Source organism: Helianthus annuus, chromosome 13 (genome assembly GCF_002127325.2).
Source record: "Helianthus annuus cultivar XRQ/B chromosome 13, HanXRQr2.0-SUNRISE, whole genome shotgun sequence".
In the NCBI taxonomy this organism is placed as follows: Eukaryota; Viridiplantae; Streptophyta; class Magnoliopsida; order Asterales; family Asteraceae; genus Helianthus; species Helianthus annuus.
This window is the reverse complement of record NC_035445.2, coordinates 146,247,339-146,319,427: the sequence shown is the minus strand read 5'-3', so window position 1 is coordinate 146,319,427 and position 72,089 is coordinate 146,247,339. Positions and strand designations below refer to the sequence as shown.

Here is a 72,089-nt window from a genome sequence, read left to right as displayed (position 1 = left end):
AATGTTAATTGGATGAATGTTGATAATAAGTACTATACAAGCATGTTTTTGTATTGTTTGGTTACACTAGAGTTAGTAGTCGATGATGATGAAACTGTTGATTTACTATGTGCAAAGTGATAAAAACTTGTTTGAATATAATAGGAAATATTTGAATATGTGAAGAACATGTTTGAATGTGATTTGGATGTTTGAAAAATGGTGTATTTGATCTGTTTTGATTAAGGTTTAGACAAGAAAACATGTTTGTGAACCCTCATTGGATAGTACACAATATCATGAAATCAGAATTCTATTGAATAGTACAATACGGGCAGATGTGCCAGAATCAGCAGGCAAACGAGTCGAGACCTCTGGTTTCGACTCGAGACCATGAAGCTACAACTCGAGACCGCAACGGTTGCGACTCGAGACCCAGACCAAGCAACTCAAAAACGGACTTCAGGGACTCGAGACCATCAAGGTCTCGACTCGAGACCACATCGTGACAACTCGAGACGAGACTCGAGATCTCCGGGGTTGCGAGTCATGCCTGCACCACTCGAGACCAACCATTACAAGTCGAGACCTCCTGGTTGCGACTCGAGACCGCATGTTCTCGAGTTGAGACCACCTTGTCTCGACTGGGCTGCTCACTTTAGTTATTGGGGCACAACGTGATTTGTTTGGGCTGCCTGTTTAACTGAACTATGTGTTAGTTGTTACTGCTGACTGATCCAATGGTAGAGCAGGCCCAATAACTCAACATGTAACTGTATGCATGCTATGTGTTAGATTATGTGTAAAATATACGTGACATTCTCTATACCTAAACCTGACCTATACTGGTAACCATGCTAGGGCGTGGTGACCAACGTGTTTGACCAAGTAAACTAATCTACCGAGCAACCCAAGGTGAGTTCACAACTATTAAAGCATGCATTCCCGGTGGTTTGGGAAACGAAAACTTAAGCAACGCTATCCCTCTCGTAAGGGATACAAACCTACTTTTCTTCCCTTAAATGGGACTCCTAGTTAATTACTGTTTACACGGAATGCTAAACGAAACTCTATCCCTCAAGTCCCTACTACATGATACCGATTAGTCGTCGGGGTCTGGCGAACGGGTTATTAGTTGATAGCGCTATTTAGGTCTTACCAGCCTCACACCGTGCCTGTAGAGGATCGGTCGTGAACTAATGTACTCTGACAAACCGTCAATGATGATAGAACATTGACAGCGGGGCACTGCGGAAACGTACGGTTACCTAGTATTCGGTATTGGAAAAACAGTTTAGTCGCTTACTTATGGGGTAGCTCCCCATGGCATGTATAAACGGATAAACTAACTGGTGAAACAAGTTTTTGGAAATTAAAAACTGGACAACTCGTGAACTCGCCAACATTTTTGTTGATACCCTACTGCATGCTTTGCAGGTACCCAGTGACTCAGGAGCTTGCTACTTGGGGATGTGTAATGGTCGTCTAACCCAGGCGTGGGGTTCTAAATAAACTTGAACTATGAACCCTGTTTTTAACTGTTTCATCTATGCTTCCGCTACTTACGTAAACTACTATTTAAGCTTAAAACTTTTGAACTGGATTATGATATTTGCTAACCCTGTGGTTGGTGAACATTACTTATGTTGTTAATTAAACTGCTTCGTATAATTGGTGGCTGGATTCTGGTCAGTCACGCCCCCAAGCGGTGGTACTCCGCAGGTGGATTTTGGGGGTGTGACAGATTGGTATTAGAGCCATTGGTTATAGTGAACCTGGTTTTAAAAAGGGGATCTTTTTGAGAAAAACCAGACTATAACCCGTGACTCGTGACGACACTACACTCCAAGTGCAAGACTCAACGCACTAGACCTCATAGCTCGGACTTGTGTTTACTTGTTTGTTTAAGTGCTTATATACGTGTTAGTGTGCCTAGCTAGATGTATACACCACCCTCCTCCTCATCCTTGTTTCACTACGACGTCCCTTCTCACTCTGTGTTTTCTGAACACCAAGAAAATGACTGGACTCGATGGAGACAGCATAGCCCTGACAAGGGACCAACTGGCGGCCCTGATAGACGCTCGGGTCGCTGAAGCCTTGGCAATCAACCCAGAAGGACCATCCACATACACCCAACCCCGAGTTGGCACCCTCAGGGCGTTCTTGGAATGCAAACCACACCCCTTCGATGGCACGGAAGGAGCAATAGGTCTTTTACATTGGATCAGGAGGGTCGAGTCTGCGTTCGAAGAAGGTGGAAGCCCATGTAGCAAACGAGTAGAGTACGCCACTAGCACGTTTCAAGGAAAAGCGTTTTCGTGGTGGAACGCGCAAGTCCAGATGCTCGGATTGGCGGATGCCAATGCCACTCTATGGGACGATTTCAAGGACCTAATCAGGGAAGAATTCTGTCACAGGGATGACATGCAGAAGCTGGAAATGGAATACTATGGGTTAAAGATGGTTGGCTCGGAGATCGAAGCGTACACGAAAAGGTCCAATGACTTGGCTGCATTATGTCCTAACTTGTCGCAGCCTCCCTACAAGCGAATCGCCCTCTACCTTAGGGGCTTAGTTCCAGAAGTCCAGGGTTCAGTGATTGCAACCAAACCCCCTACAATCCAGCAAGTCATCCGGCTAGCGCACCATTTCACGAAGCAAGCGGTAGAAGAGGGCAGATTGCCAAGGCGTGTAACTGCTACCACTAATGCCTCTGAATACGGCAAACGCAAGTGGGATGACTACCAAAGTGGGAGTCCCAGCACCGTACCACCTCAAGCTCGACAAAGGAGGGTCGTTGGGAGCGAGGGCCCTGACCCGTGAACGGGTGGTTACCAAAGAAAACGACCCAAGTGTGACAAGTGTGGCCGACATCACAACGGGCCTTGTGCATGGAACAAATGTCAGCGGTGTAATAAGGTAGGGCATGAGGCCAAGGATTGTAGGAGCCCTCATCCCGCAAGGCAGAACCAACAGCAGTAGTAACTACATCATGGGAACATCAGGGGTTGTTTCCAGTGTGGAGCCGAGGGACACATTAAGACGAATTGTCCCCAGTTAAATCAACAACAACCACAACAGCAGCAAGGAAACAACCGTGGATGCTTCAAATGTGGAGCTGAGGGACACATTAAGAAAAATTGCCCTGAACTGAACCAGAACCGCAACAACCATCAGGGAGCTGGAAGCAACGATCAAAACAACAACAATGCTGGGAAGGGTGCAAGAGGAAGAGCTTTTGTGATTGGAGCTGGAGAAGCGAGGAATGACCCCAACGTCGTGGCGGGTAAGTTCCTACTCGATGATCGTTATGTTTCTGTATTATTTGATTCCGGAGCCGATGCTAGTTATGTGTCCCTACGTATTAGTAAGAAGCTTAAGCACCCGCCTGCGTTATTAAGTTCTAAGCATATCGTCGAGTTAGCTAATGGTAGAAACATCGAGGCCTCACATGTAATCAACGACTGCAAGCTAGTATTGACTGGTCGGACGTTTAGTATCGATCTTTTCCCTGTCAATCTTGGAAGCTTCGACGTCGTCATTGGTATGGATTGGTTATCCAAACATCGCGCTGAAATCCTCTGTCAAGAGAAAATGGTTCGCATCCCCCGCCGTTCTGGCAAACCCCTCATCATTCAAGGTGACAAAGGCGGAGAAGTCACAGGCATCATCTCGTTCTTAAAAGCCCAGAAGTGTTTACGTAAAGGGCACACCGCCGTCTTAGCACTTGTCACCGACACACAGGGGAAGGAAAAGAGGATTGAAGATATTCCAGTGGTACGTGACTACCCCGAGGTATTTCCTGAAGAACTACCTGGACTCCCTCCCCACCGTTAGGTCGAATTCCAAATCGAGCTAGCTCCCGGAGCAGCGCCTATAGCTCGTGCGCCTTATCGACTAGCCCCTGCTGAACTGAAGGAGCTCTCTACGCAACTACAGGAACTATTGGATAAAGAATTTATCCGCCCTAGTTCGTCACCCTGGGGAGCACCAGTACTCTTTGTTAAGAAGAAGGATGGCACTTTCCGAATGTGCATCGACTATCGTGAGCTGAACAAAGTTACCATCAAGAATCGCTACCCTCTCCCGCGTATCGACGACCTATTCGATTAGTTGCAGGGATCGAGCTACTACTCTAAGATTGACCTACGATCGGGCTATCATCAGCTAAGAGTCCGTAATGAATACATCTCCAAAACTGCATTCAGAACTCGTTATGGTCATTACGAGTTCCTTGTCATGCCTTTTGGAATGTCTAATGCGCCTGCGGTTTTCATGGACCTCATGAACCGAGTGTGCAAGCCTTACCTCGACAAATTCGTGATTGTGTTTATTGACGACATCCTGATCTACTCGAAAAGTCAAGAGGAGCATGAACAACACCTGCGTCTCATTCTCGAACTCCTTCGCAATGAGCAACTGTACGCCAAGTTCTCGAAATGTGACTTCTGGCTTCGAGAAGTCCATTTCCTTGGGCACGTGGTCAATAAGGACGAAATTCACGTCGACCCAGCTAAGATCGACTCTATAAAGAATTGGCCTACACCTAAGACTCCGACCGAAGTTCGTCAATTCTTGGGATTGGCAGGATACTATCGCAGATTCATCAAGGGATTCTCGAAGATTGCTCAACCTCTCACGACACTCACCCAGAAGGGTATTGCTTACAAGTGGAATGAATCTCAGGAGTCGGCTTTTCAGAAGCTGAAGGATAACCTCTGTAGTGCTCCTATTCTCTCGTTACCTGAAGGTACCGACGACTTTGTGGTTTACTGCGATGCGTCTATTCATGGACTCGGATGCGTGTTAATGCAACGCGAGAAGGTTATTGCCTACGCTTCTCGACAACTTAAGACTCACGAAAGGAACTACACTACGCACGACTTGGAACTGGGAGCAGTGGTTTTTGCTCTTAAGATATGCAGACATTACCTGTACGGTATAACAACCCTAACGTAAACTGACACCCTCGATTATTTTCTTTCGATACCCTGATATATCTTAAATTATCTCAATATGTCTTTATATGCACCCCGTATGTGAAAACCAAGCCCGAAATACGTTATAGTTTATAAAATAACATAAAAATCTGAATTTAGAGCTGAGGCGGGCCGCGTAGGATCCCACCTCAAGCTCACGCGGGCCGTATGAGAGCACTAACTGGACTCCGCTGAATTCTTTAGTTCAAGCGGGCCGCGTAAGCTTAAGCTTACATTAACGCGGGCCGCGCGGACTCATAAAACGCGGATACATCCGGTGCTGACACGTGTCGACACCGTGTCAAGTCTACTTGGTGACCCAGCCAAGCTACGCGTTGACCCAGCGTTGACGCGGGCCGCGTAAGCTTGGCCTGTTCTTTACGCGGGTCGCGTGGAGACTCGATTACAGCCCTATATAAGAGGGCAACGGGCCTTCAGTTCCGATCGTTCATTTCTTTCTTTCAATCTAAATTTCTGAAGTAGAGTTATTATACCCGGGTATTATACCCCCTAAATAGCGAGGTTCTGCTACGATGTAAGTATTATAACCCCTGGAGACGTATTAGATACGCTGCCCAATTGATCTAGGGTTCCGTAACGGCTGTCGTGGTTCTGCCCGACGTAGTCGTTGGAATGCCGTCTCGGGGAGGGTATTACTAATGTTAAAATGGGTTATTATACTAACACACGTGCTTTTGTGTAAATTATAGATTGTCACCAGGAAACCTTACGAAAAACCTAAAACAACAATGTGAGTAATCCTCTTTTTGTTAACTGTTTTTACAAAACCTTAAATATTTTACAATGCAATTTAGCAGTGATTGAGTCTTTGTAATTCTTCAATTACTGCCGGTATTATGGGGTTTTGTATACATTACTTGATAATCTTCACAATTGGACGAAGAGTTAGCCAATGTGTGATATGACCATAGCCACAGATCCGGTCGAGTGGCAAGTACTGAATGAGTAATTGTGTAGATATAAACATTGTAATCGCTCTCAATACTGTTTAAATTAAATTAATATTTCCTGATTAAACTGGGATTCACTCACCAGTATTTCCCACTGACAAAATGTTTTTAAAACGCGTTTCAGGTAACAAAATGTGAAAGCCAATTAGAAGTCAGCTGGACAGCACTGAAGGCTTGGAAAAGTGGCTATAAAAGTTACCTAAATAAAAGAAAGCGTTTATTTCAACAAAGTGGGATTTATCCCTGTAAATCAGTTTGTAATGAAAACTTGGGTTTTACCCATGTGTTTAATACTATAAAAGAAGGTGGTTTACTCTGATTCAATATTTCCTAACTACGGTCCTGATGAAAATTTCCGCTGCCAAATAAGTAATAACGTGATACCACCGAAACTGGCTCGCGGCCGCCCGTTCCCGGGAATCAGGGATCGGGGGTTGTGACAGAAGGTGGTATCAGAGCTATGCCACTAATTCAGCCATAGAAGTGTTCCGCTGACATCAAAATTTAAAGTGTTAGGAAATAAATTACGGAAATACGTGCATAATTGTATTTTCTTGTTATGTGTTATCTGACTATTTGTTAGTTTACAGTATGAGCGACCAAGGACCATCTGACGCGTATCGTTAATTGTCTGCTGATACGGAAGAAGGAATCTTTGTGTTTAAGGCTCAGTATGAAGAGCCATTTCCTCAGAAAAAGAGGGGATGGTTCAGTAGGGGAGCACACGAGCGTAGGAAACGTATGAAAAAGTTACAGGAACAGCGAGTGTTAGCCGCAGCAAAAAGAGAAACTGATACCTATAACCAGGATATGCTCAATAGGGGTATAGCTAATATCCATATTTTAGCAACCACTGCTGCTGACCTAAATCTGGAGCAAATGCTAGCACCCCAACCACAACCACAAATTCCTGACCAACCCATGGAAGTAGAAAACCCTGGAAATCAAGTAGAAATGCATGATTTCAACCCGGAGGAGATACCTAGGGTACCTGCACCAAACCCCCTAGACCCAAATTATGACCCCTGGTGGGATGAAATTAGGGACTATGTGCAACAAAACCCAATACAGGAAAATGTGCCAATGTTCAACCTAGGAGCCTACCCAGGGTTAGATCCTCAAGATCCCTACAACATTAGTGATACATATGTTAGGGAAATTTTAGAGAATCCATACCCATACCCGGCCCCTATCCCTCCATACCAAGAACCCGCACCCCAGATTCCAAACCCAGTCCTAGAACCTGCACCCCCAATGAGTGCAGAAAATGTCCAAGAACTTTGGACTTTCGGTGAGGAAATTTTAGAAAACAGTGAGAGAATGCGACAGGTGGGAGAGCGTCTCTTATGGAAATACGATGAGCGCAATATGGATTTTTGGATGAATCCATATCCCTGAATCGATGATGGAGACGGTAGTAATAATAATAATATAGTAATGTATGTGTGTATGTGTTAAAAAAAACGCTACGGATGCCTACTATTAGTATTATAGCTTTACATTTCAGTCGGTATTGTAATTTTAAATTCAGTACTAGTGTGTAATGATGCATACTATATGAATAGAGTAAAAGTCGCAATGCTCGACGCTTTTGACTAAAAGTGTGTGTCATGTGATTGGCTATATTCAAATATTATTTGTGATATTAAAATTTGGTAAATGTTTAAAATTCAGATGGCCGACGAGGGAAATCAAGATAATCTGAATAACGATAACCAGAGTAACAATAACGTGGTTAATGAGAATCCAAACAATGGAAACCAAATGGATAATAGTGCCGTTCAACACATAGTGGCACGAGGAATTATAGATGCAATGCCATTTATTATTCAAACAGTTCAAGAAGCGAATAATAAAAGTAAGCATAGTAGTAAGCGACCAAGTGAACCGGAACACAGCGTGAACAATGGACTCGTACTTCAAGCGCCCATTCCCAAAAGAAGAAGAACCATGTCATATGGTTGTTCTTACAAAGAATTCTGGTCCTGCAAACCAATAGAATTCTCGGGCAATGAAGGACCCATTGCAGCTCTACGCTGGATAGAGAAAACTGAGGCTGTTCTGAAAATAAGCAAGTGTGCTGAAGAAGATAAAATAATGTTTGCTTCGAATCTGTTTAAAAATGCAGCCTTAGAATGGTGGAACACCATCCTCCAATCAAGAGGAAGTGATAGGATTTATAACATGGAATGGGAAGAATTTAAAAATATGGTATAAAGAAAGTTCTGCCCTCCCAATGAAAAGGAACAGATAGCAAACAAGTTTCTAAATCTTAGAATGACCGGGGTAGATAGTAAGGGTTATACTACTACTTTCTTTGAATATGCTAGGATAGTACCAACCCTTGCATCACCCGAACCAGTGTTAATCTCCCGTTACATCTGGGGATTAATTGGAGAGATTAGACATGTAGTCAAGGCAGCTAGACCCCAAACCATAGAAGAAGCTGTAGAACTAGCCAATACCTTGACAGATGAGTTAATCCGTACTAGAGAAGAAGATCAGAGAAGAAACCTATCCCAAAGGCTTACTCAAGAATTCCGTTCTGGAAATTTCAACCGTAGGAATGTAGGTTCTACATCTACACCTTATTGCAAGTATTGCAAAAGGAAGCATTCTGGAAAATGCTCCATTTATTGCAATTTCTGCAAAATATCAGGTCACAAGGAAGAATACTGCAGGAAGAAAGCCAATAGCGGGGTGTGCTACAACTGTGGGGAACAAGGTCACATCAAAACCAACTGTCCGAAGTTAGCTCCAACTGCAAACAACAAGAACACTAAAAATGCTAGAGCATTTGTTCTAACTGCAGATGAAGCCAAGATGATTCCGGACGTCATTGCTGGTATGTTTTTAGTTAATGATATTTTTGCCAAAGTATTATTTGACTCTGGTGCAAACCAAAGTTTTATTAATACTTCATTTTGCAAACTCCTAAATCAATCATTAACTAAACTACCACAAGAATGCCTAGTAGAGACAGCAAATGGAGAAACCGTTAGGATTTCTGAAATTCTGCAGGGAGCAAGAATAAAAATTTTTAATCAAAAGTTTATTGCAAACCTTTACCCAATGAATCTGGATGGATTCGATGTTGTGTTAGGAATGGATTGGTTAATAGCCAATAAAGCCAGTATTTTATGTGATTAAAAGTCAATATAACTAAAATCACCAAGGGGTGAAAAGATCACAATTAAAGGAGATAAACCATCTAGATCCACTAAATTCATCTCTGTGATGAAAACTGCAAGTTATATAAGAAAAGGATCTATAGTGTATTTGATTTCTATAATCACTAACACTAAAGGAAAAGAATTAAAAGGCATTCCAGTAGTGTCCCAGTTTTCAGATGTCTTTCAAGAGGAATTGCCAGGACTACCGCCAGACAGGGAAGTTGAATTCAGAATTCACCTGCTACCAGGGACAACACCAATTGCCAAAGCACCTTACCGTTTGGCACCCGCCGAAATGCAAGAACTAAAGAAACAATTAGACGAATTGTTGGAGAAAGGATTCATACAGCCAAGCTCATCACCATGGGGAGCACCGATTTTGTTTGTTAAAAAGAAGGACGGGTCAATGCGTATGTGCATTGACTACTGTGAATTAAACAAAGTCACGATTAAAAATCGGTATCCATTACCGAGGATCGATGATTTGTTTGATCAACTTCAAGGAGCTCGATTTTTCTCTAAAATTGATTTAAGATCAGGATATCATCAATTAAAGGTACAGGAAGAGGACATTCCTAAAACCACATTCAGAACAAGGTATGGTCATTATGAATTTAATTTCATGCCATTTGGTTTAACCTATGCCCCAGCCGCATTTATGGACATGATGAACCGAATATGTAAGCCATATTTGGATAAATTCATAATTGTATTCATAGATGATATTCTAATTTACTCTAAAAGTAAAGAGGAGCATGCAAAGCACTTGCACTTACTTCTAAGTTTATTAAGAAAGGAAAAGCTTTACACTAAGTGTTTTGGTTAGAACAGGTACAATTTCTCGGACATTTAGTTAACCATGAAGGAATTCATGTGGATCCAAAAAAGATCGAGGCAATTACCAAATGGAAAACCCCTGAGTCACCAACCGAGGTTAGAAGTTTCTTAGGATTGGCCGGTTATTATAGAAGATTTATTCGAGATTTTTCTAGAATAGCCATTCCTTTAACTAAGTTAACCTGTAAATCTATTAAGTTTGAATGGGGACCAAAACAAGAAGAAGCCTTTAGAATCCTTAAGCAAAGATTAACCCATGCACCCATACTAGCATTACCAGAAGGAACTGAAGACTTTATAGTCTATTGTGATGCTTCCAAGTTAGGTTATGGATGTGTATTGATGCAACGTCAAAAGGTTATAGCTTACGCCTCTAGACAGCTTAAGAATCATGAAGAAAATTATTCAACCCATGATTTGGAATTAGGAGCCATAATTTTTGCCCTTAAGATTTGGAGACATTATCTTTATGGTAGTAAGTTTACCATATTCACAGATCATAAGAGCTTAAGGTATGTTTTTGGACAAAAAGAGTTGAATATGAGACAAAGACGCTGGATGGAATTGCTTAGTGATTATGATTGTGATATCCAGTATCATGCAGGAAAAGCCAATGTGGTGGCTGATGCTTTGAGTAGAAAGTATCACGAAAAGCCAAAAAGGGTACGTTCTCTTAAATTAAATCTACAAGTAGATTTAAACGATCAGATTAGGAAAGTCCAAGAATCAGTAATCAAGGAAGATACTGAAAAATTAAAAAGAATGATTAAGGAGTTAGAACAAGGAACAGATGGAATTTGGAGGTTCCATAGAAAGAGAATTTGGATACCTAAATTAGGAAATTTACGTTACCATATATTAGAAGAAGCTCATAAGTCCAAATATATGATGCATCTAGGAAGTGATAAAATGTACCAGGATTTAAAGAAAAATTTCTGGTGGATAGGAATGAAAAAGGATATAGCAGCCTATGTTTCTAAATGTTTAACTTGTTCACAAGTAAAAGCTGAAAATCAGAAACCCTCAGGTTTATTACAGCAATTAGAAATGCCAGTTTGGAAATGGGAATTGATAACAATGGATTTTGTTACCAAATTACCCAAAACAAGAAAAGGTAACGATACAATTTGGGTAATTGTAGATAGGCTAACCAAGTCAGCTCATTTCCTACCAATGAAGGAAACCATTAGTATGGAACAATTAGCTAAATTGTATGTAAATGAAATCGTTTCTTTACATGGCATTCCTTTATCAATTGTTTCTGATAAGGATAGCCATTTTACCTCTCATTTTTGGTCAAGTTTCCAAAAGGCAATGGGAACTAAGTTAAATTTAAGCACAGCTTATCATCCTCAAACAGATGGGCAAAGCGAAAGGACAATCCAAATAATGGAAGACATGCTTAGAGCTTGTGTAATTGATTTCGGAGGTAATTGGGATGATCACTTACCTTTAATAGAATTTTCTTATAATAACAGTTATCACACAAGTATTAATGCTGCACCATTCGAAGCACTTTATGGACGAAAGTGCAGAACCCCAGTTTGTTGGGCAGAAATTGGGGAAAAGCAATTATCTGGACCTGAGATAGTACAAGAAACAACTGACAAAATCATTCAAGTCAAGGAACGACTGAAAGCAGCACGTGATCGACAAAAGAGCTACGCTGACAACAGATGTAAACCATTGGAATTTCAAATAGGAGATAAAGTATTGTTAAAAGTCTCTCCTTGGAAAGGAGTGGTAAGATTCATCAAAAGAGGAAAGCTAAGTCCCAGGTATATTGGACCTTTTAAGATTATTAAAAGAATAGGATCTGTAGCCTATCAGCTACAACTGCCAGAGGAAATGGCAGGAATACATGACGTATTTCATGTATCTAATATCAAAAAGTGTCTACCTAACGAATCACTCGTAGTACCTCTCAAGGATATAGAGGTTAATGAACAACTCAAGTTTATAGAAAGGCCTCTCCAGATTGAAGATAAAAAAATTAAGAATCTCAAGCACAAGAGACTAGTTTTGGTCAAAGTAAAGTGGGACTCCAAAAGAGGACCTGAATACACATGGGAGCTTAAATCAGAAATGCAAAACAAATATCCACACTTGTTCCAGTGGATCTCGAGGACAAGCTCTAAAACAAGGTGGGGAGGATATAACAACCCTAACGTAAACCGACACCCTCGATTATTTTCTTTCGATACACTAATATATCTTAAATTATCTCAATATGTCTTTATATGCACCCCGTATGTGAAAACCAAGCCCGAAATACGTTATAGTTTATAAAAATAACATAAAAATCTGAATTTAGAGCTGAGCCGGCCCGCGTTGGATCCCACCTCAAGCTCACGCGGGCCGTATGAGAGCACTAACCGGACTCCGCTGAATTCTTTAGTTCAAGCGGGCCGCGTAAGCTTAAGCTTACATTAACGCGGGCTGCGCGGACGAATAAAACGCGGATACATCTGGTGCTGACACGTGTCGACACCGTGTCAAGTCTACTTGGTGACCCAGCCAAGCTACGCGTTGACCCAGCGTTGATGCGGGCCACGTAAGCTTGGCCTGTTCTTTACGTGGGCCACGTGGAGACTCGATTACAGCCCTATATAAGAGGGCAACGGGCCTTCAGTTCCGATCGTTCATTTCTTTCTTTCAATCTAAATTTCTGAAGTAGAGTTATTATACCCGGGTATTATACCCCCTAAATAGTGAGGTTCTGCTACGATGTAAGTATTATAACCCCTGGAGATGTATTAGATACGCTGCCCGATTGATCTAGGGTTCCGTAACGGCTGTCGTAGTTCTGCCCGACGTAGTCGTTGGAATGCCGTCTCGGGGAGGGTATTACTAATGTTAAAATGGGTTATTATACTAACACACGTGCTTTTGTGTAAATTATAGATTGTCACCAGGAAACCTTACGAAAAACCTAAAACAGCAATGTGAGTAATCCTCTTTTTGTTAACTGTTTTTACAAAACCTTAAATATTTTACAATGCAATTTAGCAGTGATTAAGTCTTTGTAATTCTTCAATTACTGCCGGTATTATGGGGTTTTGTATACATTACTTGATAATCTTCACAATTGGACGAAGAGTTAGCCAATGTGTGATATGACCATAGCCACAGATCCGGTCGAGTGGCAAGTACTGAATGAGTAATTGTGTAGATATAAACATTGTAATCTCTCTCAATACTGTTTAAATTAAATTAATATTTCCTTATTAAACTGGGATTCACTCACCAGTATTTCCCACTGACAAAATGTTTTTAAAATGCGTTTCAGGTAACAAAATGTGAAAGCCAATTAGAAGCCAGCTGGACAGCACTGAAGGCTTGGAAAAGTGGCTATAAAAGTTACCTAAATAAAAGAAAGCGTTTATTTCAATAAAGTGGGATTTATCCCTGTAAATCAGTTTGTAATGAAAACTTGGGTTTTACCCATGTGTTTAATACTATAAAAGAAGGTGGTTTACTCTGATTCAATATTTCCTAACTACGGTCCTGATGAAAATTTCTGCTGCCAAATAAGTAATAACGTGATACCACCGAAACTGACTCGCGGCCGCCCGTTTTCGGGAATCAGGGATCGGGGGTTGTGATATACGGTACCAAGTGCACTATTTACACCGACCACAGGAGTCTCGAGCATATCTTCAAGCAAAAGGAATTAAACATGCGACAACGTCGATGGGTCGAACTCTTAAATGATTATGAATGCGCAATCAAGTACCATCCGGGCAAGGCCAATGTCGTGGCAGATGCGCTCAGCCGAAAAGACACCACGCCCAAGCGCGTACGAGCGCTACAACTTACCATCCAGTCTAACCTCCCTACTCAAATTCTAACGCGGGAATGATACTATTTGGGTGATAGTAGATCGATTGACCAAGTCTGCACACTTTTTGGCTATTAAGGAAACAGACAAGTTTTCTACCTTGGCAGAGGTTTACTTAAAGGAAGTGGTTTCGAGGCACGGGGTGCCAACTTCCATTATTTCCGATCGAGACGCACGATTTACTTCCGAGTTGTGGCAAGCTATGCACAAATCCTTTGGCTCACGTTTGGACATGAGCACCGCTTATCACCCACAAACGGATGGGCAGTCTGAACGCACCATCCAAACCCTGGAAGACATGCTTAGAGCATGTGTGATCGATTTTGGCAAGAATTGGGAGAAGCATCTACCGCTAGTGGAATTCTCCTATAATAACAGCTACCACACCAGCATTCAGGCAGCGCCCTTTGAGGCATTGTACGGTCGTAAATGCCGATCACCTCTTTGCTGGGCGGAAGTTGGTGACAGCCAGGTCACAGGCCCAGAACTGGTGGTAGACACAACGGAGAAGATTGCCCAGATCAGACAACGCATGGCGGCAACTCGTGACCGTCAGAAAAGCTACACTGATTTCCAGGTCGGGGACCGGGTTCTACTTAAAGTCTCACCCTGGAAGGGTGTGGTTCGTTTTGGTAAACGGGGCAAGCTGAATCCGCGATATGTTGGACCATTCGAAATTACCGAGAGGATCGGTAAGGTTGCTTATAGATTGAATCTGCCTGAAGAGCTGAGTGCGGTGCACAATGTTTTCCACGTGTCTAATCTAAAGAAGTGTCTGTCAGATGAAACACTCATCATTCCCTTTAAGGAACTCACTATTGACGAACAACTACACTTTACTAAGGAACCGATTGAGATCACGGATCGAGAAATCAAAACCCTCAAACGTAGCCAGATACCTCTCGTGCGAGTTCGCTGGAACTCGCGACGTGGCCCAGAGTTTACATAGGAGCGGGAAGACCAGATGAAGTGCAAGTATCCCCAGTTGTTCCCAAACGAAACCCCCAGCACTGAAGCTACAACCGAATTTCGGGACGAAATTCCAAACTAACGGGGGGATGATGTGACACCCCGTTGAAACGTTCGCACTCATACTAGCTTGACAGTGGCTGCCTTAACTTTCGGGATGAAAGTTCTTAAAACTTGGGGATAATGTGACACTCTAGGTTTTCCCAAGTAACCCTCTTGTATTAGCAATGTGTACGTACGAATTATTAAATGAAAGTTGTGATTATCTCGTTATGCTATGTGTTGTGTGTGTGTATAATATATGTATGTGTGCATACTAGTGAGCCGAGACCCCTCCCTCGCACACTATGGGCTGCCAACCTACCTACCCAGCCCAACAACACAAGGACCATGACTCGAGACCACTCGGTCTCGAGTGAACAGTAAATAATTGGGGCCGGTTGGGCCACAAACTCCCTTAGCCCACTCGGAACCTTAGTAGGGTGCACAACCCAAACCGAGTATAAAACCCATGCCCAAGCCAACCATCCCTCATTTCCACCATTCTCCCACACTCACTCCCACACACACACTCCTTCTTTCTCTCCCACTAAAACCCTAACAACCAAGCTCGCCTCCTCCTCTTTCTCTCGGATTCAACCGGCAACAACAAGGAGGGTCGGTCAAGCTCATCATCATTACTCGGACATTTCATTTTCTCACTTTCTTCCTTTATTTGGTGCCTTTTCACAACCGGTTAGTGTTTTAGATGTTCATTAGGTGCTTATGTGTATAATGGTGCTATTTGCTTTGAATGATTGAAAATGTATGATGAAAGTGTTGATTGATGATTGTGTAGGAAGATGTTACTCATGGGTTATGAAGTATATGCTTAAAAATGTGTGTTTGTAGCATAATGAGTATTTGCGGTTTGAATGTTAATTGGATGAATGTTGATAATAAGTACTATACAAGCATGTTTTTGTATTGTTTGGTTACACTAGAGTTAGTAGTCGATGATGATGAAACTGTTGATTTACTATGTGCAAAGTGATAAAAACTTGTTTGAATATAATAGGAAATATTTGAATATGTGAAGAACATGTTTGAATGTGATTTGGATGTTTGAAAAATGGTGTATTTGATCTGTTTTGATTAAGGTTTAGACAAGAAAACATGTTTGAGAACCCTCATTGGATAGTACACAATATCATGAAATCAGAATTCTGTTGAATAGTACAATGCGGGCAGATGTGCCAGAATCAGCAGGCAAACGAGTCGAGACCTCTGGTTTTGACTCGAGACCATGAAGCTACAACTCAAGACGACTCGAGACCCAGACCAAGCAACTCAAAAACGGACTTCAGGGACTCGAGACCATCAAGGTCTCGACTCGAGACCACATCGTGACAACTCGAGACTGGACTCGAGATCTCCGGGGTTGCGAGTCATGCCTGCACCACTCGAGACCAACCATTACAAGCCGAGACCTCCTGGTTGCGACTCGAGACCGCATGTTCTCGAGTCGAGACCACCTTGTCTCGACTGGGATGCTCACTTTAGTTATTGGACCACAACGTGATTTGTTTAGGCTGCCTGTTTAACTGAACTATGTGTTAGTTGTTACTGTTGACTGATCCAATGGTAGAGCAGGCCCAATAACTCAACATGTAACTGTATGCATGCTATGTGTTAGATTATGTGTAAAATATACGTGACATTCTCTGTACCTAAACCTGACCTATACTGGTAACCATGCTAGGGCGTGGTGATCAACGTGTTTGACCAAGTAAAATAATCTACCGAGCAACCCAAGGTGAGTTCACAACTATTAAAGCATGCATTCCGGTGGTTTCGGAAACGAAAACTTAAGCAACGCTATCCCTCTCGTAAGGGATACAAACCTACTTTTCTTCCCTTAAATGGGACTCCTAGTTAATTACTGTTTATACGGAATGCAACAAGCAACACTAAACGAAACTCTATCCCTCAAGTCCCTACTACATGATACCGATAGTCGCCGGGGTCTGGCGAACGGGTTATTAGTTGATAGCGCTATTTAGGTCTTACCAGCCTCACACCGTGCCTGTAGAGGATCGGTCGTGAACTAATGTACTCTGACAAACCGTCAATGATGATAGAACATTGACAGCGGGGCACTGCGGAAACGTACGGTTACCTAGTATTCGGTATTGGAAAAACAGTTTAGTCGCTTACTTATGGGGTAGCTCCCCATGGCATGTATAAACGGATAAATTAACTGGTGAAACAAGTTTTTGGAAATTAAAAACTGGACAACTCGTGAACTCGGCAACATTTTTGTTGATACCCTACTGCATGCTTTGCAGGTACCCTGTGACTCAGGAGCTTGCTACTTGGGGATGTGTAGTGGTCGTCTAACCCAGGCGTGGGGTTCTAAATAAACTTGAACTATGAACCCTGTTTTTAACTGTTTCATCTATGCTTCCGCTACTTACCTAAACTACTATTTAAGCTTAAAACTTTTGAACTGGATTATGATATTGCTAACCCTGTGGTTGGTGAATATTACTTATGTTGTTAATTAAACTGCTTCGTATAATTGGTGGCTGGATTCTGGTCAGTCACGCCCCCAAGCGGTGGTACTCCGTAGGTGGATTTTGGGGGTGTGACACTCACGGTGGTTCGGTTAAGAGCAGAATTGTTAGAAGGGGGTTGTTGGTCTGGTTTGTGTGATTAACATCATAAAAGATGGTGGATGTTAACATAATATATTAATTTTAGTTAAGAAAATGTTTGATGTCAACCTTGATAATATCAAAGGACCTAGAATATATAATGCTTCGACCTGACTGTTCGTTTCTTTAAACCTCTTAAGAAAACTTTACAGTTAACTTTTCCTCTAATTTACTTTTCCTAAAGTAATAAAAAATTTAAGTTGATATAATATTCATAAAACACGTGAGGTTGAAATTAATTTACTAAAACTATGTAAGATTAGAGTTAAAATGAGATGTAGGATCAGTTTGTTTAATCTAATACTATTACTATCATCATTATTTAATTGTAGTCATTAAAGATCTTTTTGTTTGTTTTAAGTAAATTAGTTTCATTTTGACTTAATTATTATTTTTCTACGATAATGTTTAAGTAAACAATTCGCAAAGCATGTGCGCAATTAAATGTTTCAACGTCTATATTTTTGTCTGATTTAATGGTCTCGCTGTAAGGCGCGGGTCCCAAAAACTCGTATTTATTTAAGCTTCAACACATTTTTTTTCCTTTTTTAAAATCATATTTTCTTTTCATTTGTTTTTTTATCTCAATAATTGTTTTTTTGTTATTTTAATTATATTTCTTTTACCAATAATTTTGAGTTCATTAATTTTTTCCCTCAACATTATAGTCTAACTTTTGTTAAAAACGAAGTTGTATTTAAAATTGAGTATTTATTTGGTATCTTAAAATGATACGGTGATAAATTGAACCGATTCTAGGGGGTAGGGGCGCCCATCACTCATCACTCATAACTCCAATCAAGTTTCGCCATGTCATCAAGCATTATTCCATCACTAGTGATGGATTTTAGTGGAAATGCCCATCACTTGTGATGGAATTCCATCACTCACAACCTTTTTTTTAGTTTTTATATTATAAATTAACAATAAAACAATAAAATTATAAATTATAAATTTCATTTAAATTAAAAACAATATTTCTAGAAATATTTTAGACTACAATAATAAAAAACATACATAAAAAAAAAACTACTCCTCGTCCGAATCAGGAAATTCTAAACCTAAAGAACCTACAAGTTCAATTAAATCGTATCTCAACCGAAAGTAAATTTCTTCATCACGCAAGTCTTGTTGGATATTTTCGGGAATGGGAACTTGTGTAGGAGGATCCAGCACCAATCTAGAGATATTGCACATCCGTCTTCTTTCATTAACATATTGTGCAATATGATACATGCATATACTATGCTATGTATTGTTTTCTTATTCATCGCACAAACCAGTCGGTTTAGTATGCCCCATCTACCCTTTAAAACACCAAAAGTCCTCTCAACATCTATTCTTGCCGATTCTTGCAACCTTTTGAACACCTTTTCTTTAGCCTTGACAGAAAATAGATAAGCTTTCACAAAAGCAGACTATGATGGGTAGATACCATCCACAAGAAGAAAGCCTCGTCTGTAATATTTTCCATTAACATAGAATGGATAGAAGGGTGCGGTACCATCCATTACAGTTTGAAACAACGGTGACGTGTGCAAAATATTGATGTAACACCTCGAAAAATTTCGTCCAATAATGTCTTGACACGTGTCATAAGGTTCCGTTATGTGAAAACATACTTTAGAGGGACTAAAAGTGACAAACGGTGAAAACTATGGAACGTAAGGGTCCAAAGTGTCAACAATGGATAAATAGGCTCTATGATAACCCCACATAATGTTTATAACCTTTAACGGATGGTTCATGGATCATACGACGCAGAAATTGCACAAAAGTGAAGTATTTCAAACTATAGGGGCCAAAAGTGTCAACATGTTTAATTTATACCTCTGAGTGAACTTTTGGCAGACCCGAAGCTTTGTATAGCTAAAATATACTCACTAGAATATGTGGTAAAAATTTCATGAAGTTTCGTCAACGTATGAGAAAGTTATGGCCAAAACCGTACTTAAGGGACTAAAAGCGTCAACGTCGAATTTCAGGGCTTTTCGGTTGAGCGCAAAGTTATCCGAGGACATTACCATGTTGGTAAAAGTCCTAAGGTTCTTAAAAACCAAGTTTGGGGGTTTACGGGTCGAGAAAAGTAGCCGAAACATCGCGTACAAGTTCAGGGGTCAAAGCTGTCAAGTTTGAAACTTATTTTGGCTGAACCAGGGTCAGGCGACCCGCCTGGGAAAGCCCAAGCGGGCCGCGTGGGTTGCCCAGCGACAGAAACTTCGAAAATGGGTTATTTGAGTCCGATTTTGGGTGCCTAACAGCTGGTTTCGCCTCCAAATGCACCAATGACATGTCTTGCATGGCTACTACTACAGTGGCCTCGAAATTTTGGCTTTAAATCAGGTCTTGATCACATTTCTTGGACATTCTCAAAGTAAACAAGTGCTCTCAACCTTCAAGAACTTCAAGCAAGCTTTCTGGAGGAAATCTGATCAACAAGGCCGACTCCTAGTGTTCATTAAACACCTATAGGACCTTTGTAAGCTTTCAATTCGTTCCTTAATCCGTTCTTGTTGTGATTATTGATGAAAGTCAAACTGGGTGTTCATAACCTTTGACTTTCTGATTAAACGGATTTCTTTCAGTCATTTCTCGAATTGAAACTTGTTATAGATTGGTATTTATGTGGGAAACAAACCCTCTAAAGGGTACTAACTGATTCCCACTACATGCATGCTAAATGTCGAGTCAAACCTATTTCTAAAAAGTCAACAGAAACGATTTTTGTGAAAAATGACATGATTAATGATATAGATGACATGCAACCTGATTGATCATTAAAAATAACTTGTAATACATATAAGAATGTGTTTTAATCATCATCAACTCGACGATCTATAGTATAGCCACGAATCGGAACCGAAAGCCTTGTAAAACGATTATTTCGTAGACTATCGATTCGGATTCGTACATGCATGTTTGAGATCTGTATTGGAAAGTATTTTTGACTATTTTTATTTTAGTTAAACTTTCTGGAATTTTCTTTGATTGAGTCTATGCTTAGCCTATTCGAATGCATGTTTCCGGTTTATGCATAAAGTTGACTATTTTGCCCTTTTTGATTTAAAACGGGATTTCTGGAAAAGTAAAAGAGTAGAGATCTTTATTTTTATTATATAAACTTGCACCGAAAATTTCGGATCAGTTGGTGGTCCAGATTGTGAGTTATGGCCATTAGCGTAAAACTATATTATAAATTTACATAAACGGTCCTTTTCGCGTAGAACCCGTTTCTGGCCACGTTTTGATACGAAACTTTTTACCAACTGATTATATATATTATTCTGGGAATTTTGATGATTTTTAATTAATTTTTGGCTGAACGGATCCTAGATCGCCTAGTCATTTCGGCTTATGTCGGTTTTGACCGTTTAAGCCATAAAATGAGTTTTACACATCCTTTTGACCCGAAACCTTTTTCTACTGATTTTATATGATGAATAAATTATTTTAAGTATTCTGGAAATATAAAAATCTCAGATTTAATTTGAAAACCCGAAAACGCCCTTAAATCGCATAATTAGCGTTTTAAGCGCATAGTAAGCGTTATACTTGTTTTAAACATGTAAGACTTATACCTACTGATGTGTTTAGCTTATTTTCATATAAAAACAGTAAGTATAAGTATATGAACTCAGATTTCCAGTTTTGGCATTTTTAGCCCTTGTGAAATTACTAAAATACCCCTACGGTGCATAGTTTGGTTTTAAATGATAAATTTGATATATGGGTCATACCCTACTGATATAATATGTTATATTAAGTATATTTACTGTATGAACCAGACCCGAAACTCAGATTTCTAATTTTACCCCTTTTATCATCTTTTAAATGACCAAAATGCCCTTCTAAGGCATAAATTGGGTTTAAAATTATTCCGGGCAATATAGGACGTAACTTACTGATATAATAGCATATTTTAAGCATATTATCTCAGGGAACTTGCATTTGAATCTTTGGTCTACCCGTATCGCCCTTTTCGCGTTCGGTTCGGTTTACGTAACTAGTTTGCGTAAATTGACCGAAACGGGTCAAACGATATCACTTTTATTTCAAAATCCAGAATGTATTTAGTATACCCATATTATACAAGTATTCAAACTTGTCGGGTCTAAATCACATTCTACCCGGTCTTTCGCTTAATCGTGCGTAAACCGTATCATTCCTAAAACTAACCGGTCAAAGCTTAGGCTTAAATAAAAGACCCGTTAGGAATCTAATAGGTTAATTATAAACCTTTGTTCCAGATTAGGAGGCCCAGTAAAAGCTACCGCTCTTACCATTTGTGTGTTACATACTTACTCAGGTAAATACATTTTTGACTTATTTTCCCTATACGGGCTTGGGGTACGGTATTTAAAATACCGCTTGATCGGGCGCACAAGTCCTGCGCCTTATAGGTGTACAGTCTTGAATAGCTTGTGCGACTTCGTTTAAACAGTTTTGTCTTACTTAAAGGCTTTGGGGGGTTATTGACCATGTCCCGGATATCCTTGGCATTATCTTACGAGATGGCCACGACCAGAGCACGGGGTGTAGGCGTACACTCGTCGTGTATAACTCTTTAATGTGGTGTGTCAATTAAATCTCTAGCCCGGACAGTAGATCCCGGGCCACCAGAGATACAAGTGCATGTAAATCGTTCACAAGTTTATATTATATAATTATCCCAAGTTAATAAAAATATTTATGCCTTGTGCATTTAAATCAATTTACAATCATTTTCAAAATGAGTCAGTCGATTTGTATTTACCAGTGTAAACTGACGTATTTTCCCAAAAGGTTAAGTGCAGGTACTATACGCAAATAGGCTGGCTGTTTCCTAAGAGCGTCCACTATAGTCTCGCAAGCTTGGACGACAAATATCTGTTGAACTATTTTTATCTTACTTTATTTGATCCGCCTGTGGATCCGTTTCAACTACTGTGATATTTATTATTGCACTTTAATTAAAGTTGAAATGTATCTATTCTGCTTCCGCTGTGCATTATTATATTGTGTTGATTGTCTATGACGATGCCAACTACGTCACTGTACCCCACACCGGGCCCACCGGTGACACGTGGAAATCGGGGTGTGAAAGGTTGGTATCAGAGCCAACGCTGAGTGAATTAAACACTATCCTAATGTGTTTAATCTCAGTTACACAATTGCACATTCCTCGATTTTCGAGTCTAGACAAAGAACTTAGGAAATGTTCAACTTTTCGTTTAATTTATTTTTATTTATTATTGCATTGTCTTATATATTTTGTTGTGCAACTTGTTTGACTTTTGACAGGATCACTATGCCGCCGCGAATGAGAGGTCGAGGAGGATTTGCTACTACCCACGACCATGAGGCAGGGCCCTCACATAGGCGAGCACCATCCGCCACGCACAACACAGCCGCCAACGACCTTTGGAGGTCTTTCGCCGAGCCTGCTAGACACTCGGTGTCCGCCAGCACTTCACCGTCTTTACCCCACTCGTTTGGGCCCCACTCAGAGAATGGGCCCCATGGTTCGCATGGATCCTACATACCATTGCAGCAGTCACCGCACCAGTATCCAGCGCCAGCCTACCAGGGTTTATATGACCCTAATGCTTTTGGGGATGAGCCAGTGGGCCACAACCCACTTGGACCGGAGGACCACTTTTCTGGTGGTCACGAGATGGACGTCGACGAGGATACGGACCCCTCGCTACCTCCATCAGGTACGCCTAACCATCCGATTGAGATATCGGATGGGTCGCCATTTAGGGGATCACCCTACAATGGTGGGGACAGCTTTCAGGAGAGATTCAAGCAGCATGATTGGTATTTTACCCCCAGCCACAACTCTCCGATGATCCAGTCTCACCAGGTTTCACCGGTGCACTCGCAGCACCACTCGCAGCAGCTTCAGCAGCAGCCGCCTCTACCGCAGGACCTATCTGAGGCCCTGTGGCGTGACGTGATCACTCCGTCACCGCCGCCGCCACCAGTTTTACCTCCTCCACCTCAGAGGCCGAGGAGGAACGCGCGCATGTCTACGCGCGGAGGGATTCGCATAGGCACTCCTCCACGTGTTAGTAGCAGCCGCTACACGTCTCTTCCCGGGGAGTCCGAGACAGGGGAGTCTCAGCATCCCGTATCGGAGGTTACTTCTGTTCCGATTCCGCCTCTGCCGCCGCAGAATTTTGGAGAGCCGATTCCGGCTTATGCTAGTGCCGCTCAGTTTAACCCGTTCGAGCATGTTTTCCCTCAGGGTTATGATTACACGGGAGACCCTTATTGGCAAGCTGTGAACTACAGCTCACTCCCACCCAGTGGTCCATTGGGAGACACTTGGGCTGCTGGGCAGTCTACTTTTGGTTACCCTCCGGGTTACCAGCAGCCACCGCAGCCGCAGCCATACCAGCCGCCGCAGCCGCAGCAGTACCAACCACCTCCGCCGGCGCCTATGATGTCGCCGCCGCAGGTTCAGGAGATCCTGCAGGGGATTGATAGCATGCGACGCGAGTTTCAGCACAATATGCGAGAGGATCGCCGACGCACCAGTGGCATGTTTAAGAAGGTATTCGATTTGCTCAAGGGTAAGAGCAAGAAGGATCGTTGAATCCTTCGATTATCATTTCATGTACTCATGTCCCTGCGTGGGCATTTATTCCAGTACTCTACCCCTGCGTGGGTATATCTATCTTTCTCTACCCCTGTGTGGGTATGTTATCCTGTTAACCCCTGCGTGGGTTTGTTTTATTTTATTTTGTTATTGTTGTACTTGTTTAGCCCCTGCGCGGGCATGTTATTCATGCTAATTATGTTATTTCAAAGTCCCGCTTAGGGCATAGATGTACTCGTACTTTATTAAAATTTGAAATGGTTGATTTAAATTTCTTATTTAATTATGTGCATGAATTTGACATTTAAATAATGGGAAGTATCAATTTTTATTTGATTTGCCATTTTAATAAGAATCTTAGTAAGGTATAACCTAGCTTGAATGCCTTATTAACAGGCCTGGCCCTGATGGTAAAACCTGGTTGAAAAGATTCAACTCCCTGTTAACATCTGAGAACATGTTAACATTCTTGACTAAGCGTGATTCGTAAAATCACACATGTCACCCTTTTTAATAAATTATCTACAGATTATATCTGTATACAAGTCTATTAATGACTTGATACCTACGGGTTATGATTATGTTATATAGTGGCAGTTGTGGTCTATGACCCCCTGCCTAGTAAAGAAATATCTACAGATTTTATCTGTACACAAGTCTATTAATGGCTTGATACCTACGGGTTATAACTATGTTATATAATGACAGTTGTGGTTTATGACTCTCTGTCTAGTAAAGGATTATTTGTTTAATTATACAATTCATAGTCCTATAAAAATCTAAATTTATAATTTAGTAATTGTCCACGTGACTAGGCCTATGGTGCCAATATATATAATTTTTCATTCCTTGATTGCTAATAAAAGCCTGAATGAAATTTATTAAATTAACTGCTAAGGTTTTTGATACCATGGTTAATAAATCGTCTAGGACGATAATACTGTTAGGTTCTAAATAAGACCTTGTCCTTTATTGTAGCTTAAAGCTACGATGGCCAAATCGGAAGAAACCAACAGTCATTCTGGGGAACGCTCAGATAATGCAAAGATTCACGTTACCGGTGCAGAATTGCAAGCACTGATAGATAATGCTGTCGCCAAGGCTATGGATAGGCAGTTCAAAGAATCTAGTGGTACTCAGAGTAGAACCCGCTCAGTGACGCATGTCAAGGCTAAGACTCATTCTGGGGCTCATAGTAAGCCGCCGTCTAAAAAGAGTGAGCCGAAGAAAGCTGAGGATGATAATCATTCCTCCAACCACAGCAGCGTCCCAAAGCAAGAGATTGAGCTGAAACATGACACGTACAGCAGGTCCTGTACGTACAAGTATTTTGTATCTTGCAAGCCCAGAGATTTCACTGGGGAAAAAGGAGCCGTCGACTGCATGACGTGGATTGACGAGATGGACACTGTAGTTGATATCAGCGGGTGTGCTGATAGGGACGTCGTGAAGTACGTGTCCCAGTCATTCAAAGGAGATGCGTTAGCATGGTGGAAGTCACTCCTACAAGCTGCCGGTAAGGCCACACTGTACGGTTTGTCATGGGAACAGTTTGTGGCCCTGATTAAAGAGAACTTCTGTCCGCAGCACGAGGTCGAGCGAATCGAATCGGACTTTGTATCCTTAGTTATGAAGAACCTCGATTGTCAAGCGTATCTTACTACGTTCAACACGTTTTCTCGTTTAGTGCCTTACTTGGTGACCCCGGAGCCGCGTAGGATTGCTCGATTCATTGGGGGTCTGGCACCGGAGATTAAAGCCAGCGTCAAAGCTTCAAGACCTACTACATTTAGATCCGTAGCGGATCTATCCCTCTCCCTCACTCAAGACGTGGTTAGATTGAGAGCTATGAAGAGCTCTGAGGAGAACAAACGGAAACGTGAGGATGACACCTCACGAAGATCTGAAAAGCGACATAGAGGGAACAACGACCACAGGAAAGGGTCGGGGTCTAGGAAAAATGATCATCAGTCGGGTGAGAAACCCAGATGCAAGATCTGCAGGAGGCACCACTTTGGGAGGTGTCGGTTGGAAACGAAATCCCAGTCTTTCGAGAAACGTTGTGGGATCTGCAAGTCCACAGATCATAAAGCTGTGGATTGCAAGAAGATGAAGGATGCAACGTGTTTTGGTTGCAACGAAAAAGGTCACATTCGGCCCAACTGCCCAAAGTTTGCAAAGAAGGCCGAGGAAGGAAAGAAGACTAATGCGAGAGTCTTCATGATGGACGCAAAGGAAGCAGTCCTTGATGATAACGTCATTACCGGTACGTTTCTTGTGAATGATGTTTTTGCTAGAGTCTTGTTTGATTCAGGAGCCGATAAGTCGTTTGTAGACGATAAGTTTTGTAAACTGTTGAACCTTCCTGTTAAAACCTTAAGTGTGAAATATGAGGTGGAATTAGCCGATGGAACCTTAGAAACCGCCTCAACTGTTCTAGATGGATGTGTTATATCCATTAGGAATCATTCTTTCCCGTTATCCTTGCTTCCCTTTAAGCTAGCTGGATTCGACATAGTGATAGGCATGGATTGGTTGTCGAGTAACCAAGCCCAGATTCTGTGCAATAGAAAGCAAGTAATAGTTAAGACTCCGTCTGGTGAGTCACTTACTATTCAAGGAGATACCCAGCATGGATTGCCGGAGCAAGTGTCCATGCTCAAGGCATCCAGATGCCTGCAGAAAGGATGTGTCATTTATATGGCACAAGTTACCATTGATGAGCCGAAGCCGAAGATTGAAGATATTCCTGTTATTTCGGAATATCCTGAGGTTTTCCCTGAAGAGCTACCTGGTTTGCCACCGGATAGGCAAGTAGAGTTTCGGATAGATATCATACCAGGTGCAGCACCTGTAGCAAGAGCACCATACAGATTGGCACCAACGGAGATGAAGGAGTTGAGGACGCAGTTGGATGAGCTTTTAGCCAAAGGTTTTATTAGACCTAGCTCGTCTCCTTGGGGAGCGCCAATCTTGTTCGTTAAAAAGAAGGATGGGTCGATGCGTCTGTGCATCGATTATCGTGAGCTTAACAAGGTCACTATCAAGAATAGATATCCGTTACCCAGGATCGACGATCTGTTCGATCAGTTGCAAGGAGCAAGTTACTTCTCCAAGATTGACCTAAGGTCAGGTTATCATCAGTTGAAGGTCAAGGATGAAGATGTGCACAAGACAGCGTTTAGGACTCGGTATGGACATTACGAGTTCCTAGTGATGCCGTTCGGGCTCACCAACGCACCAGCCGCGTTCATGGACCTCATGAATCGCGTCTGTAAACCCTATTTAGATAAGTTCGTTATCGTCTTTATTGATGACATTCTTATCTACTCGAAGAGCCAAGCTGACCATGAGAAACACCTTCGTTGTATTCTCAAACTTCTGTATCAAGAGAAGCTTTATGCCAAATTTTCGAAGTGTGAATTTTGGCTTCGAGAAGTCCAATTCCTTGGACATGTGGTAAGCGAGCGTGGTATCCAAGTAGATCCCGCTAAAGTAGAAGCAGTCATGAACTGGCAGGAGCCGAAGACTCCTACTGAGATTCGCAGTTTCCTCGGATTGGCAGGATATTATAGGAGATTCATCGAGAACTTCTCAAGGATTGCTGCGCCCCTAACCTCATTGACCCGTAAGAAGATTAAGTTTGATTGGGGCCCTAAGCAGCAGGAATCCTTTGACATTCTGAAGCAGAAGCTGAGCAATGCGCCAGTATTGACGTTGCCCGACGGTATAGATGAATTTGTGGTGTATTGTGATGCATCACATACTGGCATGGGTTGTGTACTTATGCAGAAAGGCAAAGTCATTGCCTACGCTTCTCGACAACTCAAAGTGCATGAGAAGAACTACACCACCCATGATTTGGAATTGGGTGCAGTTGTATTTGCTTTGAAGTTATGGAGACATTACTTGTATGGAACCAAGTGCATAATTTATTCGGATCACAAGAGTCTTCAGCATCTGTTCAATCAGAAGGAATTGAACATGCGTCAAAGGCGATGGATGGAAACTCTAAATGATTATGACTGTGAGATAAGATACCATCCAGGCAAGGCAAATGTGGTTGCCGACGCCTTAAGCAGAAAGGAAAGGGTGAAACCGATCAGAATCAATGCCAAGCGCATTGAAATAAGAAATAATTTGAATGAAAGGGTGTTAGCTGCACAGAAGGAAGCTGTGCTGGAAGCTAACTATCCTGCAGAAAAGTTGGGAGTAACTGAGGAGCAGTTATCCCACGACAAGGATGGAGTGCTACGTCTAAACGGACGAATATGGGTTCCAGTTTATGGAGGACTTCGGGATGTTATCCTCCAGGAAGCCCACAACTCTAAATATTCCGTTCATCCTGGAGCTGATAAGATGTACCAGGATTTGAAATCAAACTACTGGTGGATTGGTTTGAAAAAGTCCGTGGCCGAGTATGTGGCCAAATGTTTGACTTGTGCGCAGGTCAAGGCTGAGCATCAGAAGCCGTCAGGTTTGCTTCAGCAACCTGAAATTCCCAAGTGGAAATGGGAAATGGTGACAATGGATTTTATCACCAAGTTGCCGAAGACGAAAAAGGGAAATGATACCATATGGGTCATAGTAGACAGACTGACTAAGTCAGCTCATTTTCTACCCATCAAAGAGACGTATAGCTCAGATATGTTAGCTCAATTATACGTCGATAAGATAGTAGCGCTACATGGTATACCTATATCTATTATCTCCGATAGAGATACTAGATATACGTCACATTTTTGGAAAAGTTTCCAACAGTCGTTGGGCACTCGTTTGAATTTTAGTACGGCTTACCATCCTCAGACTGATGGTCAGAGTGAGCGTACTATTCAAACCTTGGAAGACATGCTTCGTGCATGTGCGATCGACTTAGGTGGTAGTTGGGATAAGAACTTACCACTGATTGAATTCTCCTACAACAATAGCTACCATTCCAGCATAAAGGCTGCGCCTTTTGAGGCCCTATACGGTAGAAAGTGCAGATCGCCCATTTGTTGGGCAGAAGTTGGAGATGTCCAGCTGTCTGGACCAGATATCGTCTTTGAGACGACAGACAAGATCGTTCAGATCCGTGATCGTTTGAAAGCTGCCAGGGATAGGCAGAAAAGTTATGCGGATCCTAAGCGCAAGGATTTTCACTTTGATGTGGGTGAAAAAGTGTTGCTTAAGGTATCACCTTGGAAAGGTGTAATGCGATTTGGAAAGAAAGGCAAGCTAAGCCCGAGATACATAGGACCTTTCGAGATAATCGAACGTGTCGGGGCAGTCGCTTACAAGTTAAACTTGCCTGAAGAGCTTAGTGCTATTCATAATGTGTTCCATATCTGTAATTTGAAGAAGTGTTTCGCTGACGATTCACTGGTTATACCGCATACAGATATACACATAGACGAAAGTCTAAAGTTTGTTGAAAAACCTTTGTCGATTGAGGATCGACAGGTAAAGAAGCTTCGAAGGAAGCACGTGCCTATCGTTAAGGTCAAATGGGATGCCCGTAGAGGACCCGAATACACGTGGGAAGTGGAATCCACGATGCAAGAGAAATATCCCCATTTGTTTGAATAAATCTCGGGGTCGAGATTTCTTTTAAGGGGGTGAGGATGTAACACCTCGAAAAATTTCGTCCAATAATGTCTTGACACGTGTCATAAGGTTCCGTTATGTGAAAACATACTTTAGAGGGACTAAAAGTGACAAACGGTGAAAACTATGGAACGTAAGGGTCCAAAGTGTCAACAATGGATAAATAGGCTCTATGATAACCCCACATAATGTTTATAACCTTTAACGGATGGTTCATGGATCATACGACGCAGAAATTGCACAAAAGTGAAGTATTTCAAACTATAGGGGCCAAAAGTGTCAACATGTTTAATTTATACCTCTGAGTGAACTTTTGGCAGACCCGAAGCTTTGTATAGCTAAAATACACTCACTAGAATATGTGGTAAAAATTTCATGAAGTTTCGTCAACGTATGAGAAAGTTATGGCCAAAACCGTACTTAAGGGACTAAAAGCGTCAACGTCGAATTTCAGGGCTTTTCGGTTGAGCGCAAAGTTATCCGAGGACATTACCATGTTGGTAAAAGTCCTAAGGTTCTTAAAAACCAAGTTTGGGGGTTTACGGGTCGAGAAAAGTAGCCGAAACATCGCGTACAAGTTCAGGGGTCAAAGCTGTCAAGTTTGAAACTTATTTTGGCTGAACCAGGGTCAGGCGACCCGCCTGGGAAAGCCCAAGCGGGCCGCGTGGGTTGCCCAGCGACAGAAACTTCGAAAATGGGTTATTTGAGTCCGATTTTGGGTGCCTAACAGCTGGTTTCGCCTCCAAATGCACCAATGACATGTCTTGCATGGCTACTACTACAGTGGCCTCGAAATTTTGGCTTTAAATCAGGTCTTGATCACATTTCTTGGACATTCTCAAAGTAAACAAGTGCTCTCAACCTTCAAGAACTTCAAGCAAGCTTTCTGGAGGAAATCTGATCAACAAGGCCGACTCCTAGTGTTCATTAAACACCTATAGGACCTTTGTAAGCTTTCAATTCGTTCCTTAATCCGTTCTTGTTGTGATTATTGATGAAAGTCAAACTGGGTGTTCATAACCTTTGACTTTCTGATTAAACGGATTTCTTTCAGTCATTTCTCGAATTGAAACTTGTTATAGATTGGTATTTATGTGGGAAACAAACCCTCTAAAGGGTACTAACTGATTCCCACTACATGCATGCTAAATGTCGAGTCAAACCTATTTCTAAAAAGTCAACAGAAACGATTTTTGTGAAAAATGACATGATTAATGATATAGATGACATGCAACCTGATTGATCATTAAAAATAACTTGTAATACATATAAGAATGTGTTTTAATCATCATCAACTCGACGATCTATAGTATAGCCACGAATCGGAACCGAAAGCCTTGTAAAACGATTATTTCGTAGACTATCGATTCGGATTCGTACATGCATGTTTGAGATCTGTATTGGAAAGTATTTTTGACTATTTTTATTTTAGTTAAACTTTCTGGAATTTTCTTTGATTGAGTCTATGCTTAGCCTATTCGAATGCATGTTTCCGGTTTATGCATAAAGTTGACTATTTTGCCCTTTTTGATTTAAAACGGGATTTCTGGAAAAGTAAAAGAGTAGAGATCTTTATTTTTATTATATAAACTTGCACCGAAAATTTCGGATCAGTTGGTGGTCCAGATTGTGAGTTATGGCCATTAGCGTAAAACTATATTATAAATTTACATAAACGGTCCTTTTCGCGTAGAACCCGTTTCTGGCCACGTTTTGATACGAAACTTTTTACCAACTGATTATATATATTATTCTGGGAATTTTGATGATTTTTAATTAATTTTTGGCTGAACGGATCCTAGATCGCCTAGTCATTTCGGCTTATGTCGGTTTTGACCGTTTAAGCCATAAAATGAGTTTTACACATCCTTTTGACCCGAAACCTTTTTCTACTGATTTTATATGATGAATAAATTATTTTAAGTATTCTGGAAATATAAAAATCTCAGATTTAATTTGAAAACCCGAAAACGCCCTTAAATCGCATAATTAGCGTTTTAAGCGCATAGTAAGCGTTATACTTGTTTTAAACATGTAAGACTTATACCTACTGATGTGTTTAGCTTATTTTCATATAAAAACAGTAAGTATAAGTATATGAACTCAGATTTCCAGTTTTGGCATTTTTAGCCCTTGTGAAATTACTAAAATACCCCTACGGTGCATAGTTTGGTTTTAAATGATAAATTTGATATATGGGTCATACCCTACTGATATAATATGTTATATTAAGTATATTTACTGTATGAACCAGACCCGAAACTCAGATTTCTAATTTTACCCCTTTTATCATCTTTTAAATGACCAAAATGCCCTTCTAAGGCATAAATTGGGTTTAAAATTATTCCGGGCAATATAGGACGTAACTTACTGATATAATAGCATATTTTAAGCATATTATCTCAGGGAACTTGCATTTGAATCTTTGGTCTACCCGTATCGCCCTTTTCGCGTTCGGTTCGGTTTACGTAACTAGTTTGCGTAAATTGACCGAAACGGGTCAAACGATATCACTTTTATTTCAAAATCCAGAATGTATTTAGTATACCCATATTATACAAGTATTCAAACTTGTCGGGTCTAAATCACATTCTACCCGGTCTTTCGCTTAATCGTGCGTAAACCGTATCATTCCTAAAACTAACCGGTCAAAGCTTAGGCTTAAATAAAAGACCCGTTAGGAATCTAATAGGTTAATTATAAACCTTTGTTCCAGATTAGGAGGCCCAGTAAAAGCTACCGCTCTTACCATTTGTGTGTTACATACTTACTCAGGTAAATACATTTTTGACTTATTTTCCCTATACGGGCTTGGGGTACGGTATTTAAAATACCGCTTGATCGGGCGCACAAGTCCTGCGCCTTATAGGTGTACAGTCTTGAATAGCTTGTGCGACTTCGTTTAAACAGTTTTGTCTTACTTAAAGGCTTTGGGGGGTTATTGACCATGTCCCGGATATCCTTGGCATTATCTTACGAGATGGCCACGACCAGAGCACGGGGTGTAGGCGTACACTCGTCGTGTATAACTCTTTAATGTGGTGTGTCAATTAAATCTCTAGCCCGGACAGTAGATCCCGGGCCACCAGAGATACAAGTGCATGTAAATCGTTCACAAGTTTATATTATATAATTATCCCAAGTTAATAAAAATATTTATGCCTTGTGCATTTAAATCAATTTACAATCATTTTCAAAATGAGTCAGTCGATTTGTATTTACCAGTGTAAACTGACGTATTTTCCCAAAAGGTTAAGTGCAGGTACTATACGCAAATAGGCTGGCTGTTTCCTAAGAGCGTCCACTATAGTCTCGCAAGCTTGGACGACAAATATCTGTTGAACTATTTTTATCTTACTTTATTTGATCCGCCTGTGGATCCGTTTCAACTACTGTGATATTTATTATTGCACTTTAATTAAAGTTGAAATGTATCTATTCTGCTTCCGCTGTGCATTATTATATTGTGTTGATTGTCTATGACGATGCCAACTACGTCACTGTACCCCACACCGGGCCCACCGGTGACACGTGGAAATCGGGGTGTGACAATTGATGTCTTTGTTTGAACCTGGAACACCAAAATATGAATGCCAAAACCATAAATCATTCGACGTCACCGCTTCAAGTATGATGGTTGGTCTTTTGACGCCACCTCTAACATACACCCCTCGCAACTCTCTTGGACAATTTATCCATTCGATATGTGTACAATCGATGCTACCGAGCATCCCTGGAAAATGCCATATAGCCTCATGTGCGGCGTAAATACGTGAGATGTCATGTCTCGTCGGTATACAAAAAAACTCTTTACCATACAATTTAATGATCACATTACAAAAAAATTTATACGTGAGATGTCATGTCTCGTCGGTATACGTAAAAACTCTTTACCATACAATTTAATGATCACATTACAAAAAAATTTCTGACGTACACGTGAAGTTCTGTTTGACATAGCTATGTATTCATCAAATTGATTGGGAGGGTTACCTGTCGCTAGTTGGCGAATGGCAGATGTGCATTTTTTTATCGGCGTGAAACTCCGTTTGCCCCTCCCATCGTAACGTTCTTGAAACCATTCTTCAGTTGCTTCGATGTCTCCAACAATCTTTAAATAAATCTTTTGGTAAACGAAACCGATCTCTAAACTTTTCGGCATTGTAGACCGGATTCTCCACAAAATAATCGTTCATTAACACTTTGTTGGCATGTATACAATCACGATCCAACATTTTCTTCTTTGGGCGACTCGAACTTGCTTCAAGTGCGTTATACACCGTCTCGAAAAATTAAAGCGTCTCATTGTCGGAAGATGTTTTGGCTATTGCTATCGCTGTCCATCGGAAGCGTCAAATCCGTAGGAAAATCCATTTGTGAAATATGTAGAATGTGTGATATATGTTTATGTTTTGGTGTGAGTGAAATGGTATACAAGTGTGAAATATATATAGATTGTTTAAGGTTTCTTTTATTAAATAACGATCCAATTCAAGCGGTCAAACACCACAGCGGTGGAATTTTTCAAAGTTTAACGCGTTAAAAATATCACGCCTTTTGGGATTGACCGGCGATATAGAGGGGTGGTGGCGGTGTTTTTTTTGTTTCGACGCATGGTGAGGGCAGATCACGGGGCGCCCTACCCCCTTAATGGTTTGTCATTCTAAATAATATGCTTCACTTTTAAATAACATTTGTTTTACATTATCATTTGTTCAGTTTCGTCGCAACGCGCGACATCAACAAGTATAATTGGAAAATGATTTTCAATAGTAATTTGATTTTGTAATAATATATATAGTTTTTTTCGTACTTTTATCATTTCAATATTACAATAGATTAATATTATATTTACTTTTAACCTTAAACGCATTTCTTTAATTTTAACTTATAATGATTTTTTTTAATATTACTGATATTTTCTGAACAACATCAGTACCGCACCGTATAACATTGGTATAGTTATTTTATTATTAGTGTCATCATTTACTTATTATTATATACGATTCGATAAAAGTTCTATTCGAATGGGCCATATATAGTTAATTTTTTTATCATCACAAATCGAACATATACCGACTGAATAACATTGGTAACGATACCGTATTCATTTTTATAGTTATCTCGACGTGGTGGTATAAACTCATTGAACACAAAGTTATATTCGCAACAAAGTATTTTTTGGTATCGCAAGCTATATCGAGTGTCTGTATGATTTCGGTACCGTAACGAATCGATATCGACAGAACATCCATACTGGTACATGTATTCGTTTTTATTTTTTCAATTGATGTAAAACAGCTGTCGATTTGGGAATGATTGTAATGTCGAGCCCCAGTACGATTATTGTAATGAGCCAAACAAATAATGAGCAAAGGCTCGCAACGAAGCGCGCAGAAATCTCTCTCGTTTTATTTTACACATTAAAATAGAATGGTTATGAACTGTATTTGACAAATTAGAAATTTTGTTTTATTAGTGTTTTTCTTTTTTAAATAATATTTCTTTAACTAAAATGAAATGGCGATAAAATGTTCTTTGACTAATAAGAATTTTTGTTTTAATAATGTTTTCCTTTTCTAAATAATATTTTCTTTAGCATTTAAGTTACTAATAATTTATGATTATTAACTTTTTAAAATGTAGATACATAGTTGTGTTTAACATTTTTACTCAACATTCTCGTATAATTTTGTGTGAACCAGTTTCATGATAAACCAAACTGATTCTAATCAAACAACATAGGTACCAGTATGACTATTAATGGAAATGGTAACAATATTCGATTTTATGGTTTATGATAGTTGTAAAACATGTGTCATCTATGTTGGCTATGCCATGACTTTGTTTTACCTTTCGACTATTGTAACGAGTGTTGGTACTGTAACACGCCAAACTGATACCGACCGAGTTCCCCCCGTGTAACGCAGGGAATCACACTATTTAATATATATCTTGAAAGTGATCATGAATAATAATTTGATTTTTATGATAATTTATATAGTTTCTGACGAGGTATGACCCGGAACGGCTAAACTACGTAACCGAATCCCCAATCTTTTGGGAAGATCATGGAAATCCCTAGCTTATCGAAGCCCATCCTAAGTTAGAGGAAACCCTAATGGTAAACTATAAATAAGGGTAAACATCAAAGGTATGTTCTGCTCTCGTTTACTCTCTCTCTTTCTTTCTCTACACATATTTTCTTACTCCCAAACTGAGACTTATTCTCACGCTGGAGGGTGGTTACAGGAATAACCCCATTCCTGTAACGAGTCCTAATGGTGTTCTGTTTTGCAGTTAGTGTTTCGGATCGCCAAGAGTTGAAGTCCTAGTCGGAGCCTACCGTTCAGGTCAGTGTTTATTCATTGGCGCCATCTGTGGGACCATTCGGTAATATCTGTGACCTTAGACCCAATGGTAAGCGACCAGAACACGGCAACAACACCAAACCAAGTAGTGATAACTAGTAATCCGTTACTGGTGACGAGTTCTGTGGTTACCACCATGCCGGCCTCACCAGCCATAACCAGGACCAGGAGTTTAAAGCAGAAGCACCACCGGGTTTTTCGAGCGCCTCAGTCGCTCCTTATGGGACGGAAGCTGTGGACCCTCTCTCGTACACCTCGTCGCAACTACGACCGGTGGCTCCAACCACAGCAACCACCATGGCTCCTACTCCAGCATCAACGACAAGTGCACAGACTATATGTCACAGCACCATGCCCGTTTTCACATCCGCGGGTCTAGGCAATATTACACAGCAAATGAGTGTGGCCCAGTATTATCAACCATCTCTCACGCACGCTATGCCACCGCTGTATTCAGCGGCGGTTACAGCAACGCTGTCCACGCCACCCCATCAGCCGATAATCATGCCTGCCGGAATCATGAACGCTCCAGTTACACCTTGGAATCAAGCCTATTTCCCGGGCTATTACTACGCACCTCCTTATGGGTACCTACCCCCATACAACAACCAGGCATACTCGCCTCAGATGACAACACAAAGTTACACTCAGCAACCGCCATACGCGATCTACATGCCGCCCTGGTGGTCTTTTCCAACATCACAACAACCTTATGGTCAGACCCCGCCTACGGCGGAACCCGTTTATGGCAGGGGTAACACACTGAAGAAACACTGGTTCAATAAACCGGAATCAATCGGACCAGGGGGTATAATCTGCATAAAAGGGTGAGTCCTCATGTTTGATTCGGGGGTGACTGATCTCCTTCTTCGAGTAATAATTGCAATACAAACAGCCGTTAGACTCGCCACGGGGAGAATGGGGGTTCTCTCCGTGACCACCTTTCGGCGTGAGAATAAGTACAGGTTTCGATGAAGAAGAAGTAGTAGTGAAAGTGAAGTGAATGTAAATTGAGAAATTGTACCTGACTTGTCCTTATTTATAACCGAATTTGGGCAGGAAAGTTTGTTGACGGAGGAGGTAACGGAAATCATTTTCCGTAAGCGGTTATTATATCCACCGTTAATCATTAACATGATGTATAGGCACACGGATCGTGGGTATGATCAACGGCTAGGGGTGCCATCACCGTGATCTTGAGGGGTGCTCAGGATGATTGTAACACCCCAAAATAGGATAATATGAAACTAAGTTTAAATAATTAAAAGAATTAACCTAGTTAATAAAAATGTTACAAAAGCTAGTTAAAGGGTGGAAAGTGTTTAATTAAAGAAATGTAATTCTATGGGGGTTAAACATGAGTAATTGCAAAGTATGGGTATTAGAGGGAGGAAAACCCAAAAACACACATATGTGCGTGTTGGGGGTCGATCAAAGCAGGGAACCATGGGTGAAACCCTTGTTCACCAAATTCAATCAATTTGGGTAGAAATTATAAGATAATCAACTGCATGAACTCGAATCTACACCCATCTAAGCTCGATTTTTAAAGAGGTAAGTTCAATTTCCTGAAATCATGACTTGTAGGAAGTTGGTTATGACCCAATCTCAAATTTATACAAGTAATTATGTAGATTGGAGTTAGGACTTTTCTATAGAACAGGAATCATGTGTGTGTATGCGTGAATTCGATCATTTGAAAAGCTAATTGCATAACCCATTTGATATGAATTATTAGAGATGTAGAATGGTGGAAAATTAGTAGTGATCATGTGTAAATTTCATATATGATGATGTTGTAGTACTTGAATCTTAAACAAATTTAAGAAGGACAAGAGAATATTATGAACTTGATTGTTTGTTGATGAATTTTGAAATGAACTAGAAGGAATTATGCTTTGAAAGCTTGTACTTAGTGTCCCACAAATGCGAAACCCGCCAAGTGTTTGATGAAATGCTTGAAAGAATAAATATGTATAATTTGCGAGATAATGGAATGAAATTTTGGGATACTAAATAAATGAATGAATGTGTTGATATAGGCGTGAAGGAAGAAGGTCCAAGTACTAGGAAATCAGAAGGCTCACAAGATCGAGGTATGTTCCATTGTGCGTACAAAACTTTACTTATATTTTGCTAATGTTCGTGAAATACAATTCCTAGCTACATTGGTTTACGGTGGCTAATAAGTAGATAGCAAATCCCTTGTGGATTTGGCTATGTAAATGAAAGTCGTATTAAGTTATGTAAATTGACCGGTTCGAGTTGAACTAGTCAAGTAAGAAAGAATCGTTCAACCCATCATGTATGGGTAGTCATGAAAGCAATTACGAATGTAGAATGTAAGAGGTTCAATCCGTTATACGGATCGAGCGAACGTTGTATGTTGCAAGTAAATAACCTGATGTTATCAGGTTATGAATGGTATGCCTTATCTCATTTATGAGAATATATGTTAGACCCATTTTAATGGGTAGCCGAATGTAAAAATGAAAGGAAAGTATGTAAAAGGATGAAGCCGGAATTTTAGTGATCTAAAGTGAAATAGATAATAAGACTAATTCCTTAAAGTTTTGTTGTTAATGTAGGTAAATCCTCAACCTAAGCGAATGGACGACTTGGAACAAGCGCACTTAATCTACGCCCACTTCACGCTTCCGTCATAAGTTATTTTAATGTGGTCTTAATTTTTGGTCTTATGTACTTCAACTCATGTAGTCTTTTGGCGTCCTTGTGGTTTGGACAATAACTTAGTAGTAGTAGTCTTGTTGTAAACAATGTAAACACGTCCGTTTTGGGTTTTGACAAGGGTCTTTTATGTTGAAGTGTTTTACCGTATGAAGCAGGTGTTAGTGGCCTATGTACGAATGGGTTATGCTGAAAATTTTAAAAAAAAATTCCTACATGTTATGGTCTTTTGAAAACATAAAGTTAGGGGCGTAATAATGATGCCACGTAGCCATCGGTTATAACCGAATGGTTGTGCACGATAAAGCCTTCTTGAAGGATTACAGCTGTAATCCTATGTGGCTCTTCCTTATGCTAATTTTGTTGTGACAGAAGGGTTACTTTCTGTCCAAGTCTGGGTGATATTTGCACGGAGATGTTAGAGTTTTATGCTAACTGTTCCGTTGCATGAGAGCTTGCGCAAGGATATGTTGTTAGCTCTACCTTGGCGCGTGGATATTAGAGACTGCTTTCTTTTAAGTTCTCTTCTTTGGAACCAGTGCACTGTCGCGCGAGGTTCCTTGAAAGAGGTTCATTGGTGGTGAAGTTGGGGTATGGTCCTAAGCACAGCGCAAGGTTTTTGGGACCTTACCCCTTCACACATCAAGGCCTCGTTTCTCTCCAAACGGGGGCCCTGCTCCACACTCAACATCGCAACATCACAGCCCCCGGTCACCCAAGGAACAAGCCAGGGTGGGGCAACTCAACAAGTACAACCCATCAATGTGGAAGATGACGACCTTACCAGGCCTTACAAGCCTGCAGACGCCACATTCAAATCCAAATTCACAAGGAGGATCGCTGAGGCCCCGATCAAAGAGAAGCCCAAGATGCCCCAGACGGTGGGAAAATACGATGGTTTAAGCGACCGTGATGACCATCTAAATCTATTCAAGAGCGCCGGGGAGGTAGCCTGTTGGCCCATGCCTCTTTGGTGCAAGATGTTTGTCCAAACGCTGGTTGGGGCAACGCGAGTACGGTGGGATAGTTTACATGTCAGGGAAATCGATAGCTTCGAAGACCTCGTATCCAAATTCCAGCTGCAGTTCAGTCAGCAAAGACATCACACCAAAGACAGAAACGAACTTCTCCACATACGTCGGCGAGACAACGAAATAGTGGAAAGTTTTATCGTCATGTTCAATAAAGAAAGCCTGATGATCCCAGGCATAACAAACGACTTGGCCTGTGGTGCTTTCCTACAAGGAATAAACGATAATGAATTGCTAAGGAGATTATATAGAAGGGATGGCGTGCCCTCAACCATAGATGAAATGCTGAGAATAGCTAAAGTATATGTCACACAAGAAAAGACAGTGGCGGCCAGTCATGCTGCTAATAAGAAAAAGGAAGCACAAAAAAGTCAAGACGATAGGGAGCAGCGGAACTTCAAAGGCAAGAATAGAGGAGACGGGTTCCAGAAAAACAACCGGTCAGACTCGCGGTATGACAGGTCCAGGAGCTCGTATTCGAGAAACGAATCCTCCTCCAAGTCAAGGTCTGAATACCCTAACCTGAGTAAAACGCCGGCAGAAATCCTGGCTTCTGAGAACCTCAAATTCAGTCCTCCCAACCCATTGAAAGACACGCCTAATAAGGACGCCAGCAAATATTGTGAATATCACAAGGGCAATGGCCATGACACTAACAATTGCTATTAGTTGAAGAAGCAAATCGAATATTATGTGAAGACGGGGAAGCTTGTCCACCTGGTTCGAGATATAAAGCAGGGCCCGCCCCCCAACAAGGAAGATGTAGACAAAGGGGAATGTAAGAGACAGCGGGAGTTAAACATGGTATACAGCAATAAAGGAAAGGGAGCAAAACGGAGTTTCTCAACACTTGAACCTTGGATGCTGGCAACCATGACGGTCGAACCACGTGTTGAGGATTTACACCTCACCACTGACCCCCTCATCATATCCGCCGTTGTAGGCGACTACAAAATGAGAAGGATCCTGGTCGACATCGGGAGCTCTGAAGACATAATCTATGAGCACTATTTCAACAGGATGCAACCGGAAGATAAAAAGTTGCAAGAGTTAGTACACGCCCCTATAAAGGGGTTCACTGGAGAAAAGGTTGATCCAATCGGCCAAATTACCTTCCCGGTGACATTTGGACTCGCCCCTCGCGAAAGAACCATACTCCTCACATTTCTTGTGGTACGTGCTGAATCCTACCACAATGTAATAATTGGAAGGTTTACCCTGGGAAAATTAGACGCTGTTGTCTCCACGGCACGTGGGTTCATGAAGTTCCCCACACCGTGGGGGATTGCAACAGTTTACCGGGACAAGGTAGGTGAAGTTTTGGACACCAAAAGATGTCATCAGGGACCTACCGGCGCAATAGGCCCGGAAAAATGGATTTTGAGCACACACCACTCTGAGCAAACAGTTACAATAGGAGACAGCCTCTCCCCTGAAGTCAAAAACAACTTGAAATAGTTGCTAAGGAGGAACGCTGATATCTTTGCTTTTGAACATTCTAATATGACTGGGATACCCCGGGATAAGGCAAAACACAGGTTAGCTACACTCCCAGGCATCTAACCAGTGGCCCTGGGAAAGCGTAGCATGGCCCTTGATCGAAGAGATGCAGTAGTAAGAGAAGTAAGAAAGTTGGTCGAGGCTGGAATCCTTTGGGAAACAAAATACCATACATGGGTATCAAACCCCGTTATGGACAAAAAACCAGATGGCACATGGCGGATGTGCATTGACTTCAAAGACTTGAACAAGGCTTGCCCAAAGGAAGCCTATCTGCTACCCGAGATAGATTTCAAAGTTAACTCCTTGGTCCCCTTTAGGTATAAGTGCTTCTTAGACGACTACATGGGATACCACCAGATCAAGATGTCAAGAGAAGACGAAGAAAAAACTGCATTTCACACCGATGTGGGTTTTTTTTTGTTACACCAAAATGCCTTTCGGTCTACGTAATGCTGGGGCCACTTACCAGCGGCTAATGGACAAAGCTTTTGAAAAGAAAATCGGCAGAAATTTGGAAGTATATGTCGATGGCCTAGTAATCAAAAGCAGAGAAGAAAAACAAATGCTCGAAGATATCGAAGAAACCTTTCAAAAGCTGAGAAAATACAACATTAAGCTCAACTCCAAGAAGTGTTCATTCGGGGTAGAAGAAGGAAAGTTCTTGGTGGTAGTGGTCACCTGGGACAACTTTAAAGCCAACCCGGAAAAGATAACCGCTATAACACGAATGCCCTCCCCCAGAACTTTAAAAGAGGCACAAGCACTGAATGGGTGTTTAGTGGCTATAAACAGGTTCTTGTCAAGACATGCCGAGAGATCTTTGCCATTTATAAAAACGTTGAAAGACTGTCTCAATAGGAAAAACTTCAAATGGATCAGTGAAGCAGAAGAAGCCTTGCAAGACATGAAGCGGTTCATCGAAAAGTTACCTATGCTGACAGCGCCATACCCAGAGGAACTTTTGAAAATGTATCTGGCGGCAGCCCACAACGCTGTATGAGCGGTACTCATGGTCGAAAGGGATGGCAAACAAATGTGCATATACTATATTATCGGGGTACTAGCGGGCCCTGAAACGCGGTATCCAACACTAGAAAAGCTGGTACTTGCATTGGTACACGCCACCCGGCGCCTCCGAAGATACTTCCAAGGGCATCGCATGCAAATTATAACAAACTATCCCCTGCAGCAAATTTTGCATAAGCCAGAAATCTCTGGAAGGTTAGGTAAATGGGCAATTGAGTTGGGAGCCCTAGACAGCAATCAAGGGCAGGCAATCGTCGACTTCTTAGCTGAAATTCCTGAGGGAGAAGTAATACAAGACCCCGTGGTCAATGATATACCCGAATCTAGCACAGCCATGCAAACCTGGAAGTTATACACAGACGGGTCTTCCAGTGGAAAAGGAGCCGGAGCGGGCCTTATGCTAATAAGCCCGGATAAAATAAAATTGATGTACGCCATGCGGTTTGACTTTGAATGCTCCAACAATGAAGCAGAGTATGATGCGCTGTTAGCGGGTCTGAGAATGGCCCAGTCCATGGGAGCAACAAGGGTCGACGCATATGTTGACTCTTTACTGGTCAATAACCAGGTGAATGAGACTTATGAAGCCAAAGATGAGACAATGGCAAAATACTTGGCTAAAACCAAGGAACTCATAGCTTCTTTTGACAACGTCACACTCAATCACGTCTATCGAGGAAAGAATCAAATAGCTAACCCCCTAAGCAAGCTGGCTACTTCTGGCATGGAAAAGGAAGTGAAGGTGGAAACGCTACAGTCACCTTCCATAGAGTCCAGGGAAGTGTCCGCCGTCACAGCGGAGGAACCTTGCTGGTACACTCCCATTTTAAAATTCCTCACAAAAGGGGAATTACCCTCCGCCAAAGGCGATGCCCCGAAGATACAAACAAGGGCGTTACAATATGAGGTAAACAACGACGTCCTGTACAGGAAGTCGTATTTGGGACCAACATTACGATGTGTATCCCCAGCGGAAGCTAAGTACTTGATCCAAAAAATACACGCCGGTATATGTAGCGTTCACGCCGGACCCCGGGCAGTCATTGCTAAAATCCAAAATGCTGGGTACTATTGGCTCATGATGCATGAAGACGCGGTAGGTGAACTCAGAAAAAGCCGCAACTGTTAAAAGTATGCCCTACAAACACTCCGCCCAAAAAACAACTTGATTCCCGTCACGGCGGCATGGCCTTTTCAAAAGTGGGCGATTGATATCATGGGACCATTCCCGCTGGCCCCAGGGAAGCTAAAATACTTAATTGTGGCAATCGACTATTTCACCAAGTGGGTCGAAGCAAAGCCCTTGGCCAAGATAACTGCTGAAAATGCCAAGAAATTCCTATGGGAACATATAGTCTGCCGATTTGGATTGCCGCTATATCTTGTAAGTGACAATGGAAGACAATTCACAGATAAGGTCCTACAAGATTGGTTTGTAGAGCTACAAATTCAACAAATCTTCACATCGGTTGCACACCTCCAAGGAAACGGCCAAATGGAGAGGGCAAATAGAAGTCTGCTGGATGGAATCAAAAGAAGGTTAGGCAATGAGGGAAGCTCTTTTGTAGAAGAATTGCCAAATGTCCTATGGGCACATCGAACCATGCCCAAGACAAGCAAAAACGAGACCCCCTTCAGCCTAACCTATGGCGCAGAGGCAATGATACCCGCGGAAGTTGGGCTACCTTCGCTAAGGCGCCTAACAACTGATGATGACAATGACAGGCTCCTACGGGAAGGTCTGGACCTCCTGTAAGAACGGCACGAAGCAGCCGCTATCTGCGAGGCAAAATACAAGAAAACCTTAGAGAAGTATTACAACCAACGCGTGGCTCAACAAACCTTCAAGGAGGGCGAGTACGTCATGCGGGATAACAAGGCCAGTAGAGCGGAACCCTCAGGCAAGCTGTAACCCAACTGGGAAGGCCCCTATATAATACAAGAAGACTTAGGCAAATGGGGCTTACCGCCTATCCAGGCTCGATGGGACGGCGGTTCCACATAGCTGGAATGCTGCCCAGTTGAAAAAATGTTACATGTAGACTTCTGCCCCTAACGGCGGGTTTGGCTATTTTCTTTTTCTGAACAAAGGGTAATCCATCACGAACGATGTCTCTTTTTCTTTCAAGTCATTACGTTAATAAAAGTTACCTTTTTATTCTCTTTTATTACATACATGTACAATAATAGTTACCATTACATTTATACCGCATATTACGGTATAAAAAAATTATCATCGCATTCAAACTGCATACAACGGTCAAAAATGTCTCTGACACGAAATATTTTTCATATATAAGTCAGATGACCAAAACTATACAACGCTAAGAGTGGGTATCTTGGTAATAGATACATTAACCACTGCAAAAGATAGGTATTTTGGTAATAAATACATACAACTATCTTACAAAACCAAGTACTTGTCCCTGTTGTTAAACACCAACATATGGGAATACCAAAAAACGAACATGTTCTACTATACTACACGTCGGGAAACATTGCTAACACCTCTGCAGGGGTGTGCAATGCCTCACCGTAATACTCCAAGGGATGAGGATCGACGATCAAGTCATCAACATTCACCTCATTAACCGGAGAAACTGGCATCTTCTGATCCTCGATTGACCTTACACATCGACGACCAAACCGGCGTCGTTGGTACACCGTCCTACATCGTTGTGTATACTCGGGAGGAAATGCCTGCATCAAGGCGTCAGCCATTAAGAACACCACATCAACGTCAGCCTTAGCCTGAACACGGGAAGCGCCGTCATCTTCGATACTTTTACAAGACCTATTTATACAAGGCATGGTATTGCCGAAGTTAGCCTCTTTACCCCTAATCATCTTCTCCGTCACAGGATCCTGGAGACAGACCAGAGCGTCCACTACATCGAATGTTTGAAGTACGTCGGAAATTTTCCGATTACGACATTTTCGATCCATTTTTTCACTTACCAAATTTGGAAAAAGCAAGACACAATTTATAGAGGGTTAAGAGGGCTGACAACCGTGACGACAGCAAAATTAATAGCATGGCATCATTACACGTTAAATCGCCACACTTAAGTAAACGGCGGCGTTATCATAAAGATAAGTGCATTAATTGTCTGACAAAAATCGAGTGCTTGCACGCACCCCAAACAAAACCAAATAGTGTTTTTACAAAATATCTAAGGAACAGTGGAAATAACAAATAAAAAACAATTATTCCTCTCCAGATTCCTCCGCCATATCCAGCATCTGGCGTAAGGAGTCCACGCCGTCTTCGGCCACCTTGTCAACCAGCTCCGCATACGCAGGCAGCGGGTCATTATAAGCTGCCTCAAGAGCATCCGCCATCTCCGCTGTCAGTCTGCCTCTATTCTCCTGAAACTCGGGAGTGATCCTACTCGTTTGTTGGCAACTAAAATAACCCACGTAGAGGCCATCATGATGCCCTGACTTATAAGCGGCAGTAGACAAGCGGTCCAAAAGAATAACAAAGGATTCTGATTGGCGGAGATACACAAAAGCCCCAACCAAGCCATTGGTTATCAACCAGTTCCTATCACCTTGTTAACCAGCCAGGCGGTTAGTCAGGCTATTGACTTCCGCATTGGACTGATCCAAGGCACTCTCCGCCTCTTTAAGACACGCCTATTGGGTGGTTGAAGATTGAACAAGCTGATTTTTCTCCAAAACGAGAGAGTCACACACCTGCTGCAGCTTCCTAAGCTGCTCCTCCCGCTCTTCCAACTCAACTTATTTGGCTTGATCTTTGGCATTAGACGCCTCTAACTCCACGGTGAGACTTTGATACCTCTCCTGCACCTGAGACACAAAATCGGTGTCAATACGGAACTTTTCTATCTCAGCAGATAGCTCAGATCTCACCTTTTGAGCCTCAGTGACGGCTTTACGTTCCAGCTCCTCCTGAACAGCCTTGGCGTGAGAAAGGATCCGCTCCTTTTCCGCCATGTCACGGGCCCACATCACCCTTTCTTCAGCAAGGCTGGCTGTTACACGCTTTAGATCCTCCTCTGCCTTGTTTTTCTCGGAGACAAACCGACTCTCCTTGAGACCAGCAGCTTGGAGTTAGCTTTCCAAGCGATACTTTTCATCCATCAGCTCCTGAATGGTAATCAGCGCCTGGTGGAGCTCATTGTTATCATGCATCCACCCGCGCCGTATTTCTGCCAACCTCCGGGATTAATTTACTGCATCCACCATCGTCGCGTTCATCAGGTTCTCATTATCCAACCCCTCTACATAGGCTGACTCAGCTGGGGGGTATGCTCGCTTAACCCAGTGATGCACCACTGGGGGGAAAACCAGCCTGTAAGACTCCGCTATCTTCCATTTAGGTTGATAGCGTTTGTCCTGAGCATACGGGTCCCAGCAAATGGTGGGAAGATAAAGATCATCAGCTAAACAGCCCCCGTCATCAACAAAACCACTGCTAGATCCCCCAGCATCACTTACAGTAGTGTCCCTGGCACTTGTTGACTCGCCCGCAGCAGAAGCGGTAGGCATTTCCTTTCTAGATACAAAGAAATCGCCAACGGGAGAGTCAAATATGGATACGGGGGTGGAGCCGGAAAACAGCGGTGTGGTAACAGTACTGGGAGTCATAACCACAGAAGTAGTAAACAGCGGCGGGGGTAGCGAAGAGCTAACAGCAATAGCGCTCGCTTAGGATATAAGATCTACAAGGGGAAGGCTTTGTTCGCCAGTAGCGGAAGATACAACTTTCTCAAAGGTCAAGGGCATAGAGGACACACCCTCAACTTGGACCTCAACAAAGGAACCTGAATCAAATCAGATATTCAGAACAAGAATACAGGAACCCAACTCCCACATCGACAAATAAAATCACTTACCTGCAGGTAAGGCGACAGCAGCCTTGATTGCTTGAAAAGAAGTCAAAGGAGGCATCATCCTACGCTTTTTCAGCGCGCGTTGTGGACTCACCAAACTGGTAGGGCGGAAGTAACAGTAGCACCCCCCGGGGCTGCAGAAATGCTAACCACCGCAGGCGGAGCAGTGGTCCCCGCGGTAATAATCTTTTTCCCGGGTATCCTTTTCCGGGATGGCTTCTTTGCCCCCTCAAGGGAAGCATCACTCCCCCCGCTGGGGGGAGGCTGAGAAACATAAGCAGTAAGATCCACCGGTACGACGGGAAGCAAAAAACCGGTCAATGTGAATTTTTAACACATCAGGATCCTACTCCCCAACCGCGCGGTCCGCGGACTGATGTGTGTAAAATGCAACATATAAATTACATCAAATAAGGCATAAAACTAACCCTTTTTAAGTACTAATGTTGGAAAAAGAGTGCTTTTGTCTTCCTTTTGTATTTTCAGGATTAAATGAGCTCAAATTCACAAAAGAAGCAAAAAGACAGCTAAATCTAACATAAATACAAGAAAAGGAACACAAGTGGACTGCCCGACCCCTAAACGGCATCCTCCCAAGCAAAATAGAGAAGGCAGAAGACTGAACACGCCCCGTGCTCAGCCAGCACGGGGCCGTGCCTAAAAAGCAGCAGAAAAGACAAACCAATAGAAGCTTCTATTGCCCACCACAGGGCCGTGTCCAGTGAACACAGGGGCGTGGCGAAAGTACAGCAGGAGCATTAATTGTAATTTCGAATTACAATTAATGAAGAGAGAGAGTGTCAGACAGGCACGGGGGCGTGTCCAGCGGACACAGGGCCGTGCCCGGCCTTCTGTTCAGCCTATAAATAGGAGTGCTTGGCTTCATTTCAACTCATCCCTTGGCACACCACCTCTCTCACACTTCATCCACCACCCACCACCATCACAACACCATCATCCACCACCATCATCCATTGTCCATCATAGAGTGTGTGAGTCGTCTCGGGATCCAAGATTGATCGTAAGAGTTCTTGACAATCAAGGCCATGTTTGCCTAAGTCTCTTACATCACTTGGTGAAGACAAGTGTTTAGTATAATACTTTTTATATTTAATCTTTTGCACTTTTTATTTGGTTTTGTATTAATGACTTTAATAACTAGTTGCTTATGTTGAAGGTGATCTTTCCTTATCGTTTGTCCGTGGTGTCTTGGCATTATTTTACTGTCTATATAAAATAAAAGATTTTCACCATTCATATCTCCACGGTCTATATGGAGGTATGTTGCTACCTGGTCGGGGGTTAAGGGAACGGTTTGGTAAGGGTCTTGCCCTTGTTCAGCGTTTAGAGGTCCTGCAAGGGACCTGGGTCAAATTTAATAGGATCTCCTTCAATGCCCATAGGTATTGGATGGCGGGGATCCAAACTCTTTGACGCCCTCATGAGTTAACTACTATTAATACTATAACCCGGCTATTTAGGACTGTATCCCTGCTGACTCAGACTACTTAGTCGAGGGTAACGTCACCGCCAAAAGCGGGGCTTACCATAATTTGCATTAATAACTTAATTCATTATCTTCCAATAATCCAACCCTTTAGGATTGTATCCTTGCTGACTCAAACTACTGGGTTGAGAGTAACGTCGCCTTCAAAAGAGGGTCTACTACAATAACTAAGATAATCTCTTAAACAAGTGCAAAAGTGCGAAAATAATCAAAGGTTATACTAATACACGAGTCGGATCCAAGTGATTCATCTTGTCTATCTGTTTTTATTTTTATTTTTCAGCATTTAGTTAGTTTTTATTTTCTTAGTTTAAAAACCTTTTCTAACTTTTTGATTTGATTAGACATTGAGGATAAACGGGTACTAAAAGGTCTTGTGTCCTTGGATGACCTCGGTATCTTACCAACACTATGCTACGTCCACGATAGGTGCACTTGCCCATATGTGTGTTTAGTGTTAGAAAATATCGTGTTTTATAAATTTAAAACTTGGCTAAAAGTGTAAAAAGGGCTTAAAATATACATCAAAAATATATTACACTACACGCACATCAAGTTTTTGGCGTCGTTGCCGGGGACACAAGGATTTTAAGAAAGCTTAAAATCGACGGCCTAATCAGTTTTTCAAAACCTTTTTAAAACGCGCGCACATTTTTTTGCATTTTAGTTTAGTTTGCATTTACAGTAGCCTGAACACGGGGCCGTGCTCACTGAACACGCCCCCGTGCTGCATATTTTTAGTTAGATACCCAGATATAGAGTCTGAACACGGGGCCGTGCTCACTGAACACGCCCCCGTGTCCAACGTGACCAGTAACTTTAATTAAAACGCCCAGATACAGATCCTGAACACGGGGCCGTGTTCACCAGACACGGGGCCGTGTCCAGCTTCTATTTCCGTCTTTATTTTTGTTTTCTAGTCCCGAGACTCAGTTGTGGTCTGCTGAGTGATTCTTATGGATCAATAATCAGGAGGTTACAACTACACCTATGAGGAGGATGAGTATATGAGAGACTATTGCACTAATTGTGGAAACCCGCACGCGGTACAATATTGTAACTTGTTTCAACCATCCACTTCATACAACTATTATGAGGAGCCCAGGTACGAGCCATCAACTTCATACACATCCTATGAAGACCAAAGGTATGAACCTCCTCCCTCATACTCATATTTTGATGAACCAAGGTATGAGCCTTCATACTCATACTTTGAAGATTCAAGATATGAGCCACAACCTTCATACACTTATTATGAGGAACCATGGCGTGAACAACCCACCTCATATGAGTACTATGAAGAACAAATTTTTGACCCTTATCCATCATATACTTACAATGAAGAACAATGGTGTGAACCATCTACTTCATATGAGTACTATGAGGAGCCAAGGATCGAACAACCGGATTCAAGCTTTGAGGATCCCAATTCTTTTTCTCTCACCGAAGTGACCAATAGGATATTAGAACACATTAAAACTATCGAACGTTGCATAAAAGAATCTCGCGCAAGGGAAGAGGAGTCCCGCGCAAGAGAAGAGTTAAATTGTAATAATAACGTAGAGATAGTTGAAAATGTAAAAATGGAAGAACAAGAAAGTGAAAAACCGACACATGAGTTAAACAACGAAAGAGGTGAGGTCGATAACGTTAAATTACAAGAAAAGTCTAATTTAGAAAAAATTAATCTCTTGTCACCTACTTTCGAAAATCATTGTTTAGTAACCCCTCATGCTAAGTTTTTAAAAGAGCTAAACACTAATACTAAAGTTGAAGAAATGGTAAGTGTTAAGTTAACTAATGATCAAACCTCACTAATAAAAGAAGATCCTTTTGAAATTAACATTACACCGGTTCCATGTTTCTTTCAAAATTCATTTATTAGTAACATCACCATTGATAAAGATCTTTGTGTTAACATAATGCCTAACTACATTTTTGAAAAGTTAAGTATTAATGAATTCGCTCCACTTCAAATACCCATTTTTCTATCTGATCGGAAAGTGATAAAATCAATCGGTGTAGTTGAGGATGTCTTGGTTCAAGCAAATCAAATGGTAATCCCAACCGACTTTGTCATCCTCGATGACGCTCCTTTAGGCTTGGGAAAACCTTTTGTGCAAACTCATAAAGCTTTGAAAAACCGGAAATTCAACAATCTACCTCTTCAATTAGGGGCATTCAAAAGGAGCATAGATCTTGAGCGTTCAATGAAATATCCTTTTGGCAATAATGACCCCCTAATTGAAGATGAAGATGAGCCACCCGATACAACTGAAGAAGATGATCACTTTGTTAAAGAAGAGGTCGCCATAGAACAAACCTTTAAGGTTCTTGATCTAGATGAGCCACAAAATAAGGTGTCTCCTAAAGACCCACCCATTGAGCTCAAAGAACTTCCTAAAGGTTTGGAATATGCTTTTCTAGACAAAGATGGTACTTTACCTGTAATCATTTCATCTAAATTAAGTAGCATAGAAAAAGAGAAATTAGTTAATCTTCTTAAAAAACATAAAAATGCGATCGCTTGGAAGCTCGTAGATATTAAAGGAATAAGTCCTTCCATGTGCACGCACAAAATTTTAATGAATGATGATTACAAAACAGTAATTCAACCACAACGAAGAGTAAATCCCAATGTACAAGAAGTGGTTAAAAATGAAGTCATCAAGCTACTTGACGCCGGACTAATCTATCCTATCTCCGATAGTCCATGGGTAAGTCCCGTCCAAGTAGTCCCAAAGAAAGGAGGTATGACAGTAATAACTAATGAGAAAAATGAATTAATACCAACAAGAACCGTCACAGGATGGAGAGTTTGTATAGACTATAGACGATTAAATGAAGCAACAAGGAAAGACCACTTTCCTTTGCCCTTCATTGATCAAATGTTAGAACGACTATCCGGTCATAAATTTTATTGTTTCTTGGATGGTTTTTCAGGTTACTTTCAAATACTGATAACACCTGAAGACCAAGAGAAAACAACTTTCACATGCCCCTACGGAACTTTCGCCTATCGACGCATGCCATTCGGTCTATGTAATGCACCTGCAACATTCCAACGTTGTATGGTAGACATTTTCCATGATATGATAGAAAAGACAATGGAAGTCTTCATGGACGACTTTTCTATCTTTGGAGACTCATATGACCAATGCCTCGATAACCTTGAAAGAATGCTATCCCGATGTGAGGAAACTAACCTCGCCCTTAACTGGGAAAAATATCATTTCATGGTAACAGAGGGAATAGTACTCGGTCATAAAATCTCAAGCGAAGGTATGGAAGTTGATCGAGCAAAAATAGAAACTATTTCTCGATTACCTCCACCATCCTCCGTTAGAGCAATCAGAAGTTTCTTAGGGCATGCCGGATTTTATAGAAGGTTTATCAAGGACTTTTCAAAAATTTCAAGACCTCTAACAAAATTACTTGAAAAAGATGCACCTTTCATCTTTGACAAGGAATGCAATCAAGCATTTCTAACCCTCAAGGAAATGCTAGTCAATGCACCTATCATGATAGCGCCAGATTGGAAATTTCCTTTCGAAATCATGTGTGATGCAAGTGACTTTGCCGTTGGAGCAGTCTTGGGACAAAGAAAAGAAAAGCATTTCCACCCAATTTATTACGCTAGTAAAACGCTTAACGATGCACAAGAAAATTACACAACTACAGAAAAAGAATTACTAGCTGTGGTGTTTGTTTTTGATAAATTTCGTTCTTACCTTGTTCTTTCTAAAACTGTAGTCTATACAGATCATGCAGCTATCAGATACCTCTTCAAGAAACAAGACGCAAAACCCCGTTTGATCAGATGGATTCTACTCCACCAAGAGTTCGACATTGAAATCAAAGATAAAAGAGGAGCAGAAAACACTGCTGCAGATCATCTTTCACGCCTAGAAGACCCAGCTTTGGAGGCAACTAGGGACGAGCAGATCAACGAAAAATTTCCCACGGAGTCCTTGGAGATGATGGAGAGTAGACAAGAACCATGGTATGCCGACTACGCTAATTATCTAGCTAGCGGTATAGTCACCAAAGGATGGCCGCATCACCAAAGGAAGAAATTCTTTGCTGATGTAAAGCATTACTTTTGGGAAGATCCTTATCTTTTCAAAATGTGTGCCGACCAACTCATCCAAAGATGTGTCCATGGTAATGAAGCACGAAGAATTCTCCGTCATTGTCATGAAGGTCCATACGGAGGACATCATGGTGCCACTAGTACCGCACGAAAGGTATTTGATTCAGGATTTTATTGGCCAACCATTTACAAGGATGCACAAAATCTTGTAAAGACATGTGACGCTTGCCAAAGATCAGGTAATATTTCTTCCAAAAACAAAATGCCTCAAAACGGCATTCTCGTTTGTGAAATTTTTGATGTGTGGGGACTCGATTTCATGGGACCCTTCCCACCGTCAAAAGGAAACAAATATATACTTGTGGCAGTCGATTACTTGTCTAAATGGGCGGAGGCCGAAGCTCTTCCAACAAACGATGGAAGAGTAGTGGTAAAATTTCTGAAAAAATTATTCTCTCGTTTTGGAACACCAAAAGCCTTGATAAGTGATAGAGGTACCCATTTTTGCAATCATCAACTCGAAAAAATATTAACAAGGTATGGGGTCTATCACCGGGTCTCAACAGCATATCACCCTCAAACAAATGGGCAAGCCGAAGTGACTAACCGAGGTTTAAAACGAATACTTGAAAAAACCATAGGTTTAAATAAAAAGGAATGGGCCGATAAATTAGACGATGCTTTATGGGCTTTTCGAACTGCTTATAAAACCACTATAGCCACAACCCCATATAAGCTCGTCTATGGAAAAAGTTGTCACTTGCCGGTAGAAATAGCTCACAGAGCCTACTGGGCAATAAAAAACGTAAACCTAGACTTAGAAACTGCAGGTAAAAATCGATTCTTTCAAATGAATGAATTAGACGAACTAAGAAACTACGCATACTCTAACTCTGAAATTTATAAGGAAAGAATGAAAAATTTACATGATAAATATATTAAGCCTAATGAATTTCGGGTTGGAGATCAAGTTCTGTTGTTTAATTCACGACTTCGATTATTTCCGGGTAAACTAAAATCTAGGTGGTCAGGACCTTTTTCCGTCACCCATGTTTTTCCTCACGGTGCAGTAGAAATTAATGCTCGAAATGGTATACCATTTAAAGTCAATGGCCAACGGCTAAAACTCTATCGAGGATCCATTAAGGATGAAGAGGAGGAGATCTCACTTCAAACGGTTGACGAATGAAAAGCATCCACATCATACCCGACATGTTACGAACAAGCGAGTATACATCAAAAACCGGTAAGTCTTCTAACCATTTTTCGGAAAAATAGGGGCATGCACACGAGCACAAAAAAAAATTTTAAAAAACTTTTGCTCGGCACGAGGCCGTGTCCGCTGGACACGGGGCCGTGTCGAGGCAACTGTCGGGATAAAACCCTCTTTTCGTAACAGTTACCTCATTCCACACGCCCCGTTTTGCCGAAAACGCTCTGGTTCGAGGCGATTTTCCGCAGATTTTCGACGTTACCTCCACATTTAACAACATCAAGATATGATTCTATCATCATTAGTAGTTAGATTAGTTATTTGCATGTAGTAGAAACATCAAAATTTGGGGAAAAATCTAGGGTTCTTCAAGTTCATCCGGATCGAACTTCAAATTTTTGATGAAATCTGTTAGTATTAGTTTAGATTAGTATAATGGAAAGTAAATACACTTGTATTGTTGATAGATTTGTCCGATTTCTCACCAAAACCTCAAACCCTTGTTTTTAAACCGAAAAAGATGAAATTGGAAGGGTAAACGGGTAGTTTTGGGAAAAACGACACTTAGGGTTTCATTTTCGGGGGAAACCGCACATACTTGGCCAAAAATTTTCAGATTTTCGGAATCGGGACGAAAAATGAAGTTTTTGGGTTACAGACGTCTGGACACGGGGCCGTGCCCGCTGAACACGGGGCCGTGTCCAGCCCGCTGTTTGCAGTTTCTTTAAAAATCTCATTGTTTCGTGCTAACTTTTGGTGTGTTCTTTCAGATGGCAAAGTTCACAAGGTTCAATGCAAGTGAGCTCGATGCTAGGGCGAGATACGAAATACTTCAAACAAGACCCGAGGAGTACCCCAGGCGAGCATGCACGGACCTGTTAACCTTGGTAAACCAGCTGGACCGATTCAACAACATCGTTACGGGACCACTAGCAGTTGCATTGAACACTCGCTTCGGTCGGTGCATCAATGCACCATGGAGTTCTACAGTACTTTCACCTTCACTTCAAGGTGTGACCCATTCGACAATGAAGGGGTGGCATTTCGGTGTGGCGGGACAAAGTACTCGATCTCTATGGCACAGTTTGGAGCTATAATAGGACTATATGGGGAAGAGGAATCGGGGAAGAGGAATCGGGAAACGAGGAAAATATCGGGGGATTACGAGACTTGGATGAAAATGAACGTCAAGCCGCATGGGCTCAAATCAGTGAAGGAATCTACAACCCTAGCAGCACCAAGAGTACTAAGCTGAGGGATCCGCTCTATCGCTACATTCACAGGCTCCTCACATACTCTCTTAACCAACGTCACGACAGTAGTGGCGTTGTAGGGTTGAAAGATTTGGTTGTCCTTCACTGTATCCACAACCGGAAGCCTCTCGATGTTCCATATCTCCTGTTACGCAACATGCATCTCAACCGCCTTGCTCGCGCTCCAACACCTATCTTCTTCGGAGGGAGGGTGTACCGTCTTTTCAAGCATTTCACGCGAATTCCGAGGTCCTTTGAAAGAAGCCCATGGTCGGGACGAGTTGACTACCACATTTGCATAGCCATGAACTTACTTTATGAGGCGGAAGACGGGTCGGTGAGCTTCCAAAGGACGCAAGGCTATGCATGGAACCCACAGGAGGCCCTAGTTCTTCACGCACCACCTCCCCACTACCAGTATCAACCCCATGGCGATCCGGGTCAATCCTCCTCACAAGGAGGCGGTTTTCCTAACTTTCAAAGCTTACACGATCTTTTGCAGGAAAACCTCATGTGTACCAGGAACACCTACAACCTCGCCAACAACACATACCACCGGGTTGGAGCTGTTGAACGCAACATCAACGATATACAAGACGATATCAGCAGCATCCGGGAGTATATGGCAGGGCATGGGGATGGAGGTGATGATAGCGATGAAGACATGGAGTAGGGGGTTTGTAGGAGCAGGAGCGGGTTGACAGCGAGCCCACAGGTTTAAGTCCCTTTATCTATCAAACAGTTTGTGGCCTGCGTGCCAAGTGTTGAACAATTTACTTTCCTTGACTACTTTTATTTTCCGTTCTATTTTTCTTTTACTTTATGCTTGAGACAATTAACTATGGTAATGTAGGATGTTTGTGTTGCTTGGTGTGGTATTAAGTGATGAAACAGGTACAAACCAAGGCTTGGAGTGCTAAGCCTTAGCACTTATAAGGGCAGGATGGAAAAACCGGGGGAAGAAACCTGTTTTTCAGGCTGTAACTGTCCACATGGGGACATGTCCAGCCAACACGCCCCCGTGCTCACCTCCCAGACCTGCTGTTTGATTACTGTCCTGCAGATTTTTGTCAGACACGGGGCCATGCCTAACCGACACGCCCCCCCGTGTTCGCCTTCTGTAAGTTTTTGTTACTGGCAGTCCACCACGGGGTCGTGTCCAGTGGACACGGGGCCGTGTCCAGACTACCAGTAACATAAATTTTTGCTTTTAACACCATATTACACATCTAATCAACCTAAAAAATTATTTTTGGGACACATTGAGGACAATGTGTAATTTAAGTGGGGGGGGGGGAAGCTAAAACCTTGAAATTTTGCAAGTCCTAATAACAAGCCTTACACAAAACTCTATTGGAACCGCTAAACACCCCAAATTTTTTTTCACAAATTTTCATTTTTTTTACTTGTCTAAAGTTTAAGTTAGGAATCCTAAGATTAATAAGGTTATATTTTTACAAATTTACAACCAAGAGCGTCGTGATAACAAGAACCAACATAAGAAAATTATGAAACGGCATGACAAGCTTACTTAAAATTTGATTATATATAATTGATCACATAGAAAAAACCCATTCCCACAAAAAGTGAGTTTTGAGCCCTTATTGAGCATACAAATTTACATCTTTAGACTAAATGCTCATGTTTCGTTTCTTGTGTGAATAGTCGCTTGGTTCTTACGACTCTAGAACTTGCCACGACGATTCATTCCCGGTCCTTACCAACTTAAACCCAAGTAAGTAAATGATGGAGGCATTAAAACTAACCATTTTTCTTTCTACACCATTATTTTTCAATTTTTTTACCACCTACCCAAAATCTCCCTAGTTAACCCCTTTGAGCCTAAACCTTTCATTTCTTTACCCTAAAACCCTTTTAACCACCAGAAACCCTTTTGATTTTTACCCTTTATTTTAGTAACAAGCTCGGTTTTTCATATGACTAAAAAAAATGATGATGATGAAGTTTGAAATAAACAAACAAAGCTCTTAAAACAAAAAGCTTGTTAGGAGAAATACTTCAAAAGAAAAAGTCACTAAAACAAAGTGTTTCACGAAAACCGACGCTTTTTACGCTTTTCGCCCTTTTCTACTAACCTATTTACCCACCTTTAGCCCAAGCCTTTACCCAAAAAAGTCCTCTTGATATTTACAAAGGTAACAAGTTAAAAAGGAGGAGGATTGATTTCTTGGCAAGCTTATGGTAGGAATAAGTTCCATGCCGCTCTCGAGTGATTGATGTGTGTAAAATGCAACATATAAAACACATCAATTAAGGCATAAAACTAACCCTTTTTAAGTACTAATGTTGGAAAAAGAGTGTTTTTGTCTTCCTTTTGTATTTTCAGGATGAAATGAGCTCAAAATCACAAAAGAAGCAAAAAGACTACTAAATCTACCATAAATACAAGAAAAGGAACAAAAGTGAACTGCCCGGACCCTCAACGGCACCTCCCAAGACAAAGAGAAGAGAAACAGAGCCTGAACACGCCCCGTGTCCAGTGAACACGGGGGCGTGCCCAGGAAGCAGCAGAAAAGACAAACCAGTAGAAGCTTCCATTGCTCACCACGGGGCCGTGCCCAGCGGACACGGGGGCGTGTTGAAAGTACAGCAGGCGCATTAATTGTAATTCGCAATTACAATTAATGAAGAGAGAGAATGTCAGACGGGCACGGGGCCGTGTTCAGCGAACACGGGGCCGTGTCCAGCGTTCTGTTCAGCCTATAAATAGAGGAGCTTGGCTTCATTCTCTCTCATCCCTTGGCACACCACCTCTCTCACACTTCATCCACCACCCACCACCACCATAACACCATCATCCACCACCATCATCCATTGTCCATCATAGAGTGTGTGAGTCGTCTCGGGATCCAAGATTGATCGTAAGAGTTCTTGACAATCAAGGCCATGTTTGCCTAAGTCTCTTACATCACTTGGTGAAGACAAGTGTTTAGTATAATACTTTTTATTTTTAATCTTTTGCACTTTTTATTTGGTTTTGTATTAATGACTTTAATAACTAGTTACTTATGTTGAAGGTGATCTTTCCTTATCGTTTGTCCGTGGTGTCTTGGCATTATTTTACTGTCTATATAAAATAAAAGATTTTCACCATTCATATCTCCACGGTCTATATGGAGGTATGTTGGCTACCTGGTCGGGGGTTAAGGGAACGGTTTGGTAAAGGTCTTGCCCTTGTTCAGCGTTTAGAGGTCCTGCTTGGGACCTGGGTCAAATTTAGTAGGATCTCCTTCAATGCCCATAGGTATTGGATGGCGGGGATCCAAACTCTTTGACCCCCTCATAAGCTAACTACTATTAATACTATAACCCGGCTATTTAGGACTGTATCCCTGCTGACTCAGACTACTTAGCCGAGGGTAACGTCACCGCCAAAAGCGGGGCCTACCATAATTTGCATTAATAACTTAATTCATTATCTTTCAATAATCCGACCCTTTAGGATTGTATCCTTGCTGACTCAAACTACTGGGTTGAGGGTAACGTCGCCTTCAAAAGAGGGGCCTACTACAATAACTAAGATAATCTCTTAAACAAGTGCAAAAGTGCGAAAATAATCAAAGGTTATACTAATACACGTGTCGGATCCAAGTGATTCATCTTGTCTATCTGTTTTTATTTTTATTTTATTTTTCAGCATTTAGTTAGTTTTTATTTTTCTTAGTTTAAAACATTTTTCTAACTTTTTGATTTGATTAGACGTTGAGGATAAACCGGTATTAAAAGCTCTTGTGTCCTTGGACGACCTCGGTATCTTACCAACACTATACTACGTCCACGATGGGTGCACTTGCCCATATGTGTGTTTAGTGTTAGTAAATATCGTGTTTTATAAATTTAAAACTTGGCTAAAAGTGTAAAAAGGGCTTAAATATATATCTAAAAATATAACACACTTCACGCACATCAAGTTTTTGGCGCCGTTGCCGGGGACACAAGGATTTTAAGAAAGTTAGGAATCAACGGCCTAATCATCTTTTTATTTTTCTTTAATTTGTTAGGATTTTTTTTTAGATTTTTCAGCTTCTGCAGAGCTCAGCACGGGGCCGTGCCCGCTGAACACGCCCCCGTGCCCAATCATTGGAACTGGCAATCCTGTTTTATATCAGACAGTAGGCTGAACACGGGGCCGTGTCCACTCAACACGCCCCCGTGCCCAAGATTCAGTTGCTGAAAACAGAACCGTTTGATCCCGGCGGTTGGTAACTTCTGATACAAACATGAGTAATAGTGATTCTTTTTACTTTCGGCACTCTTATGGTTTGTGGTGTCAAATATGTGGAGGCGAACACGAGGAATTAAAATGTTTCTTCCTCACTTATAGGCCACACTATATAGACCCACCAATTCCTTGTAGCCTTAAGAGGGGCGAAAGTAAAAATAAACACTATTTCTCCCTCGAATGCGCCCAACCGGATATTCTAGGAGATATGCTCCTTGACGAGCTATTTCAACTAGAAGAACTACTTCTAAATTGGTCAAAAGAACTTAGGAAGGATTTCTTAGATCCATCCCAAGACGATGACCATGAGGAAATGTTGGAACCGCATTCTGACAACCTCGTTGCTCCCGAAAATACCTTTCTTCCTAGACAAGACGTGGACGATAGTCGTCCCTGTGCCGATTGTGCCGTGAAGGACTCCCCATCGACCTCGTTCGGTGCATACATAGACCTGAGCGATTCGGCATACACCTTCTTTAACGAGAGCCCGGGAAAGGGTTGGACTTGCCCACCTAGAATGAAAATAGGAATTACCCTCACCGACAACCTCTTGCGTTCTCGCCTTAGTATAGGACAATTAAGGTATCTTAGGCACTATGGGGTTGTTCCAACAAGTCAGGAGCCACCCGATAAGAATTAGCTCCTTAATAAAGACAAACTTCATAAATCAGCTTTCCGACACGGGGCCGTGCTCGGCCAACACGCCCCCGTGTCCATCAAAAGATTCCCTTCTGATCATGACGTCAGAATACGGACAAACTGTGTCAGAATTTTCTCTGCACACGGGGCCGTGTTCAGCGAACACGGGGCCGTGTCCAGCAGGCTGTCATTTTCTATAAATGCAGCCAAAAATCCTGCACATTTGGACCAACTTGGGGACAGAGATTTGAAGGAATCTTCTCTCAAACAATCCTAGGTAAGTCTAAAAGAAGTTTCCAACAACTCATCTTGTCCTTTCCTCTTCTAGACATTTCCTTCTTCTTCATCTTTCTTCAAAAGCCACCATGAAAAGTTTGAAATTTCAATCTTTATGGTAGGAAACAAGGAGTTTTGATCATGGAATCTTGGCAAAAACATGTTATGTAACATTGTTTAAAGTTATTTACTGTCAAAAAGCTTGCACAAACTCAGAAAATAACTCGAAACCCCAAGGTTCCTTGCTCCAAAATTCTGCAGAAAGATGAACACGGGGCCGTGCTCAGTGAGCACGTGGCCGTGTCCAGAAACTGTTTCGTCTTGTAAACTATTTTTGGTTTATTTTTCGTAGAATGGCGAGTGAAAACAGCGAAACATCATCCGTGCATTCCTCAAACAGCCGAAGGGGAAGGAGACCCTCCGTTGAAGCCACACTTGTGCACTACGTGATAGCACTAAGAGAGGCTCTCGACGAAATGACGTCCGTAGAGGAGGTCCTCATTGACCGTATCAACGATCTTACAATGGGATTGGAAAGCAGCTTCCAAGAGATTAACCTTTTGCACCAAAGGTTAAACATTTTGGTGGCACCTCCTATAGAACCAGTCCTTCCACAACAAGACTGGAACTTAGCACTCGGTATTAACAACCCTACCGGGTGGGGAGACATCCCCGCGGAACCTCCTATGGAAATCCCACAAGAAGTCCCGGCGGAAGTTGAAACTCCTCAAACGAATGCGAACGAGCCTTCCTTCCTCCTTCCAAGGGAGGTAGAGGAGTGGCTTGCCGACATATGAGGAAAAACGCATCCGAAAGTTGGAGCTCCACAAAGCCTTGTCTAACCAGGATCAGTAGATTCTTGGAAATTTTGCTAAAATTAAAATAAAACATAGGGCTAGAACTCCATAAGCTTACTATCTATGTAACTTTTATCTTTATGTATTATCTCTCTATTAGCAATGTTATGATGGTTTTTATGATTTATGGACTCATGGTGGTAATGGATGAAAAAGGGAACGAGAAAAAAATGGAACCATGCAGAAGAACAGAACAAACCGACAAAAATCTCCATAACAGAAGGCTCCACACGGGCCGTGCCCAACCAACACGGCCCCGTGCTGAGCCCCCTGCAGGAAATCATCCAGTTCAGGTAACTGGACACGGGCCGTGTTCAGCGAACACGCCCCCGTGTCCAGGCTTCTGTTTCAATTTTATAATTTTTGTTACTGGCACTTGACCACGGGGCCGTGCCCGGTCAACACGGGGCCGTGTCCAGAGTGCCAGTAACACAAATCTTTGTTTTTAAACACACTTTTACATATTCTAATCAACCAAAAACTCTATTTTTGGACACATTGAGGACAATGTGTAATTTAAGTGTGGGGGGGGGGATGCTAAAACCTTGGAATTTTGCAAAATCCTAAAACAAGCCTTACACAAAACTCTATTGGAACCGCTAAACACCCCAAATTTTTTTCAAAAACTTTTTCAATTTTTTATTTACTTGTCTTAGTTTAAGTTGGGAATAACAAGTTATAAAAGGGTTATATTTTTACAAACTTACAACCGATAGCGTCGTGATAAAAAGAACTAACATAAGAAAATTATGAAACGGTATAACAAGTCTAGCTAAAATTCGATTATATATGCTTGGTCACATAAAAAACCCATTCCCACAAAAAGTGAGTTTTGAGCCTTTATTGAGCATAGAAATACACATATTTAGACTAAATGCTCATTTTTCGTTTCTTGTGTGAATAGCCGCTCGGTCTTTACAAATCTAGAACTTGCCACGACGATACATTCCCGGTCCTTACCAACTTAAACCCAAGTAAGTAAATGATGGAGGCATTAGGACTAACTATTTTTCTTTCAAAACCATTATTTTTCATTTTTTTTACCTACCCAAAATCCCCCTAGAAAACCCCTTTGAGCCTAAACCTTTCATTTCATTACCCCCAAAACAATTTTCTACCCACCAAAAACCTTTTTCATTTTTTCACCTTTATTTTAGTGACAAACTCGGTTTTTCATAAACATACCTTTACGTGATCAAAAAAAAAAAAAAAAAAAAAAAAAAAAAAAAAATGATGAAGTCAAAAACAAACATAAGCTACAAAAAGCTTGTTTGGAGAAATACTTCAAAAATAAATGTCACCAAAAATAAGGTATTTTACGAAAACCGACACTTGTTACGATTTTCGCCCTTTTTACTAACCACTAACCAACCACCCACCTTTAAACCCAAGCCTTCACCCCAAAAGACCTCTTGATACTTACAAAGGTAAAAGTTAAAAAGGAGGAGGATTGATCGCTTGGCAAGCATATGGAAAATGTAAATCCGTGCAGCTCTCGAGCGATTCACTTAAATATACACCTTCGGCCGAGTGATTGAGTGATCTCCCGTGAGGTATGTGAACTTGTATATAAATGGAATTTTAATAAGGCATGCTATGCCAAATTAAGTAGTTTATCTTATGAAAAAGTTCAAAATAAACCATGACGAATAAGATTGTAAATAAAATAAAAATAGAACCGATTGTAAATAAAATAAAAATAGAACCTATACAAACCTTGGATTCCCGACACTCTAGGACAAGTTGAAAAACTTCTCTTCTACCTATTCCATTTGGGAGTGTAAGCCACATTAAAAGAGTTTTGCTTGAGGACAAGCAAAAGTTCAAGTGTGGGGGTATTTGATGTGTGTAAAATGCAACATATAAAACACATCGATTAAGGCATAAAACTAACCCTTTTTAAGTACTAATGTTGGAAAAAGAGTGTTTTTGTCTTCCTTTTGTATTTTCAGGATGAAATGAGCTCAAAATCACAAAAGAAGCAAAAAGACTACTAAATCTACCATAAATACAAGAAAAGGAACAAAAGTGAACTGCCCGGACCCTCAACGGCACCTCCCAAGACAAAGAGAAGAGAAACAGAGCCTGAACACGCCCCGTGTCCAGTGAACACGGGGGCGTGCCCAGGAAGCAGCAGAAAAGACAAACCAGTAGAAGCTTCCATTGCTCACCACGGGGCCGTGCCCAGCGGACACGGGGGCGTGTTGAAAGTACAGCAGGCGCATTAATTGTAATTCGCAATTACAATTAATGAAGAGAGAGAATGTCAGACGGGCACGGGGCCGTGTTCAGCGAACACGGGGCCGTGTCCAGCGTTCTGTTCAGCCTATAAATAGAGGAGCTTGGCTTCATTCTCTCTCATCCCTTGGCACACCACCTCTCTCACACTTCATCCACCACCCACCACCACCATAACACCATCATCCACCACCATCATCCATTGTCCATCATAGAGTGTGTGAGTCGTCTCGGGATCCAAGATTGATCGTAAGAGTTCTTGACAATCAAGGCCATGTTTGCCTAAGTCTCTTACATCACTTGGTGAAGACAAGTGTTTAGTATAATACTTTTTATTTTTAATCTTTTGCACTTTTTATTTGGTTTTGTATTAATGACTTTAATAACTAGTTACTTATGTTGAAGGTGATCTTTCCTTATCGTTTGTCCGTGGTGTCTTGGCATTATTTTACTGTCTATATAAAATAAAAGATTTTCACCATTCATATCTCCACGGTCTATATGGAGGTATGTTGGCTACCTGGTCGGGGGTTAAGGGAACGGTTTGGTAAAGGTCTTGCCCTTGTTCAGCGTTTAGAGGTCCTGCTTGGGACCTGGGTCAAATTTAGTAGGATCTCCTTCAATGCCCATAGGTATTGGATGGCGGGGATCCAAACTCTTTGACCCCCTCATAAGCTAACTACTATTAATACTATAACCCGGCTATTTAGGACTGTATCCCTGCTGACTCAGACTACTTAGCCGAGGGTAACGTCACCGCCAAAAGCGGGGCCTACCATAATTTGCATTAATAACTTAATTCATTATCTTTCAATAATCCGACCCTTTAGGATTGTATCCTTGCTGACTCAAACTACTGGGTTGAGGGTAACGTCGCCTTCAAAAGAGGGGCCTACTACAATAACTAAGATAATCTCTTAAACAAGTGCAAAAGTGCGAAAATAATCAAAGGTTATACTAATACACGTGTCGGATCCAAGTGATTCATCTTGTCTATCTGTTTTTATTTTTATTTTATTTTTCAGCATTTAGTTAGTTTTTATTTTTCTTAGTATAAAACATTTTTCTAACTTTTTGATTTGATTAGACGTTGAGGATAAACCGGTATTAAAAGCTCTTGTGTCCTTGGACGACCTCGGTATCTTACCAACACTATACTACGTCCACGATGGGTGCACTTGCCCATATGTGTGTTTAGTGTTAGTAAATATCGTGTTTTATAAATTTAAAACTTGGCTAAAAGTGTAAAAAGGGCTTAAATATATATCTAAAAATATAACACACTTCACGCACATCAGTGATTCACTAAAATACACCTTCGGCCGAGTGTGAGTGATTTCTCCCGTGAGGTATGTGAACTTGTATATAAATGGAATTTTAAAAAAGGCATGTTATGCCCAAATAAGTAATTTCTCCTATGAAACGTTCTGAACAAATCATAACGAATAGGATTGTAAATAAATAAAAATAAAACCCAAAAAGATCTTGGATTCCTAATACTCTATGACAAGCCAAAACCTTCTCTTCTACCTATTCCATTTGGGAGTGTAAGCCACATATTAAAGAGTTTTGCTTGAGGACAAGCAAAAGTTCAAGTGTGGGGGTATTTGATGTGTGTAAAATGCAACATATAAATTACATCAAATAAGGCATAAAACTAACCCTTTTTAAGTACTAATGTTGGAAAAAGAGTGCTTTTGTCTTCCTTTTGTATTTTCAAGATTAAATGAGCTCAAATTCACAAAAGAAGCAAAAAGACAGCTAAATCTAACATAAATACAAGAAAAGGAACACAAGTGGACTGCCCGACCCCTCAACGGCATCCTCCCAAGCAAAATAGAGAAGGCAGAAGACTGAACACGACCCGTGCTCAGCCAGCACGGGGCCGTGCCCAAGAAGCAGCAGAAAAGACAAACCTATAGAAGCTTCTATTGCCCACCATGGGGCCGTGTCCAGTGAACACGGGGGCATGGTGAAAGTACAGCAGGCGCATTAATTGTAATTGCGAATTACAATTAATGAAGAGAGAGAGTGTCAGACAGGTACGGGGGCGTGTCCAGCAGACACGGGGCCGTGCCCGGCCTTCTGTTCAGCCTATAAATGAGTGCTTGGCTTCATTTCAACTCATTCTTGGCACACCACCTCTCTCACACTTCATCCACCACCCACCACCATCACAACACCATCATCCACCACCATCATCCATTGTCCATCATAGAGTGTGTGAGTCGTCTCGGGATCCAAGATTGATCGTAAGAGTTCTTGACAATCAAGGCCATGTTTGCCTAAGTCTCTTACATCACTTGGTGAAGACAAGTGTTTAGTATAATACTTTTTATTTTTAATCTTTTGCATTTTTTATTTGGTTTTGTATTAATGACTTTAATAACTAGTTGCTTATGTTGAAGGTGATCTTTCCTTATCGTTTGTCCGTGGTGTCTTGGCATTATTTTACTGTCTATATAAAATAAAAGATTTTCACCATTCATATCTCCACGGTCTATATGGAGGTATGTTGGCTACCTGGTCGGGGGTTAAGGGAACGGTTTGGTAAGGGTCTTGCCCTTGTTCAGCGTTTAGAGGTCCTGCAAGGGACCTGGGTCAAATTTAATAGGATCTCCTTCAATGCCCATAGGTATTGGATGGCGGGGATCCAAACTCTTTGACCCCCTCATGAGTTAACTACTATTAATACTATAACCCGGCTATTTAGGACTGTATCCCTGCTGACTCAGACTACTTAGTCGAGGGTAACGTCACCGCCAAAATCGGGGCCTACCATAATTTGCATTAGTAACTTAATTCATTATCTTCCAATAATCCAACCCTTTAGGATTGTATCCTTGCTGACTCAAACTACTGGGTTGAGGGTAACGTCGCCTTCAAAAGAGGGGCCTACTACAATAACTAAGATAATCTCTTAAACAAGTGCAAAAGTGCGAAAATAATCAAAGGTTATACTAATACACGAGTCGGATCCAAGTGATTCATCTTGTCTATCTGTTTTTATTTTTATTTTTCAGCATTTAGTTAGTTTTTATTTTCTTAGTTTAAAAACCTTTTCTAACTTTTTGATTTGATTAGACGTTGAGGATAAACCGGTACTAAAAGCTCTTGTGTCCTTGGACGACCTCGGTATCTTACCAACACTATACTACGTCCACGATGGGTGCACTTGCCCATATGTGTGTTTAGTGTTAGTAAATATCGTGTTTTATAAATTTAAAAATTGGCTAAAAATGTAAAAAGGGCTTAAAATATACATCAAAAATATATTACACTACACGCACATCACGGACATCAAAGCAGCGTTCCGGGGGGGATCAAAAAAATTGAACAGACTCTATTCACCTATTTGAGATTCATACACATTAAAACAAGCACAATTTGCAAATCAAATTGAAAGGAAATCGACGCATACCTTCATCAGGACTTTGAAAGGCAGGGTACAACCGGCTATTACGCGACAGCAAACTCATCCCCGCCATCACCAGGGCCCCCTCCGGGATCACCGTGCACTCCGAGGGGCGTTGGCTTAACCTCTTAAACAGAGCGTTCTCGACATAGGCATCAGCAGGGGGACCGCATTCTTGAATTTCTCCTTGGCCCCCATTTCCCTCAACTGCATCTCCCCGGGGATAACACTGGCATCAATATTGAAGAACTTTTTCTTCCAGTCCTTATCCCTGGAATTGGCAGGGATGTCCATTAGACAAGACACACTAATGTCTCGTCGATCAAAAGTAAAAAAGGGGGATTTCCACACCAGAACAAAAAAGTCCTAAACACAGTAATTTCAGGGATATGACCCAGGGCAATGTAGGCAAATTCAAAGTGACGAAGTTTAACTAACCCTAAGGGATGCAGTTGAGAAATGTGAATGGGGTATTCGTCAGGAACGGACTTACAAAACTTGGTGATGGGCAACCGGAAGTTGCAGAATTTGAAGAAGTCGCTGAACAGAATAATCTTACACTATTTCAGTGGGATTGTTGTATCTTGCTTCGATGGTAACACCGGGTTCCATTCCGGTTTGATATCATACTCTTGCACAAGATTGTTGAATGATATCGTTCCGCATTTGCAATACAAGGCATCAGAACTCGCCTGGGCTGAAGAAGATTCGCCGGTTTTGGAAGCCATTTTTATGCAGTCAAGAACTTGGAACAATTGAGAGCAAAAGTGTGAAATGGGAAAACCCTAACGGGGAACCTATTTATAGGAAAGGGATAACAACCTTTCGAATTCAAAAAGGCAAACGGATGGGAATGCGTGAGACGGTACAACTGTCATCCTAATGATGTTGTCACACCCTTTCACATCGCCGCCATTTTTCAAAAAAGTAACGGTACTCCTACTCGAGAAACTTGCACTCAAACGGGGTATTTTGACTTTTTCCTTTTTTAGTCCGATCCCATGAATTTCATTTCATAACTTCGGACTGGGGGACATGACGAGCTATGACCCGGAACGGCTAACCCGACCCGGTCATTACCTATTATTTTATTATAAATTAGGTTAGAACCCCGTGTATTACACGGGTTTAAGTTAATAAAATATTAAATTATTAAATAAGAAAAAAAGTAGAAACATTGGAAAAATAAATAGTAAATAAGTGAAATATTCATAAAGTAAATATTAATAAAGAAAAGTAATAAATAGCTGAGAAAAATAAGCGGAAATAATTTCATTTACTTACTATCAACATTCGTATTTTAAAATCTTTACCTAACTATTCGACCTTTAAACATATATATTAAACTAATTAATATTTTTTGTTATATTAGGTCTCTTAAACCTTCCCACAAAATCAACCCTTACCTCAAACATATTTTTATTTATAACTTATACTGATATTTTTTGTTTAAACCTTACCAAAAATAGATTTTACGAAAGCGTTGTTATATTAGATTTATAATGATGACCATTATCTATACATATATAAACTAATTTTAAGGCCTTTAATGACGGAAATTTATTTAAATTCAGACCGGGACTATTTAAACATGATTATCTGTTGTTATTTAAAAAAAATGTAAATAAACAGTTTTCATTATTGAATCCATTGGATCCATATAATATAAAGACTATAACATAATATTTAACAAAATGGAAAAAAAAATTAAAAACCTTACTATATAATTTATTTTTGAACAGTAAAATTTTATAATTATATAATAGGGCCAGCATATACTGTAAAACCCAAATATTACAAACTAAAATACATCAACACCTAACTATATATACAATTTCTTAAAATAAACTATAAGTAAAAAGCCTAAATTTAATTATGCCCTCTAGTCATAATATCCTATATCCTGTGTGATAGTATTAATTAATAATAATATTAATTTTTTTAACGGAAAGAATATATTGAAAAATATGTAAAGAAATAATTTGTATATCAATTTTTTAAGGGAAAGAATAATATTGAATGATATGTAAAGAAGTAATTTGTAGTCACATTTTTCTACTTGAAGTTTTATCGATAGACAACATATAATTTATGTTATTTAAATATCTAGGATTATGACATATTTTTAGGAATAGAATAACAATAAGATGATTATGATTTAGGTGAGAAACATAAATTAAAAGTGATTGAGAGATTGACATGTGTCCACAATCAGGTTTCTTTTATTATATGTATAGATATATAATTACACATGTTTATTCTAGAATCTTCTATTGTGCATGGATAAACTACGTAACCGAATCCTCAATCTTTTAGGAAGATCATGCAAATCCCTAGCTTATCAGAGCCTATCCTAACTTAGAGGAAACCCTAATGGTAAACTATAAATAGAGGTAAACATCAAAGGTATGCATCTTTTGCTCTCGTTTAGTCTCTCTCTTTTTCTACACATATTTTCTTACTCCCAAACCGAGACTTATTCTCACGCCGGAGGGTGGTTATAGCAATAACCCCATTCCTGTAACGAGTCCTAACGGTGTTCTATTTTTTGCAGTTAGTGTTTCGGATCGCCAAGAGTTGAAGTCCTAGTCGGAGCCTACCGTTCAGGCCAGTGTTTCTTCAGTTTCCTTTTTTCATATTTTTATCATTTCAATTTCAATACTACAATAGATTATTATTAAATTTATTTTTAACCTTAAATATATTTCTTTAATTATAACTTTTAATGATTTTTTTTAATATTACTTATATGTTGTCTGAATAACACTGGTACTGGTACTTTGTAACATTGGTATACTTTTCTATTATTAATGTTATTATGTGCCTATTTATGTACGATTCGATAAAACTTCTACTCGAACGGGGCATATATAGTTGGTTTTTTTATCATCACAAACTGAACATATACCGACCAAACAACATCAGTATTCGAACGAGTCATATATAGTTGATTTTATTTATCATCACAAACCAAGCGTATACCGACCAAACAACATCGGTAACCGAACGAGTCATATATAGTCGATTTTTTTATCATCACAAACCGAACATATACCGACCAAACTACACCGGTAACGTTACCGTATTCATTTTTATAGAATTCACGATGTGACGGTATAAAATTCATTGAACACAAAGTAATATTCCCAATAAAGTATTTTTTGGTATCGTAACCTATATCAAGTGTCTGTACGATACTGGTGTCGTAACGGACCGATATCGACCAAACAACACCGGTGTCAGCACAAGTATTTGTTTTTATGGGTTTTCAATCGATGTAAAAAACGTGTCGATTGACAACGATTGTTATGCTAACTGCCGGTATCTTACCGGTGCTGTAATAAACCAGACCAATAATGAACAAAATCCCGCAGCGAAACGCGCAAGTGATGATTTAAACCAAATAGCGGAAGCATGTAATTATAGTTTGTTGCTGCCGTCTTTTCTTTCTTTTCTCTTTTATTCCCAGTTTCTTTTTTCTTCTCGTGGGCCTGAACTCCTTACACATAATGGGCTGCATAAATTAAGTTCAATGCATATGAAGTTTAATAAGCCCATATAATTCGTAAATCACCTTAAATTAAAGACTCATTTATATAATTGTTAGCTCCATTTTCTTTTATTTGAGACATTTATATAATTATTAGCTCCATATTTTCTGTATTTGAGACAATCGGTCGAATAGAAATTACGAACACGAACACATGAATTTTTATGGAGACACACCACGACGGCTTTTCCTTTTTATAAACTAGAGGACTAATAAGTTTACATCGACCTATCATGACTATTTATAGAACCCACTGAATTGATTTGGAAGTTACATAAATATGAATCTTAAACGTTGAAGGAATGAATGAAAACATATAAAGACAAATTTGACTTTAAAAGTCAACTAGTTTTATGACAAAATATTTTTGAAGCAATTAAAATAAAGCACTATCATACTTTTGCTAGGAAAAAAACTAAAACGATAACATGACTGTAATTTTGAGCTGAGAACAAAACTGTAATTTATTAGGACTAATGAGTGAGTGCTAGGGAATGAAAATTACATCAAGACAACCAATTAAGACAAAACACTACCATATGTTTGCTAAAAAAACTAAAAGAATGATAATACTGTAATTTTGAACGGGGGAAAATCGGTACATTGACTGGGGGTAAAATCGTAATTTGTCAAAAGCTATAACTATGACAAGTCTGCAATTTTGAACTAGGTGCAAAATCATAATATTGACTCTGGGTAAATCGTAATTTTTCAAAAGCTACAACGATGGCAAGATTGTAATTTGGAACTAAGGCAAAATCAGAATTCTGAACCGGGGATAAAGTCGTATTGTGTTCAGGCTAATGGAGAACTGCCATGCAGCTGCCCAGCTCTATTCCCCGACATGGCTTTTAAATATATATACAATTTATATTTATCACCACAAAACAATTTGTCGCCTTTAAAGATAAATGCCCCTGTTGTTTTATTTCTTTAGATTTGGGCTTTGTCCTAATAAACTTCTTTTCGGCTGGATCATAGGCTGGGTATGATCAGGCTGAGATGTAACACTAGGTGGTCGATCAGGAAATGGATTTTGAGGTGGTTTAAATCCTGGCCCAAAATATAATCTCCTGGTCTAGTGGTTCCAAAGATATGCTGATCAAAGTGCGGGTAAGGTATTGACCCAAAAGAATGAACACCCAGATATTGCAAGTCATTGTCGACCAACCACTACGGACCATTCTAGAGAAACCCGTAGATTCGGGGAGGTTGACAAAATGGGTTGTGGGCTTTGGGGAACACAAAATTGAATACATCCTAATGAAAGCATACATGGGGCAGATGTTGGCTGATTTTTTGGCTGAAATACCAGCAACAACGAAGGAAGTAAATGAGGTAGAAGCCAAAGGGTGCTAAACAATAATACCAGGGAAATGGACGTTGTTCTTAAAAGGATAACTGGGTCAAATGGTGATATTAGCACCATTTGAATATTGTATTTAATTTAAGTTTCTGTTTGTTAAGTTTTATGATTACAGGTAAACATAATATATGGGCATGCATCGCCATGAAATAGAAAATAGAATTTGCAAGGTATTGATAACAGGTCATTGTTTTGACCCGCGCCAGGTATCTGTAATGGGTTAAACTCTCGGTGAGAGCTTATGGTCCGACTAGAGTTGGTTGAGTCAAGGGTGGACACTAGACCACCTCAAGTGAGGTACATCTAATATTTGGTTAAAACGGCCATTAGAGCCGATGACATGT

The 72,089-nt window shown here is 41.0% G+C and overlaps 1 protein-coding gene across 1 annotated transcript; it reads left to right on the top strand.

Moving 5' to 3' along the window:
• Nucleotides 1–42,219: 42,219 nt before the first annotated feature.
• Nucleotides 42,220–43,365, top strand: LOC110901892. The gene has a single exon (XM_022148653.1). The coding sequence runs from the start codon at nt 42,220–42,222 to the stop codon at nt 43,363–43,365; it is 1,146 nt and encodes a 381-aa protein (XP_022004345.1).
• The last annotated feature ends 28,724 nt before the right edge of the window (nt 43,366–72,089 follow it).

Bases quoted from the DNA above. Each gene is read 5' to 3' on its own strand.
- LOC110901892 (XM_022148653.1), top strand. From the start codon at position 42,220: ATGGTCGAAAGGGATGGCAAACAAATGTGCATATACTATATTATCGGG.